The 69,784-nt window shown below is 47.9% G+C and overlaps 2 non-coding genes and 2 pseudogenes across 2 annotated transcripts; 2 read left to right on the top strand and 2 right to left on the bottom strand.

The window, feature by feature from the left end:
• The first annotated feature begins 28,328 nt into the window (after nt 1–28,328).
• On the top strand, nt 28,329–28,549 carry LOC119283061. Its single transcript, XR_005139016.1, has one exon. It is a non-coding gene; the product is annotated as a small nucleolar RNA U3 (small nucleolar RNA).
• Nucleotides 28,550–30,446: 1,897 nt separating this feature from the next.
• LOC119280877 lies at nt 30,447–32,449 on the bottom strand (annotated as a pseudogene).
• A 31,679-nt stretch (nt 32,450–64,128) lies between these two features.
• Nucleotides 64,129–64,349, top strand: LOC119283059. Its single transcript, XR_005139014.1, has one exon. It is a non-coding gene; the product is annotated as a small nucleolar RNA U3 (small nucleolar RNA).
• A 1,931-nt stretch (nt 64,350–66,280) lies between these two features.
• On the bottom strand, nt 66,281–68,224 carry LOC119280876 (annotated as a pseudogene).
• Between the last annotated feature and the right edge of the window lie 1,560 nt (nt 68,225–69,784).

Here is a 69,784-nt window from a genome sequence, read left to right as displayed (position 1 = left end):
CGTCGCGGCGCCCAGCCCGCCTCGGCTCGCGCCCTGCCCCGCCGCCTCCTCCACCACCGCCGAGCCGCCCAAGGCTTGCTGCCCCCGCGACGCCTCGGCCCTGCCGCCCAAGGTGATTTTTTTTTACTGTTTTTTGTGTTTAGGTTTTAGTGGTAGGATTAGGTTACTGCCAGATTTAGGTTTAGATAGTTAGAAGAAGAAAATAATTAAAAAAGGAAAAATAAGTAGAAGAAGAGGAAAAAGGGAAAAAGGAAGAGGGTTGCTGAGGGGATATATGGTGGAGCCAGTGGGTCCCGTCGGTCCCGACGCCCATGCCGAGAACCCCCAGTCCGAGTGCTGACCCGTCGACCATGCGTCGACTGTTCTCGGTGTCGATGGCGGTCGAACACCATTGCGAATTAGGGGGTTCCTCGGTGTCGATGGTACCCTAAATAGTAAGTATCGTCAATGCAAGGTAAATGTGGCCGTCGGTGTCGAATACTACATCCACGTACCACAAGTGACATAGGGGTCCTGCGTCCAGCAGCAACAGTTCTCGACGTCGATGGCGGTCGAACACCATTGCAAATTTGTCTGGCAGCCTCAGAGATGATGATTGAAAGCTAAGTGTTGAAACTTGAAACACCCAGACTACTCAAGTTGGTTTAGTTGTTTGAAAATTTCAAAACTTGGCTTTAATCCTCATCATAGAGGCTGCCAGACAAATTTGCGAAGGTGTTCGACCGTCATCGGCCACCAGAACTATTGTTGTGGGACGCCAGGCGCCGGCTTCACTTGTGGGATGTGGATCTAGTGTTCAACGCCGACCGCCTCATGTACCTTGCACCGATGGTAGTTGCTATTTAGTTTACCTGGGGACGAGCGGGTTAGAGGGTTCCTCGGTGTCGATGGTACCGTAAATAGCAAGTATCGTCAGTGCGAGGTACATGTGGCCGTCGGTGTCGAATACTTGCTATGTTACTCATCTTTCGATTTAAATATGCAGTTATTTCGTTGTTGCGAGGGTCTAGTGTTTGACGAGCTCCGCCCCTACGTTCGTTGATGAGAATAAATGACATCTCCTCCTCCCCCTTCATTTGCTTTGTTCTGGTCTTCGTGCTGATGAAACTTGCTAGCTATAGGTATCAATCATCAGTATGCGTAACCACTATGCGTCTCCCGTTCGAAAGGGTTACATCTATAAATATGCATGCATTTGCATATTTATAATCGTGATTCTTTTGAATTGTCCAACGTTATCCATGGACAGCCCGAGTATGTGTAGATTGGGTTCGTTTTCCCATATGCTTAGCTCCAAATCTGATGCAGAATTTTGTTAGTGCCTCCCTGTTTTTCTCCGGGTAAACATCCTCTCTTCTTATTGCCGAGACGTGTATCAGGAGAACAGCGGGGAGGTGCTGCTGAAATTTTGCATCAGATCTGAAGCAGAGCATGGGAAAACGAACCCGATCTACACATACTCGGGTGGGATTAGGACCTATCCTTACCTATTAGCGTGTAGGTTGCATGGACGTAATAAAACTAACAAACTCCATTAACTGATGGATATGGTTTGCCTAGTTATGTATATATTTCTTGTGTGTCCAGTAGGAAGTCAATATGAGTGAACATGCGTGGATGTACACAGATTACACTAGTCAGTATGTTTGGACCGAGGAATGGTTAACAAAAACTAAGGAGTTTGTTAGAGCCGCATTTGCAAATGGCCAGAAATTTAGCTGGTGCCCCTGTGTCCGGTGCGACAACTATAATCAGATGGACGAGCTTGAAATGAGTAAACACCTGCAGGAGTTTGGCTTTACGCCTGGTTACACGGTCTGGACATTACATGGTGAGTCTACCCAATGTGCCAGAGCCGAGGTGGTTCGTCGTCGCACCGACGAGCATGGTACCGGGACCGCAGACATGGTGCAAGACTTTGACGATGCTCGTCGGTGCACACTCAAAATACTCGTTAATGTTCTTCGGTATATGCCAAGCATACCAAGACTTCAACATATTTTCATGGTCGAAGAGACGGCCAGACAGATGACATGGCACAAAATGAGCAAAAGAACCAAACTAGATGCAGATGGGAATGTGATGATGGTGCACACATCAGATGGTGAAGCGTGGAAGTGCTTTGATGCAGTACATAAGGAAAAAATTGGCAGATCCAAGGCATCCTCGAGTCGCCGTCAGCACAGATGGGTTCAGTGCGTTTAGTCAGATGGCATCCGTGTTTGTCATTCCACTCAATCCCCCCCCCCCCGGGCAGATTATGCAAAGAAAGAACATTTTCCTGACGTTGATAATTCCAGGGCCCAACTATCCGGGGAAAAATATGAATGTGTACATGCAGCCGCTTAAGGACGAATTGCAAGAAGCTTGGGATAATGGGTTCAATACATACGACGCCTTTAGTAAAGAGAACTTCATAATGCGTGCCTCGTACATGTACTCAACGCATGACTTGCCGGCGTATGCACTATTCGTTGGCTGGTGTGTGCATGGAAGGTTCCCGTGCCCCACATGTAAGGGAGCTCTTGAGTTTCGTTGGATGACGGCAGGGCGCAAGTATAGTTGCTTCGACTTGCATAGATAGTTTCTAGATCCTCGCCATAAGTTCAGTAAAGACAAGAAGAACTTCATGAAAGGTAGAGTTGTCAAACACTCTGCACCACCTGCGTTGACAGGCCAACAAACCCTAGATTAGATAAACACTCTTGAGTCAGATCCAGAGCGTCCAGGGTATTTCAAGGGTATAATAAGGAGCACGCATGGACTCACAAGACATGGTTCTGGGATCTGCCTTACTTTAAAGACCTCCTTTGCCCACTCAACATCGACGTGATGCACACTGAAAAGAATATCGCCGAAGCCATTTTTGGTACATTGTTTGGCATAGAGGGGAAATCAAAGGATAATACTAAGTCTAGTGACGATCTAGAGGAGCTCTGTGATAGACCGTCACAAAACATGCAAGAACCGAAAGGAAAGCGGAACTGGAAGAAGCCAAAGGCATGGTTCAATCTTGGAAGGCCAGCTATGAAGGAAATTATTTTGTGGGTGAAAATGCAGTTGATGTTCCCCGATGGGTATGCAGCAAATCTAAAGAGGGGAGCGAGTCTTGATAAATTGAAAATATTTTGTCTAAAAAGTCATGATTGGCACATATGATAGAGGGGATAATGTCAGTGATGTTGCATGGCTTCATCCCTGAGGATGAATGGCTAGTACTAGCAGAGGTGAGCTATTTCTTCCGTGTTCTTTGTGCGAAAGAACTATGGCCTGGCCTCCTGTAAGAAATGGAATAGTTGGCGCCGGAGTTGATCTGCAAGTTAGAGATGATCTTTCCGCCAAGCTTCTTTAATCCAATGCAACACTTGATTTTGCATCTCCTGACCGAGGCACGATTGGAGGGGGGGGCGCATGCAAAATCGTTGGTGCTACTCAACTGAGAGGATGCAGAAGACGCTTCGAGCAAAATGTAAAAATAAACGTAGAATATAAGCATCGATGGCCGAGGCATTCCTCACTGAGGAGGCGTCAAACTTCGTGACAGCACACTACGAAGCCAAAAATCGGCATTTGCATAATTCGAAGCCTCGGTACAATGCTGACGAGCCTACAAAGGGTCAATCCAACCTCAGCCTATTCAAAGGGAATCTCGCACCATCCAGTGCTTGGAAACCAGTATCGTTGGATGTTGAAGAATGGCGGACCATTTCGCTGTATCTCTTTAATAACCTAACAGAAGTGCGGCCGTACATCGAGTAAGATCTCGTTACATTGTTTCACAACTTCTAATTTCTTTGAACTGCTCTTATTCTTGGATATTTGATGCAGTCGATACGTCGCCATATTCTCGTATGGAGCGGTGATCCAAAAGGATTCCGTCAAAGAGTATGAGCTTCTGTCAAAGCAAGGAGGCGAATATCCCGGTTTCATCTCTTGGTTCAAAAAAACGGTAATTTCCATTAGACCCTTTCATTTCTTTGGCTAATTTGCGACTAATGCAACAATCCTTTCTTATTAAACTTGTAGGCTAATTCAGAGATTATGGATGCCGAATTGAGACAAGTAGCTAATGGTTTTGACTATAAGGTCCGTTCATTTAACAATTATGACATCAACGGGTATCGCTTTTGTACCTATGGCAAAGAGCTATCTATGGCCGACTGAAAGTCTACAAATTGTTGTGTCTTTGCTATCGACGAAGGAGGTGTCGAGTATTATGGAAGAGTTGAAGCAATTTATGAACTTCAATTCTATGGTGATAACCCACCAAACGTCGTACTCTTCAGATGTTATTGGTTCAAGCCCAGGGAGACTAGAAGGACTCATGAACATATAGGGCTAGTCGAAATCGAACAAAGCACCCATTTGGATGTTCCCGATGTCTATATTACAGCTCAACGGGCAAACCAAGTTTTCTATCTACCATGGGCCTGTCAAAGTGATCCAAATCTCAGTGGTTGGGATGTCGTTTATGAAGTGCCGCCATGTGTTAGACCACCTCCCCCTAATGAAGAGGATTATGAACGTCACATTAACCAAGACACATATGACGAAGGAGAATTCTTCCAAGAAACATGTCTTGCCAAAAAACGCTTCAAGAAACGCTCTACTCCACCCCAGAACATTGAAGTAGACAACGATAGTGAATCCGACCCTGAGCCGGAAAAAGAAGAGCCAGAAGAAGAAGAAGTTACTGCTGCAGATGACCTATCAATGCTTGAACGATTACGTAAAGGTGGCCTTCCACATGATGATGCATTTATTAATGATGATGATGAGCACGTCATTACCGATAGTGATGATGATGATGCATTTATTAAAGATGATGAGCACGTCATTACCGATAGTGATTGTTAGGTATTCAATTTTTTATGTTGTACTTTGTATGATCTATATAGTTGGTATGTATAATTTTCTTACTTTGTATGATTGTTTCTTATACATAGTGCCATGGTCTTGATTTCTGTCCCCGTCGGCCCTCGCTCGCTTTATGATTCGGATGTGGTAAATTCTCTTTCATAACTATTTGTTGCATTTCACATTTATGACAATTATGGCCATCAAGTTGACATAGAGATTTTTTTATCTAGGAGGTATGTGAATCGGAATTTGAAACCGACCCTCTTGTCAAGAAGTTAAATTTAGTTGAAAAAGAAAATGAGTATTTGAAAGAAAAAATTAAAAGAATTGAAGAAGAGAAGATGGCATTGGAGTTGTATGTTGCCGATGTTATCGATGATCACAAGATGAAGATGAATGCAATGCGCTTGAAGATGGATGTAATGCGCCAGAAGCTTAAGAAGATTAGAAAATATGCCATTGCTAATGAGGTTTGGTATCATTATGCCGTTGGATCAATTGTTACCTTAGTTGCGATCTTCATCATATTTTTTGTGATGAGGGTAAGTTTTCTCTAATGTTTTGCTTTACAAATGGATACTTGGCTTATTTTCCTTCTAAATGGTATAATTACCTAAGTTATATAAAAAATTGAGCTATACTTAGCTTATTCAGTTCATTTATGACATACTTACATGATAATCTTTGTTACATCCTAAATGATATAGACTTAGCTTATTTTCCTTGAAAATGACATAATAACCTTAGCTCCAAAATGACATATTTATCTAGCAAAGCTCTAAAATGACCTACAGTTAGCATTTTTACCTAGCTTAGCTCTAAGAAGAGGAGAGGTGAAAAAGAAAGAGAAGAAAAAATCCTCTTCTTCTTCTTCTAACTAGTCTTCTTCTTCTAACTAGTCTTCTTCTTCTTCTAACTTTCATCTTTCCCAATTTGCAGATTTGCTTTACATGAGGAAGGCTTGGATTCATGGAGTGTACTATTCTTCTGGTGATTCATTGTTGTTTATGAAAACTTGTTTGGATATGTATGTCTATATGGATATGTTGTTGGAAACTTGTTTATGGTTATGTATATATGGATATGTTGGACTTTGTTGAACTATGTTGTTGGATTTGATCAAATATGTTGTTGGACATGCTGTTGGATATGTACGCATGTATATCTGTGTTTGAAACCATGTCTAATTAATTGGATTTAAATAAAAACAGGGGATGTGTAGCCTCTTTGCCGTATGCTAGCGGATGGCAAAGAGGACACGTGGCAGTCACCTATGCAAACTGGCAACACTGGCTGCCTATTTGGTCCTCTCTGCCGTCCGCTAGCGGACGGCAAAGTGACCAAATAGGCCTGGCAAACAGGGCCATCTATGACGTCTGCTGGCCGACGGCATAGCTGGCCACGTGGCAGCATCCTAGTGCTGCCCTAGCTAAGCTCTTTGTCGTCCGTCAGCTGACGGCAAAGAGCTTTGCCTCTTTGCCGTCGGCTGGCGGACGGCAAAGAACGTCGTTAACCCCCTAACGGCTCTCCCCACACCGCTGTCATCCGTTGTCGTTGCCGTCTGCTGTCCTCGGATGGCAGACGGCACAATCCTTTGTCGTCCGTTTCTCCGAAGCGGACGACAAAGAAGGCCTTTGCTAGCACGTGTTCAGCCGGACGGTTTGCTGTCTGCTGGCTGACGGCAAAGGACTTTGCCGTCCGGGATCCGTGTGTTTGCCGTCCGCCATGGCAGACGACAAAGAAGCTTATTCCAATAGTGCATGTTCATTTCACCCACTGTTATATATAATAACTAATCATGGTCATAAAATCATATGATGAAAGTATTGTATATAAAACCACAACATAAATAAGCTGTATTTTCAAAAATACGGGAAAAGTTAGCAGCAACGCTTTCTAGAAGAAACGCTACTGCTACTTTCTATTATCTGTAGCGCTTTACCAGATAAAGTACAACTGCTAACTTGGTATAGCAGTAGCGCTGGCATTCCAACGCTACTGCTAACAATTAGCTGTAGCACCATAGTGGTAGCGCTTGTACAAGCGCTACTGCTAGCTGCAAAACAAGCGCTACTACTAGGGTTTTCCCTAGTAGTGCTAGTATCCATTATGTTCTAAGATTGATGTTGCTATGACTTTGTTATACTTAATGCTTGTCACTAGGGCCCAAGTGTCATAATTTCATATCTGAACCTATTATGTTTTCATGAATATATATGAGTTCTTGATTCGATCTTGCAAGTTATAGTCACCTACTACGTGTTATGATCCGGCAACCCCGGAGTGACAATAGTCGGGACACTTCCCGGTGATGGCCGTAGTATGAGGAGTTCATGTATTCACTAAGTGCTAATGCTTTGGTCCGGTACTCTATTAAAAGGAGGCCTTAATATCCCTTAGTTTTCAATAGGACCCCGCTGCCACGGGAGGGTAGGACAAAAGATGTCATGCAAGTTCTTTTCCATAAGCACGTATGACTATATTCGGAATACATGCCTACATTATATTGATGAATTGGAGCTAGTTCTGTGTCACCCTATGTTATAACTGTTGCATGATGAATGCCATCCGATATAATTATCCATCATTGATCCATTGTCTACGAGCTTTTCACATATTGATATTTGCTTAGTTACTTTTCCGTTGCCACTATTACGATTGCTACAAAACTCCAACTATTACTTTTGCCACTGTTACCATTAATTCCATACTACTTTGTATTAAATAGTTTGTTGCAGATATAAGTCTTTTATGTGTGGTTAAATTGACAACTCAGCTGCTAATACTCAAGAATATTCTTTGGCTCCCCTTGTGTCGAATCAATAAATTTGGGTTGAATACTCTACCCTCGAAAACTATCGCGATCCCCTATACTTGTGGGTTATCATGAGTGTGCGGCTCAAATCCAGCAGTGGGGGAGCTCAAATCATGCGGTGCCGCGGCGGCGGAGCAGCGAGCAATTCGAACGATTTGGAGGCGAGCAGCGGCGGAACCACCGGTGGGGGCGATGGTGCGGCCGGATCTGGCAGTGGGGCGGCGACAACATGGTGCGATGGGTGAGCAGCGCAGCGGCAGAAGTGCGGTGGGACAGACTCAAATTGGCAGCTCCTTGATGGCTACGCGGTGTGGTGGGTGGCAGGGATAGCTAGCGGGGTCATGGTGGCAGTGGGGATGAACGAACTGGCAGTAGCGGCAAGGTTTCTAGCAAGAAATCGTAGGCGGCAACTAGAGTTTTACATCACCTAGGAGGTCGAGATACAAATTTGCATCTTCAAGTGTTGTATTTTACATCTATTGAGTATATATTTGTGTTGCATGTATTACGTGTTGTAGCCCACCTCCTAGTTGTGTATAATTGAGATAGAGGCCTACCCTGTACTTATATATACATGCATCAGCACCCCATCAATACAACATTTATTGTATTGCAAACTATTCGTCTACATGGTATCATCTTTCTCGGCCCAACCCTAGGGTTCACCGCCGCCGTCGCACCCACCACCGCTGCATCCTGCCACCGCCGCGCTCCTCCTTCCCCTCCATCGCGCCACCGCTGCACATGCCGCCCGCTTCCGTCCACCCCGTCGCACGCCTTCTGCAGCCGTCGCTGCCACACCTCCCTCTACAGCGCCGCCGCCCGTTGCTCCCTGCCGCGCCACTCGTCGCCACTGCCACTCCCTTCCCCGCAGTCACGTCTCCCTCTACAGCCGCTGCATCCCCTGCCGCCCTTGTCCTCCTCTCCCAACAAAAAAAACCTAGCCGCGTCGCCATGTCCTCCCTAGGCTCCTCCACAACCCGCTCGTCGAACACCTTCGCCGGCCCTGAGCCCTCCGCCATCGCCATTCGTAACCTCTACATTGTGGCCCGGGTCCCTATCTGCCTTGACAGCTCCAGCACATCATATTATGCGTGGAAGACCTACTTCAACCTCATCTTCCACGAGTACTTGTTGGGGAACATAGTAATTTCAAAAAAATTCCTACGCACACGCAAGATCATGGTGCTGCATAGCAACAAGAGGGGAGAGTGTTATCTACGTACCCTCGTAGACCGAAAGTGGAAGCGTTAGCACAACGCGGTTGATGTAATCGTACGTCTTCACGATCCGACCGATCAAGTACCGAACATACAGCACCTCCGAGTTCCGCACACGTTCAGCCCGATGACGTCCCTCGAACTCCGATCCAGCCGAGTGTTGAGGGAGAGTTTCATCAGCATGACGGCATGGTGACGATGTTGATGTTCTACCGACGCAGGGCTTCGCCTAAGCACCGCTACAGTATTATCGAGGTGCACTATAGTGGAGGGGGGCACCGCACACGGCTAAGAGATCAAACAGATCAATTGTTGTTGTGCCTAGAGGTGCCCCCCTGCCCCCGTATATAAAGGAGCAAGGGGGGAGGGGCGGCCGGCCTAGGAGGGGGCACGCCAAGGGGAGTCTTACTCCCACCGGGAGTAGGACTCCCTCCTTCCTTGTTGGAGTAGGAGAAGGGGGGAAAGAAGGGGAGAGGAGGAAAGAACAGGGGGCTGCACCCCTTGTCCAATTCGGACCAGAGGGGGGCTGCGTGCCTCCTTCCTTTCGGCCTCTCTCCTCTATTCTCATATGGCCCAATAAGGCCCATATACTCCCCGGCGAATCCCGTAACTCTCCGGTACTCCGAAAAATACACGAATCACATGGAACCTTTCCGAAGTCCGAATATAGTTGTCCAATGTATCGATCTTTACGTCTCGACAATTTCGAGACTCCTCGTCATGTCCCCGATCTCATCCGGGACTCCGAACTCCTTCGGTACATCAAAACACATAAACTCATAATATAACTGTCATCGAAACCTTAAGCTTGCGGACCCAACGGGTTCGAGAACAATGTATACATGACCGAGACACGTCTCCGATCAATAACCAATAGCGGAACCTGGATGCTCATATTGGTTCCCACATATTCTACGAAGATCTTTATCGGTCAGACCGCATAACAACATACGTTGTTCCCTTTGTCATTGGTATGTTACTTGCTCGAGATTTGATCGTCGGTATCTTAATACCTAGTTCAATCTCGTTACCGGCAAGTCTCTTTACTCGTTCTATAAAACATCATCCGGCAACTAACTCATTAGTTGCAATGCTTGCAAGGCTTAAGTGATGTGTATTACCGGGAGGGCCCAGAGATACCTCTCCGACAATCGGAGTGACAAATCCTAATCTCGAAATACGCCAACCCAACATGTACCTTCGGAGACACTTGTAGAGCACCTTTATAATCACTCAGTTACGTTGTGACGTTTGGTAGCACACAAAGTGTTCCTCCGGTAAACGGGAGTTGCATAATCTCATAGTCATAGGAACATGTATAAGTCATGAAGAGAGCAATAGCAACATACTAAACGATCAAGTGCTAAGCTAACGGAATGGGTCAAGTCAATCACATCATTCTCCTAATGATGTGATCCTGTTAATCAAATGACAACTCTTTGTCCATGGCTAGGAAACATAACCATCTTTGATTAATGAGCTAGTAAAGTAGAGGTATACTAGTGACACTCAGTTTGTCTATGTATTCACACATGTATCATGTTTCCGGTTAATACAATTCTAGCATGAATAATAAACATTTATCATGAAATAAGGAAATAAATAATAACTTTATTATTGCCTCTAGGGCATATTTCCTTCAGTCTCCCACTTGCACTAGAGTCAATAATCTAGTTCACATCGCCATGTGATTTAACACCAATATTCACATATGTGATTAATACCCATAGTTCACATCGTCATGTGATCAACACCCAAAAGGGTTTAGTAGAGTCAATAATCTAGTTCACATCGCTATGTGATTAACACCCAAAGAGTACTAAGGTATGATCATGTTTTGCTTGTGAGAAAATTTAGTCAACGGGTCTGTCACATTCAGAGCCGTATGTATTTTGCAAATATTTTATGTCTACAATGCTCTGCACGGAGCTACTCTAGCTACTTGCTCCACTTTCAATATGTATCCAGATTAAGACTTAGAGTCATCTGGACCGGTGTAAAAGCTTGCATCGATGTAACCTTTTATGACGAACTCTTTTTTATCACCTCCATAATCGAGAAACATCTCCTTAGTCCTTACTAAGGATATTCTTGACCGCTGTCAAGTGATCTACTCTTAGATCAAAATTGTATTCCTTTTCCAAACTCAGAGCAAGGTATACAAATAGGTCTGGTACGCAGCATAGCATACTTTATAGAACCTACGACTGAGGCATAGGGAATGACTTTTCATTCTCTTTCTATTTTTTGCCATGGTCAGGTTTTGAGTCTTACTCAACTTCACACCTTGCAACACAGGCAGGAACTCTTTCTTTGATTATTCCATTTTGAACTACTTCAAAATCTTGTCAAGGTATGTACTCATTGAAAAATCTTATCAAGCGTCTTGATCTATCTCTATAGATCTTGATGCTCAATGTGTAAGCAGCTTCACCGAGGTCTTTCTTTGAAAAACTCCTTTCAAACACTCCTTTATGCTTTCCAGAAAATTCTACATTATTTCTGATCAACAATATGTCACTCACATATACTTATCAGAAAGGCTGTAGTGCTCCCACTCACTTTATTGTAAATACACGCCTTTCCAAAAGTCTGTATAAAACCATATGCTTTGATCAACTCATCAAAGTGTATATTCCAACTCCAAGATGCTTGTACCAGTCCATTGATGGATCGCTGGAGCTTGCACATTTTGTTAGCACCTTTCGGATCGACAAAACCTTCTGGTTGCATCATATACAACTCTTCTTCCAGAAATCCATTCAGGAACACAGTTTTGATATCCATTTGCCAGATTTCATAAAATGTGGCAATTGCTAACATGATTCGGACAGACTTAAGCATCGTTACGAGTGAGAAAATCTCATCATATTCAACACCTTGAACTTGTCGAAAACCTTTCGCAACAAGTCGAGCTTTGTAGATAGTAACACTACTATCAGTGTCCATCTTCCTCTTGAAGATCCATTTATTTAACTTGGCTTGCTGATCATCGAGCAAGTCAACCAAAGTCCACACTTTGTTTTCATATATGGATCCTATCTCAAATTTTATGGCCTCAAGCCATTTCGCGGAATCTGGCTCATCATCGCTTCCTCATAGTTCGTAGGTTCATCATGGTCTAGTAACATGACTTCCAGAACAGGATTACCGTACCACTCTGGCGCGGACTATACTTTGGAAGACCTACAGGTTCGGTAGCAACTTGATCTGAAGTTTCATGATCATCATCATTAACTTCCTCACTAATCGGTGTAGGCATCACTGGAACTGGTTTCTGTGATGAACTACTTTCCAATTCAGGAGAAGGTATAATTACCTTATCAAGTTCTACTTTCCTCCCACTCACTTCTTTCAAGAGAAACTCCTTCTCTTGAAAGGATCCATTTTAGCAACGAATAACTTGCCTTCGGATCTGTGATAGAAGGTGTACCCAATATTTACCTTTGGGTATTCTATGAAGACGCACTTCTCCGATTTGGGTTCGAGCTTATCAGGTTGAAACTTTTTCACATAAGCATCGCAGCCCCAAACTTTAAGAAACGACAACTTTGGTTTCTTGCCAAACCATAGTTCATAAGGTGTCGTCTCAACGGATTTCGATGGTGCCCTATTTAAAGTAAATGCAGCTATCTCTAATGCATAACCCCAAAACAATAGTGGTAAATCGGTAAGATACATTATAGATCGCACCATATCCAATAAAGTGTGGTTACGACGTTTGGACACACCATAATGCTCTGGTGTTCCAGGTGGCGTGAACTGTGAAACTATTCCACATTGTTTTATATGAAGGCCAAACTCGTAACTCAAATATTCTCCTCCACGATCATATCGTAGAAATTTGATTTTCTTGTTACGATGATTCTCCACTTCACTCTGAAATTCTTTGAACTTTTCAAATGTTTCAGACTTGTGTTTCATTAAGTAGATATACTCATATCTGCTCAAATCATCTTGTGAAGGTCAGAAAATAACGATACCCATCACGGGCATTAATACTCATTAGACCACATACATCAGTATGTATTATTTCCAATAAGTCACTAGCTCATTCCATTGTTCCAGAGAACGGAGTTTTAGTCATCTTGCCCATAAGGAACGGTTCGTAAGCATCAAATGATTCATAATCAAGTGATTCCAAAGTCCATCTTTATGGAGTTTCTTCATGCGCTTTACACCGATATGACCCAAACGGCAGTGCCACAAATAAGTTGCACTATCATTATTAACTTTGCATCTTTTGGCTTCAATATTATGAATATGTGTATCACTACGATCGAGATCCAACAAACTATTTTTGTTGGGTGTATGTGTTAGGATTCGTAGTAATTTCAAAAAATTTCCTACGCGCACACAGGATCATGTGATGCATAGCAACGAGAGGAGAGTGTTGTCTACGTACCCAACGCAGACCGACTGCGGAAGCGATGACACGACGTAGAGGAAGTAGTCGTACGTCTTCACGATCCAACCGATCAAGCACCGAAACTACGGCACCTCCGAGTTCAAGCACACGTTCAGCCCGATGACGATCCCCGGACTCCGATCCAGCAAAGTGTCGGGGAAGAGTTCCGTCAGCACGACGGTGTGGTGACGATCTTGATGAACTACAGCAGCAGGGCTTCGCCTAAACTCCGCTACAGTATTATCGAGGTATATGGTGGCAGGGGGCACCGCACACGGCTAAGGAATAGATCACGTGGATCAACTTGTGTCAACTTGTGTGTTTAGAGGTGCCCCTGCCTCCGTATATAAAGGAGGAGAGGAGGGGAGGCTGGCCGGCCAAGGGGGGGAGGCGCAGGAGAGTCCTACTCCCTCTGGGAGTAGGATTCCCCCTCCAATCCTAGTCCAACTAGGATTCCTCGGAGGGGAAAAGAGGAGGAGGGGGCCGGCCACCTCTCCTAGTCCTAATAGGACTAGGGGAAGGGGGTGGCGCGCAGCCCATCTAGGGCAGCCCCTTCACCGGCCAAGGGGGGGAGGCGCAGGAGAGTCCTACTCCCTCTGGGAGTAGGATTCCCCCTCCAATCCTAGTCCAACTAGGATTCCTCGGAGGGGAAAAGAGGAGGAGGGGGCCGGCCACCTCTCCTAGTCCTAATAGGACTAGGGGAAGGGGGTGGCGCGCAGCCCATCTAGGGCAGCCCCTTCTCTTTTCCACTAAGGCCCACTATGGCCCAAATAGCTCCCGGGGGGTTCCGGTAACCCTCTCGGTATTCTGGTAAAATCCCGATTTCACCCGGAACACTTCCGATATCCAAATATAGGCTTCCAATATATCAATCTTTACGTCTCGACCATTTCGAGACTCCTCGTCATGTCCGTGATCACATCCGGGACTCCGAACAACCTTCGGTACATCAAAATGCATAAACTCATAATATAACTGTCATCGTAACCTTAAGCGTGCGGACCCTACGGGTTCGAGAACAATGTAGACATGACCGAGACACGTCTCCGGTCAATAACCAATAGCGGGACCTGGATGCCCATATTGGCTCCTACATATTCTACGAAGATCTTTATCGGTCAGACCGCATAACGACATACGTTGTTCCCTTTGTCATCGGTATGTTACTTGCCCGAGATTTGATCGTCGGTATCTAATACCTAGTTCAATCTCGTTACCGGCAAGTCTCTTTACTCGTTCCGTAATACATCATCTCACAACTAACATATTAGTTGTAATGCTTGCAAGGCTTATGTGATGTGTATTACCGAGAGGGCCCAGAGATACCTCTCCGACAATCGGAGTGACAAATCCTAATCTCGAAATACGCCAACCCAACATCTACCTTTGGAGACACCTGTAATGCTCCTTTATAATCACCCAGTTACGTTGTGACGTTTGGTAACACCCAAAGTGTTCCTCCGGTAAACGGGAGTTGCATAATCTCATAGTCATAGGAACATGTATAAGTCATGAAGAAAGCAATAGCAACATACTAAACGATCAGGTGCTAAGCTAATGGAATGGGTCATGTCAATCAGATCATTCAACTAATGATGTGACCTCGTTATTCAAATAACAACTCATTGTTCATGGTCAGGAAACATAACCATCTTTGATTAACGAGCTAGTCAAGTAGAGGCATACTAGTGACACTTTGTTTGTCTATGTATTCACACATGTATTATGTTTCCGGTTAATACAATTCTAGCATGAATAATAAACATTTATCATGAAATAAGGAAATAAATAATAACTTTATTATTGCCTCTAGGGCATATTTCCTTCAGTCTCCCACTTGCACTAGATATCATAAAAGGTTTTATTCATGTAAACAGAACAACAATTATTCTCTGACTTTAAATGAATAACCATATTGCAATAAACATGATCAAATCATATTCATGCTCAACGCAGACTCCAAATAACATTTATTTAGGTTCAACACTAATCTCGAAAGTGTAGGGAGAGTGTGATGATGATCATATCAATCTTGGAACTACTTCCAACACACATCGTCACTTCACCCTCAACTAGTCTCTGTTTATTCTGTAACTCCTGTTTCAAGTTACTAAGTATCAAATACTCAGGGGCTACTATAAACACTAGTAAAGTACACATCAATAACATGTATATCAAATATATCCTTGTTCACTTTGCCATCCTACTTATCCACCAAATATTCAGGGCATTTCCGCTTCCAGTGACCATTTCCTTTGCAGTAGAAGCACTCTGTTTCAGGCTTTGGTCCAGCATTGGGCTTCTTTACGGGGGTGACAACTTGCTTGCTATTCTGCTTGAAGTTCCCTTTCTTTCCCTTAGCCCTTTTCTTGAAACTAGTGGTCTTGTCAATCATCAACACTTGATGCTCTTTTCTTGATTTCTACCTTCGTTGATTTCAGCATCACGAAGAGCTCGGAATGGTTTTCGTCATCCCTTGCATTATAGTTCATCACGAAGTTCCAGTAACTTGGTGATGGTGACTAGAGAACTCTGCCAATCACTATCTTATCTGGGAGATTAACTCCCACTTGATTCAAGCGATTGTAGTACTTAGACAATCTAAGCACTTGCTCACTAGTTGAGCAATTCTCCTCCATCTTTTAGCTATAGAACTTGTTGGAGACTTCATATCTCTCAACTCGGGTATTTTGCTTGAAATATTAACTTTAACTCCTGGAACATCTCATATGGTCCATGACGTTCAAAACGTCTTTGAAGTCCCGATTCTAAGCCGTTAAGCATGGTGCACTAAACTATCAAGTAGTCATCATATTGAGCTAGCCAAACGTTCATAACATCTGCATCTGCTCCTGCAATAGGTCTGTCACCTAGCGGTGCATCAAGGACATAATTCTTCTATGCAGCAATGAGGATAAACCTCAGATCACGGACCAAGTCCGCATCATTGCTACTAACATCTTTCAACTTAGTTTTCTCTAGGAACACATATAAAAACATAGGGAAGCAACAACGCGAGCTATTGAACTAGGTATGATGATACTGATGATCCAATCTCGGGCAAGTAGCATACCGATGACAAAGGGAACAACGTATGTTGTTATGCGGTTTGACTGATAAAGATCTTCGTATAATATGTAGGAGCCAATATGAGCATCTAGATTCCGCTATTGGCTATTGACCAGAGATGTGTCTCGGTCATGTCTACATAGTTCTCTAACCCGTAGGGTCCGCACGCTTAACGTTCGATGACGATTTGTATTATGAGTTATGTGATTTGATGACCGAGGTTTGTTCGGAGTCCCGGATAAGATCACGGACATGACGACGAGTCTCGAAATGGTCGAGACGTAAAGATTGATATATTGGAAGGTTATTTTCGGACATCAGAAAGGTTTCGAGGAATAGGAAAGAGGAGGGGAATCCTACTTCGACTGGGGAGTCCTAGTAGGATTCCCAACACCTGGCGCGCCCCATTGGGCCGGCCACTCCTTCCCTCTCCTCCTTTATATACGTGGCTAGGGGGCACCCCATAGACACACAAGTTGATACTTAGCCGTGTGCGGTGCCCCCCTCCACAGTTTTCCACCTCAGTCATATCATCGTAGTGCTTAGGCGAAGCCATGCGCCGGTAACTCCATCATCAATATCACCATGCCGTCGTGCTGACGGAACTCTCCCTCGGCCTCAGCTGGATCTAGAGTTCGAGGGACGTCTCCGAGCTGAACGTGTGCAGATCACGGAGGTGTCGTGCGTTCGGTACTTGATCGGTTGGATCGTGAAGACATTCGACTACATCAACCGCGTTACTTAACGCTTCCGCTTTCGGTCTATGAGGGTACGTGGACACACTCTCCCCTCTCTTTGCTATGCATCACCTAGATAGATCTTGCGTGATCGTAGGAATTTTTTTGAAATTACCACGTTCCCCAACAGTCAGTTCCGGACAACCCTTCTCGCTCATATGGAGAATAATTTGAGGTGTCTTTTACCCCGCAGCAACGGGCATTGCCGTCCTTATCGTTCTTTACCCGCGAGTCTCCCACACCGTGTATTTAGATCCTACTAGAAACTACGAGAAGAAGGACTACACCCACATAATGAATATTCTAGATAATGCTCTCGAAGGCTTCGGCATTAGGGGTGGCCACCTGCAGATCGGGAAACAAAGGAACAAGAAGACGGGTTTCACGCATAAAACTAACTTCTGCTGCATCCATGTCCCAAAACCAAGCAAGAAAGATGGATTCTACATCCTCCATCTCATGATTGAGTTCAGCACGGATCACCAAAAGCTTCGCATCACAAACAGAAATGATGATCATATCCGCAAGTGGGTAGAATCTCATGGAGAAGCGGATTATAAACATAGAGATGACTTCTTTCACATCCAAAGGGACATTGCGATGATTGTCGGTGTCAAAACCGGCGAATCTCGGGTAGGGGGTCCCGAACTGTGCGTCTAGGCAGATGGTAACAGGAGACGAGGGACACGATGTTTTTACCCAGGTTCGGGCCCTCTTGATGGAGGTAAAACCCTACGTCCTGCTTGATTAATATTGATAATGTGGGTTACAAGAGTAGATCTACCACGAGATCGAGGAGGCTAAACCCTAGAAGCTAGCCTATGGTATGATTGTTGTTCATCCTATGGACTAAGGCCATCCGGTTTATATAGACACCGGAGAGGGCTAGGGTTACACAGAGTCGGTTACAATGGTAGGAGATCTACATATCCATATCGCCAAGCTTGCCTTCCACGCCAAGGAAAGTCCCATCCGGACACGGGACGAAGTCTTCAATCTTGTATCTTCATAGTCTTGGAGTCCGGCCGATGATGGTAGTTCGGCTATCCGGACACCCCCTAGTCCGGAACTCCCTCAGTAGCCCCTGAACCAGGCTTCAATGACGACAAGTCCGGCGCGCATATTGTCTTCGGCATTGCAAGACGGGTTCCTCCTCCGAATAATTTATAGAAGATTGTGAACACCAGGATAGTGTCCGGCTCTGCAAAAATAAATTCCACATACCACCGTAGAGAGAATAATATTACACAAGATCAATCTGCTGACATATTCTGCGGCGTAACGTCACACCACTTCCAAGCCTTTACTCGAATTGTTTTTATTGTTCCACCTCAGCGCGTTTAGCGAGGCGGTTTCCTTGGCACGTCTTGTCGAAGCAGAGATCATGTTCCCCTTATTCCGGGATTCCCATCAATACGGACGTGGGTAACCCAACCGCGCCATTGATTGCGGCGCTTGGGAGATAAGCGAGTTTTATCAGGCCGGTGGGGACGCATGTTTCTGTCCGCCCATATAAGGGGATAAAGATCCAACCTTTTTCCCCGCGCCTTCTTCCTCCTTGGCTTATCCATCTCTGCGAACTCGAGCTCTAGCGCCCAAGCCCGCACATCTCACCTCAACCTTCTCCAAACATGTTCGGAGCGGGAGGCAAGTGGATGGCCTCCTCCGTCATGGAGGGGCATATCCAGAAGCTGCGCAGCGCCGGATACTTGTCTAGCGACATCGCGCATCGGCTCCCCGAAGAGGGAGAGCTCATCCCCACCCCAAGGCCCCATGAGAGGGTAGTATTCCTTCCCCATTTCCTCCGCGGACTGGGCTTCCCACTTCATCCCTTTGTCCGGGGGCTTATGTTCTACTACGGCCTAGATTTCCATGATCTGGCCCCGAATTTTATTCTCAACATCTCGGCGTTTATCGTCGTGTGCGAGGCCTTCCTCTGCATCCAGCCCCACTTCGGCTTGTGGCTCAAGACCTTCAGTGTCAAGCCGAAGGTTGTGAAGAGCAGCCAAGCAGAGTGCGGAGGCGCCATGGTGGGCAGGATGTCCCACGTTACGTGGCTGGAGGGCACCTTTGTGGAAACCATCAAGGGGTGGCAATCGGGGTGGTTCTACATCACCGAGCCGCGTGATCCCGAATGGGCAGCGGCCCCTGAATTCAGATTCGGCATCCCCACATGGCTCACCTCCTGGAAAGAGAGCGACCGGATTTGGGGCGATTCGGAGGAGCTGACCGGACTCCAAGCCTGCGTCCAAAAGCTGGTGGACAAGAAGCTCAAGCTTGTCAACGTAGTCCAGATCATGCTCATCCGCCAGATTCTCCCGTGCCAACGACGGGGCTTCAATATGTGGGAGTTCGATCCGGCGCAGCACCAGACTTTGAATGGGCTCTTCGACACTACGTACAAAGAGGTCTGGAAGGTGCTGTTCAAGGACGCCGAGGCTCCCGCATCTGCTACCGAAGATCGCGGATTCAGCTCGCAGCATCCAGCTGACGAGGTAAGTGATATTGTCCTTTACGGGACGCTTGTTATTCATAGTTTGACTCTATGCGGGATCTAAACTCCCTTTCCTTTGACAGGACTGGCTGAAGAAGGCCGCACAGGCTATCTGTCCGGCCCCATTGCCAGAGGACCCAGCTGACGCCCGCCTAATGGGGCGGCTGGCTCCGGCACCCCACATGGTGCCAGAGAAGAAGGCCAAGAAGAAGGCCACGGGGACTCGGAAGAGTTCCCGTTTTCAGGTGCCGAGTCCCCGTTTTCAGGTGCTATCGGACGATGAATCCGAGGCCGACTCCTCCCACCAAGGCGCGGAGGAGAAGAAGAAAGCCTCTCCCCTAGCGGGGGGAGGGAAGAAAAGGAAGGCCTCCCCAACAAGGGAGGCCGAAGGGTCCAAGAGGGGAAAAACTCTTCCCCCGGACTGTTCCGCCAACGCCAGTGACGACGACGAGGACTGGCCTCCAAGGGCCAAGCCTCTGGCGAGATCGTTAGTATCCGGACTCCCGAATAACTTCAAGGTTTTCGCTTTCCGCCACATTATGTCTTTCTAATGCCGCATACAACCCTGCAGTCCGCCAAAGGATGATCTCCCCACTTCGTCGAGCGGGTCCTTAGGGGCGTTAGATATGGATTCTCTTCCGACTGCCTCCACCCCCCGTGATGCGGACGATGCCGAGGTGGGATCCCAGGAAGGGACCCACCAGGAGGAGAGGGCCCCGGAGGTGTCGTAGGACAACCTCCCGGACTTTGCACCGGACTCAGCCCCGGAACCCATAGTGGCTCCGGAGTCCGGCGGGTGATCCCTTCGTAAGAAGGGCAAGACCGCGACGCCGGCTGCCTCCGTCCAACCGGAGGTGCCGAATAATTTGCTGGAGGCGCTCAATGGCGCCTCCATCAAAGAGGAACACCGCACTGTTATGAGTGCGGTGATTCAGAAGGTTCAGCTCGCCAAGAGCGGGTTGACCGAAGCCTGCAGCAGCCTTCTAACAGGCTTTGAGGTAAGAATTTCAATATATGTAAAATGGTACCGCATACACAGTAGCCCCTGATGCTCGGTTCGATGTTCGGAAAGAAAAGCCGGACTGAGGATCTTTAGAGAGATAATCGCAGGAGTCATGAAAATATATCAATATGGGATTGCAGGTTGTGCTGCTGACCTCTGCCGCACTGACTGCGGAGGTCAAAACTTTGAAGGAAAACCTCGAGCGCTCCGAGAACAAGCTCGGCCATGCCAAGAAGCAGCTCGAGGAAAAAGAAGGTGAGTAATACCTTATGAAAATTGTACCTTACAGAAAAGGATTTTGGTTGCAAGAAAAATGACAAGGATAATTGGGGTATTGCAGGGGCCACGAACGAGGTGGCGACCCTGAAAGAGGCGGTGGCCGCGGCCGAACGCAATGCGGCTGCGGAGCGCACCGAGCGAGAGAAACAGGAGGCGCGGGTGGCGGAGGTATAGCAAGAGCTCCAGGATCTCGTGAAGAAACATGAGAGCCTGGAGCGTGACTCGAAGACTCGAGAGTCTGAGCTTGCAACGGCTCTTGAGAGTGGCAAAGCCGCTAAGGCCGAAGCCTACAAGGCCCTCCAGGAGATAGAGGCGGTGAAGAAAATAGCAGCGGGTAAGGCATTTTTCATGCAAAGTAAGCATGTGAGTGTTAATTACCTGTCGCTTACCCGAATTCGGAGCTCTCCAGGAGCGTTCGCAGATCTTCCCTGCAGCGTGTCCGATGCTGCCGCATTCTACCGGTCCGAGGAGGGGAGCTCAACGGAGAAGGTCTTCTGCTCTCAGTATGCTAAGGCCGGACATCCGGTGCCCCTTAGCGACCAGCTGAAGCAGCTGGTCGAGCTCCACAAGGCGGCCGAACAGGCCATGAAGGGCCTCATAGTTCGGCTGTGGCCTAAGGAGGCTATGCCTGGGAGCTACTTCGGCCTGGTGCGGCGGCTGGTGGACGCATGCCCGTGGGTTGAAGTTATCAAGCACTCCGCCTGTATTGAGGGTGCGCGTCGGGCCCTTGCCCGTGCAAAGGTGCACTGGGGCAAGATGGATGCCCAGAAGCTTGTGACGGACCCCCCACCAGAGGGCGAGGAGCATCGCACGCCCGAGATGTATTATAGGAGTGTGCTGAAGGGCGCCCGCACTATTGCGGGTGAGTGCTCCAAAGATGTAATATTTGAGTAGACTCGCATTTTGTTATCCTGTGCGCTGAAAACTTGGTTCATATGCGCTAAGCAACGCTTGTTAATTTAAAATATTACCTTCTGTGCGGCTGTTTATCAAATCTGAGAGATGGCAAGTCGTCGGCTTCAGCCCCCATGCCACGAGTGCTGGGGTGTTCGGGATAAACTCGAGCGCTCTTGTTCCCATTTTTGGGTCCATCTAGGGAGGCGCTCGACACAACGAACAAGGCAACCGGACTTATAATGCTTGAACACTCTCACTTAGCCATAGAATTCTATAATTTTAAATTTCGGCGAAGCCCCTAGTTTTCGGAAGGCCGAATTTGGGGCGCTATCCACGCCTTGACCAGACAGAATCCGGCTCCTTGCTCGAAGCGGCATAAGTCTTTAGGGACTCGCGAAGAACCTCTCGAACAGCGATCAGCTCTTGCCTCATCATGACGGTCAGTTTTAGCTTTCTCCACTGAGGCGTTAACCCAGCTCAACTGGGGCGCAATCGCAGTGGTTCTCCCAGTGCTACCTTAGCCAATAAAACGGAACATAAGGTACCAAAACATGGGAGCCAGGCAAACCCAACTATTGACCCAAGAACATGATTCGGAGCCGATGCATATAATGCTATAAGTTCAGGGTGCCGCACTTGTGAAAGTGTTCAGACTTATCACACCATAACGCGGGAAACATAAGCCCCTGGTGTATTTAGCCGTACCAAAACGTACGGATGCAACATGTCATAGATGAACATATGTGTAAGAAAGAAATGCAACTAGAAGCAAAAATGTGATGCATTGTTGTATTCAATAAAAACTGCTGTAAGTGCAGGACGATACAAGTGGTGCGGTAAGCAAGGGATGGGACTGTTTAACATGTCCCCCTCCAGGGATAGGCTACGGAATAATGCATAAAACAGATTTAATGCTCATAATGGAGACCACCTGGATTTTCGTTGTAGCCTTTCTCCTTCCCTGGCTGTTGCATCGTGGGTTCGGCATGTCTGCTGCCGGACAGGGCCTCTGACGAACGGAGTCCTGTAGGTAAAAAGGAAAAGAAAAAGAAACGACACACTTAAGAGCCCCTGGTGCGGTTGAGCCGCAGTCTGGGCTTATCGTGGTCAAGCCCCTTGCCCCATGCCCATGGTATCTTCAGAGCGTAATGGAGTACGCGAAGGGTCTGTCTTAATGTTTTACAGGGGCTGGGGTTGGGGCCGCACTGCGACGCATGCTCGGAACGTGCCAGGTGGTCGTGTTGTAGGTTACTCCGGGCACGCTTAGCTGTGTCCGGCCGCTTAGTAGCCGGACTCGAGAATTGCCTTAAAAGGCTGCTTTGTACTTCTGCCGCGAGAGCCGCTGTATGTTCCTCCATTCGGAGGGAGCGTTCAGTGTTTGCGTTGACCGTGATGACTCCTCTAGGGCCTGGCATCTTGAGCTTGAGGTATGCGTAGTGCGGCACCACGTTGAACTTTGTGAACGCGGTACGTACGAGCAAGGCATGATAGCCGCTGCGGAACGGGACTATGTCAAAGATTAACTCCTCGCTTCGGAAGTTATCCGGGGATCCGAAGACCACTTCCAGTGTAACTGAGCCTGTACAATTGGCTTCTACACCTGGTATGACGCCTTTAAAGGTCGTCTTGGTAGGTTTAATCCTTGAGGGGTCTATGCCCATTTAGCGCACCGTGTCCTGATAAAGCAGGTTTAGGATGCTACCGCCGTCCATCAGGACTCTGGTGAGATGAAATCCATCGACGATTCGGTCTAGAACCAATGCGGCGAACCCACCATGGCGAATGCTGGTGGGGTGGTCCCTTCGGTCAAAGGTGATCGGGCAAGAGGACCATGGATTGAACTTCGGGGCAACTGGCTCCATCGCGTATACATCCCTGAGTGCACGCTTCCGCTCCCTTTTGGGTATGTGTGTGGCATATATCATGTTCACCGTCCACACCTGTGGGGGGGAAACCCTTCTGTCCTCTATTGTTCGGCGGTCGGGTCTCTTCCTCATCGTCGCTATGTAGCCCCTTGTTGCTGTTTTCGGCAATTAACTTGCCTGCCTGCTTGAATACCCAACAGTCCTTATTGGTGTGGTTAGCTGGCTTTTCAGGGGTGCCATGTATCTGGCACAAGCGGTCGAGAATTCGGTCCAAATTGGACAGACCCTGAGTTGTTCTTTTGAATGGCTTTTTCCGTTGACCGGGTTTAGAGCCTCCGAATCCGGCATTAACTGTCGTATCCTCACTGTTATCGCCATTAATGCGGCATTTGTTTTTGTAGCGACGCGACCTGCCACTACGGTCCTTGATATCCGGACTGCCAGAATTTTTGTTGAGGTTGTTGCTGCGTGCTAGCCAGCTGTCCTCACCCGCAGAGAAGCGGGTCATGAGTGATGTAAGGGCTGCCATGGATTTCGGCTTTTCCTGTCCCAGGTGCCGGGCAAGCCACTCGTCGCGGATGTTATGCTTGAAGGCCGCGAGGGCCTCGGCATCCGACAGTCGACGATTTGGTTTTTCTTGGTTAAAAACCGTGTCCAGAATTGTCTGGCCGATTCGTCTGGCTGCTGAATTATGTGGCTTAGGTCATCTGCATCTGGTGGTCGCACGTACGTGCCTTGGAAGTTATCGAGGAATGCAGCTTCCAGGTCCTCCCAACTCCCGATTGACTCTGTTGGCAAGCTGTTAAGCCAGTGCCGGCCTGGTCCTTTAAGTTTGAGTGGGAGATATTTGATGGCGTGGAGATCGTCTCCGCGGGCCATGTGGATGTGGAGGAGATAGTCCTCGATCCAGACCGCGGGGTCTGTTGTGCCATCATAAGATTCAATATTGACGGGTTTAAACCCTTCTGGGATTTGATGACCCATTACCCCATCTGTGAAGCACAGTGGGTGTGCAGCGCCTCTGTACTGGGCGATATCGCGACGGAGCTCAAAATAGCTTTGTCTGTTGTGTTCGGCCCGGCCGGGCTTACTGTGTCCGGGGTGACGGTGATCGTCACGTATCATGGGGCGCCCACGTGATCCATAGATCGATCTTGATTGTCTTGCCTTATCCTCCAATATGTCTCACAGGTCCGGAGTGTTCCCCTGTGGCCTTGTGCTTTTCGAGCGATGCCGGGGTACGGGTCTTGTGAAGGGCCTTGAGGCCTCTCTGTCGCGACCACGGGGTGGTCGATCAGCCGTATTGTCTCCTGGTGAAGCGGGATCATATGCCTCCACCTCTAATCGGGGGAGCAGCTTACGTTTGGGGTAGCTTTTGGAGGGGCGTTCGAGTTCATGCTCTTCGGCCGCGAGGACTTCGGTCCATCTGTCGGCTAGCAGATCTTGATCAGCTCTAAGCTGCTGCTGCTTTTTCTTGAGGCTGTTTGCTGTGGCCATAAGCCTGCGTTTGAAATGCTCATGTTCGACGGGATCCTCAGGTACGACGAATTCGTCATCGTCGAGGCTTGCCTCGTCTCCGGAGGGAGGCATATAGTCCTCTACCTCTTCTTCGGCCGCTCTCTCATGAGGGCTGGCGTCCCCCTCCTCCTGTGCTGGATCTTACTGGAGTGGGTTGTCTTCGGCGCTATCCGGTGTATTATTGTCTCCGGTGCCGGAATCCTCATTCTTGCTATGGCGGGATTTAGAGCGGCGCCGCTGACGCCGGCGCTTGGGCTGTTTCTTGGAGGGGTCATCCTCCGCTATTACTTCGCCGTTCCCATCCTTTGGGATATCCACCATGTATATGTCGTATGAAGAGGTGGCTTTCCAGTGCCCGGTGGGCGCTGGTTCATGGTTGTCTCCGGCATCGTCGTCCATATCGTTGATGTCCTCAGAGTCGTAATCTAGCATGTCGGTTAGGTCGTCGACAGTGGCTACCAAGTGGGTGGTGGGTGGGCTCTGAATTTCTTCGTCGTCCGCATCCCAACCGTCCTGGCCGTAGTCCGGCCAGGCCTCTCCTGATAACGAGAGGTACTTTAGCGAACTCAAGATGTCGCCAAAAGGTGAGTGTTGAAAGATGTCCGCCGCGGTGAACTCCATGATCGGCGCCCAATCGGATTCGACTGGAGGGGGGGCGGGAGGTCCGGAGTCCGGCAAGGAGTCCGGCACCTCGGAGTCACGGGCTTCATGGGGGACAAGATCGGTGTTCGGTTCTATCGCCGTAGAGGTTGCAGCCCCCGAGGTGGTGTCTAGCCATCCATCCTTGGTCTGCGCAGCCGGCTCCGAGTCGAAGATCGGAGCGGGTTCGAGTGCGGCCTCCAGGGTACTGTCCGGCTGCAGAGCTAAATCATGCCCATCGTGACAGTACGGCACGCTCGGCTGTGGCTCGAATCCGTCGAGGATCAAGTCCCCGCGGATGTCAGCCATGAAGTCCAAACTTCTAAATCTGACCTGACGGCCAGGGGCGTAGCCTTCGATCTGCTCCAGCTGGACAAGCGAATTGGCACGCAGTGCGAAGCTGCCGAATACGAAGATCTGTTCGGGGAGGAAGGTCTCACCCTGGACTGCATCGCCGTTGATGATCGAAGAAGCCATCGAGCCTATCGGTGACGACACAGAGGAACTCTCAATGAAAGCACCAATGTCGGTGTCAAAACCGGCGGATCTCGGGTAGGGGGTCCCGAACTGTGCGTCTAGGCGGATGGTAACAGGAAACGAGGGACACGATGTTTTTACCTAGGTTCGGGCCCTCTTGATGGAGGTAAAACCCTACGTCCTGCTTGATTAATATTGATAATGTGGGTTACAAGAGTAGATCTACCACGAGATCAAGGAGGCTAAACCCTAGAAGCTAGCCTATGGTATGATTGTTGTTCGTCCTATGGACTAAGGCCATCCGGTTTATATAGACACCGGAGAGGGCTAGGGTTACACAGAGTCGGTTACAATGGTAGGAGATCTACATATCCGTATCGCCAAGCTTGCCTTCCACGCCAAGGAAAGTCCCATCCGGACACGGGACGAAGTCTTCAATCTTGTATCTTCATAGTCTTGGAGTCCGGCCGATGATGGTAGTTCGGCTATCCGGACACCCCCTAGTCCGGAACTCCCTCAATGATCATCATGAAAGAAGTCGTCGATGAGAAGGGGATGTTCCACCACGGCCTTATATTGCGAGCTGACGTCCGCACTCGCATAGGCATGCAATGTCATGACCTCACGCCGTTCAAGAAGTTAGGGTTCATCCTCGATGATATGGAAGGATGGAACTTGTAGTGATTTACGATGCCGATGATGATGATATGTGTCGGTTGAACTTGTATACTTTCTGTAGCGATGAAACTTTGTGATGTCTAGGGTCCCTGCCGAACTTGCCTAATGCTACTTTGTTAGTTTGGGTACGATGACCTGTGTACCTCTAGTTAATTAGTTTGCATACTATATGTTGCATCTAGTTGCTAACCCTTTCTTTTTCGCATTGCTCTAGTATATTTTGTTGCATATGATTGTACATTCTCTTGATGAAGATGCATCTCTAACAGGTACCTAGCTTCTTGATGGCGAAGAAGCAGTGCTATGTCGTGTAGAAAGGGAAGGTTCCGGGGGTGTGCGACGAGTGGCCTGCGTGTCAGGCGCAAATGAATGGGGTCTCGGGCGCCAGCCATAAAGGCTTCAAAAGCAGACAAGAAGCAGAAGCTAGTTACTCGAGGTTCATGCTAGCGCGAGAAAGGACTCGTAACAGCCGCCTCATGTACAGCATAGTTCCGCTCTCACTCATAGTGATAGCTCTTCTCGCGTATATCATTGTTTAGATGGATGACGATGTAGTTGCAAGTATTCGAGACTTGTATCGCTGTTTTCAAAATGATGATGAAAGACCACTTTCTGTTGGATGATGATTATGATGATGACCACCTTGTATCGCTATGTATATGCTATGACTACATTTGTATGTGTATGATATGCTAGAGATTATTGTATAAAGCCCAAAACAAAATTCAGCAACACAAAATGTGGATTTTTTTTTCAAAAACTAATAACAGTAGCGTGGGGTATGGCATTAGAAGCAGCGAGCTGTTAGCAGTAGCGCTCTTTGCACAAGGGCGCTGCAGCTCTTATCAGCAGCGCGTGTTTCAGACAAACGCTGCTGCTATCCCTAGTTAGCAGTAGCGCTGGTCAGGTCGCGCTACTGATAAGTAGCTGTAGTGCCGTATCAGTAGCGTGGTCACCCGCGCTACTAATAAGCATATAACCCGCGCTACTGCTAGGCTTTTTCCGAGTAGTGTCACAGGGCATGTGAGGATCAAGAAGCTGCTACTTAGGCTCGCCGATATACGGACATCCTCAGTTCAGCCAGTAGCCACTCTTCTAGCAACAGAGGTGGACCATCAATGTTCAGATAAACTAGCAGAAAAATGCAAAAATCTAATGGTTTGCAATAGTCTTTTCTTTATCATAATATCATCTGCCAGTTATCCCTATTTTGTCAGATAAACATGGTAGAATTACCATGGCTGTATTTTATTGCTATAATATCTAGAGTGATCCAGTGTACTTTGTTGCCCACAAGAAGATGAAACCTTGAGTGTTGAAGATAAATCGGTTGTTGCCATGGAAATTTTCCATACCTTTTGTCAACCGTTTGGGCTTACTTGAACATGATCTGTTCTATAGGCTCGTACCGCTGCATCATTTACCAACAAGGAGGCAAGCACTTCAGTCTGCTTGATGCATTCTGTCTCTGGGCCAGAGCGTGATTAACGGCCAGGATTTTCCTGATGGGGCAATCCGATGGCTGTAGAGGATCGTTCCTGCCTGGCTCTCACGCCTGTGTCGGGTGGCCCAGAGGTTGTCTGGCAGACTGTTCGCACATGAACACGTCACCGTGTACCTCCAACGCCGAGGGTGATGCACCGCAGCTCACGTCCAAGGAGACCCGTCCGGAAGCGCGGTACGCAAGCAATCCGACGGGTGCTTTTCTGGACCCGAAACCCAACACGCCCAGGAGGGACCCTGTCAGGGCGCGAGACGGTTATGGGCTGCCCTAGGTCAACCTGATCGCCCCTAGGGCCTCGAGGTTCACCGCTCTGCAATGAAGAAGAACGAACGAAGAACGAGGAAGAAGAAGAACAAGGAAGAGAGATAAAAGTAAAGGTAAAAAGTAGTAGATGATTTGTTCGATTGTGTCTTGTTGTTCAATCGGCCGTCACCCTTTAGGTACATAAGAGGTGGTTGGACTTCCCGTGCAAGGAAAAGTCTTGGATTCACATCCAAAACCCTAGTCAAATTCCGATCGGTTTTGTCCGAACTTTCCAAAATTGTTCGGTTTAAACTGGCTGCACCTTTCGGATAATTTTTGAGGTGATAAACGACCTCGGATGAAAACGATCCCAAAAGCAATCTTGACCGTTTCGACGATACGAACAACTCTCATGTTGAATATTTTTTTATCAGATGTCATCTTAAGGGTCAAAGAGGTCACGCAAAACATATGTTCCCTCGCGCTACCCATCAGACATGCGTCTGGTGGGGCGCGCCACAACTTGGCTCGTGACAGGACTGTACTCCGATTGCTCTAACTTTTGCATATGAATTTGATTTGGGTGATTTTTATATCAAAATCGATCGTTTCGACGAGACGAAGACAATCTATGTAGGTCAGTTTTCCATTTGAGGTCGTCTTGGGGGCTTAATAGGCCAAACTATACTCTGAATATAAGATCTTAGTATTTTGAGCATAGTTTCGGCCATCGAGAGGAAATCGGACGGCGATGGCCCAAACTTTAAAGATGTTCACGTTGATAATACGGAACTTTTTTATGTAGACCACTTCTCCATTTAAGGTCATCTTAATTAAGTTCTTGACCATGTCAAAATTGGGTGTCAACACGAGACAAAAAATTATGATTAGATATTTGTTGTATATGAAATTGTGAGAGCAACATGATTGTAAAAACAACACATGCACTTTACACGGGCATCTTGCAGGGGAGAGGCGTGCCGCCGCTCCTTCTGCCTGCAAGTAATATACTTACGCGAGCTTTATTTGTACAGTTTAGGCTTGCTCTGCTTTATGAATGGATACTTTTTCTGTTGTAGTTATATTGTTGTGCCTTATATTTTTAATCACTAGCATGTAACTGTCACGCTCGCTAAACTAAGCCGCGGTAACAAATATGATAGCATGTTTAGTGTGCACAATCCCAACCACTAGTGCTGATATACATGTACCTTTGTTGCTGAATCAGTTCAAAATGTGATTGAACAAACAAATAGCTAAACATGGTGGAGACTTACCCTTTTGTTGTATGTAGGTTGTGATTGCTTTATATCTATAAAGCGGAGAAAAAACAAGAATGGCGTTTTGGAGGCCGAGATCCATGGAGGCTTTTATTTTTGAAAAATTCAAATTCAAACATTTATGACTCAAAAAATTCTGAAAAATATATGCGTGTATGTAAGGACGTAACCCATATGTGTGTAAAATTTCATGATGAAATACGTTAAAATGCGACCTGTACAAAAAAGACAAATTCATGACCTGATAGGATTAATAGTATCATGGTTAAACAGCCTTAGATTTGTCTTTATTTGCACAACCCTCATTTCAACGTTTCTTGCCTTAAAAATTTACACACAAGTGTGTTATGGCGTCATGTATATCCGTACTTTTTTCAGAACTCTTTGAAATGTAAAAATATGAATTTTGATAAAATTTGAATTTTGAATCTGGAGGCCTTCGGTGAGCTCGGTCACCAAAGGCAATTTCCGAGAAAAAACAGACTAGATCTCCCCTCCATTACTTTGCAAGTTCAGATTAAATTCCCAACAGCGCCCGGCCGGACGGGCCCCTGAAAATTTATCTACCCGTGGATGCAGGCCTTGAATGCGTCCATGTGCGCCGGGTCGATCGACACGGAGGCTTGCACCTCGCCATCTCGCCGGCCGCCGACGAGCACCATCTCGCCGGCCGCCGACGAGCACCATCTCGCCGTCGTGGTTCATGGATACCAGCTCCACGCGCGCGGGCTTGCCGAACCCGAAGTCAGCCGCCTCGTAGGCCCTGAATCGAGGGCTCGCCGCCACGTTCGTCAGCCGCTGAAACGGCAGCCGCATCAGCTTCTGCATCCACCCCTTGTCCGTCCCGGACAGCGGCGCCGCCTCCATCTCCGCCACCGCGGCCTGCACAGCCCGCGCCGCGCGGAGGATGCCCGCCTGGCCGAGGAGATCCGCCGCGTCGGCGCAGCTCGCCAGGCACGCGCGCACGCAGTTGCCGAGGTAAGCCTCGCTCACATGCGGGTCGAGGCGGGAGCGCAGGTCGGCGAGGAACACCAGGTACGTGTCGTCCCCGGCGCCGAGCCCCTTGGAACGAACGAACGCCGTCCAGCTCAGCGCCGCCAGCGCCACGAACGTCGACACCGGTTTCAGCTTGGGCGCGTCGCCACCGGCGGCGGCAGCCTCGGCGGAGGCGAGGTCGTCGATCCGCCGCCTAAGCGACTGGATGTCGTCGGTGCCGAGGTAGAACGTCCGGCGCGCCAGCAGGAACCGCTGGCTGAAGTCGTGCTGTCCTCTCACCTGCGAGGATGTATGTCAATGTCTTTTCCTGGTAAACAAATCACAAGGCTTGATGGTCACGAATTCAGGATTCTTTCATTCATGGCTCTGAAAATTGTTCCGCGCAATGCAGTTTCGTCATCTATGTTGGAGCCTCGGAGGTGGAAAGCATACGGTTCGCATGGTGCACTTTGGTTGACGTAGCAAGCAGAAGTTGACAAAGCTACGGACGGAGTGGAGGTAGACGGAGCTGCAACAAGTACTGTCCACAAATAATAGCAATATATACTCCAGTAGATAAGATTATACGAGTAGTATGTTTAATTACCTCTGGGAGATTGGGCCCGACGGTCTTTAGCATCTCGCGGGCGAGCTCGTCGGCGTTCGCGTGATGGATGACGTCGCGGCTGTAGTGTGGCGGGCCGAGGACCTTGGTGACTGGGGAGCCCTCACGGGAAGCGGAAGACCATGCCTCCATGAATCGCCACACGGCGCGTCCGTCGGCAACGGCGTGGTGCACGGACAGGCCGACCGCCAGGCCGGCGCTTAGACGAGTAGCCTGTACTGACAGCACGGGCGCCGGGAGCACCCGGGCATCCAGCTCCGGCACGAGGCTCAGGAATGCGAGGATGTCGTGCGCCTCGTCGCCAGCTAGACGCCGCACATCCATGTCGCCCTCGGCGGCTCGGCCTCGAGGAAGGCGACCCCGGCGTTGGTGCAGTCCACGAAGGCGTCCCCGGTCTCCACCTCGTACTCCAGCGTCCCCGCCAGGGGGAGGTAGTGCGCCAGCGTGTCCGCGAGAGCGCGCTTGAGTCGCTCGACCACCGCCTGGAACTGGAAGCCGTCGCCGCCGTCCTCCCCAAGCTGGTACAGGAACACCCGCTGGATCGGAGGCAGCACGACCCACAACGAATCAAGGAAGGAAAGTTTCAGGCGTTCCCCGCGCTGCCCCTCCCCGAGCATCGACGGCGCAACCCAGGAAACGGCGACAGCCCGCACGGCCGCGGCCTTTGCGGCGGCGTCTGAGCTTGCCTCGTCCATCCCGATCTGCCGGCACCGCACTTACTGGTTGTTTGCTGGAGAGCCAGAGGGGTAGGAAACGACTCATAGATCATAGATGCGCCGCGCGCTTATAGCGGTGGCGGGCGTCTTCTTGCGCAAGCTGGACCTACGATGAGAACTTCCCAAACTGGATGATACGGCGTTATGCATGATATGCGGTGGCGCGGTGGAATGGAATACATATCGGTTGTATACACTAGAAGAACACCCGTGCGTTGCAACGGGGCCACATTAAATTTAAGAGTTCAATATCAATTATGTTAATATTACATTTAATATTCTCATACATATCAAGTGACATTGGTGACCTTTTTACCATCAAATTCTCACACACACTCTCTCCCTCCCTCCTCCTCACTCTCTCTCCCCCTCTCCCTCTCTCTCTCTTATGTAGTGGTGAATGTTGGCCTAATTTACTATCATCATGCATGGAAACGAATCATCAAAAAAAAGAATACTTCATATTACTACACTCATAGGAAGCTTCCTAATCTCTGCTACCAAACAATTTCTGCCCAAACAAGGAAGGAAAGTTATGGACGTGATTCGAAAGGAAACAAACGTTATGAAGATTAATTAATTTAGATTTGATCTTTAGAGATTGATTGTGATTGATTCTTTTACATAAAGACATTACTAAATAATTTGCGTCAGTATGGAAAGTTCTGATCCGTTCAGTTTTTTTCGTTGTGTGAGAGGGTGAAGTGGAAATAAACCGATGAAGTGGGGGAGGCGACGAAAAAAATCTACGACGGTTAACCTACGAAAAAAAACCGGACGAAAGTAGTGGGACGAAAAAAAACCTGGAAGCGAGACTACCAACTGCTCCATTAGAAGTAGAGATACACATTCCTGACATAACCAAGCCACCCACCGTGGCGGCAGGCGTTACGCATGCATGCAGCTCTGCTTATTACTCCGTCCGTCCAAAAATACTTACCATCAAAATGGATAAAAGGGATGTATCTAGACATACAAGTATTTTCGGATGGAGGGAGTACTTTGAAAGATACTCACTCCGTTTTTTATCTTTACAGCCCCTCAAACGCCAGCAAACGCATCCGGACACGTTTGGGGACTGTGATCACTCATGTCTAAAATTTATTCCTCTGCATCGGTATACCTCATCCTAGAAAGAAACCTTAGGTCCATATAAAAGCATACAAATGATATAATCCATGTACTATGTAGATAAACTACACGCTCTTATGTAATGCCAACATTTCTACTCCCTCCATCCCAAAATTCTTGTTTTAAATTTGTCTAGATAGAGAAGCATCTAACACTAAAACGTGACAAGATACATCCGTATTTACACAAATCGAAGACAAGAATTTTGGTACGGAGGGAGTATAAAATAACATAACATAAGAGGTTTTTAACAATACACGGTCTTATGGAATGAATGGAGTAGATACCAGCTGGTTCATGGCCGGAGAGTACAAGGATCGCTTGGAAAAGACAGCCTGCTTTTATTCATTACGGACGATAAAATGGACAGCTAGCGTGGCTCATTAGAAGGTTCCTACGTGCGGTGGACAAATGTGTGTGTGCCTATGAATGCTTCTATATGAAACGACCCCAGAGATGGGTGACTGATACGGCCGGTACGGTGCTTTGGTCAGAGATTACGTCAATCATCGGGACATGACAGAGAGTAGTCCAACAATAGAGAAATGAGGTTGAAAGAAAAGCTTTTTACATCTTCAACAAAGTCCTAACTCCAACAGATGATGTATATTTGGTGATGTAAAATTCCTACTCCAACAGATGATGCATTTCAAGATGTAAAACTAGTCGGCAAAAGCGTCAGCAGACGAGCGCCGAGAGTCGGTAGGAGCGTCGACAGACAGAGCGACGGCAGTAAGTGAGCCGGCGGACGAGCGGCGAGAGTCGGGAGGTCAAATGCGGTGGCGGGAACTCGAATGGCCGGCTGCGCAGCTGGGAATCGAGCGGCAGATTGGTCGCGGCGGGGCGACGGCCGTTCGGTGCGGGGAGGTCAAGTCTGGAGGCGGAAAGTGCCGGCGACATGGCAGCGAGTTGATACGTCTCCATCGTATCTACTTTTCCAAACTCTTTTGCCTTGTTCTGGATTCTAATTTGCATGATTTGAATGGAACTAACCCGGATTGACGTTGTTTTCAGCAGAATTGCCATGATGTTATTTTTGTGCAGAAATAAAAGTTCTCGGATTGACCTAAAACTTCACGGAGATTCTTTTTGGAATAAATAAAAAATATTGGTGAAAGAATCAACAGAAGGGGACCCACACCTTGTCCACAAGGGTGGAGGGCGCCCCCCCCCCCTGAGGCGCGCCCTCTGGTCTTGTGGCCCCCCTGGACCTCCACCGACCTCAACTCCAACTTCATATATTCACGTTTGGGGAGAAAAAAATCATAGAGAAGGATTCATCGCGTTTTACGATACAGAGCCGCCGCCACCTCCTGTTCTTCCTCGGGAGGGCAGATCTGGAGTCCATTCGGGGCTCCGGAGAGGAGAAATCTTCGTCGTCGTTATCATCAACCATCCTTCATCACCAATTTCATGATGCTCACCGTCGTGTGTAAGTAATCCTATCATAGGCTTGCTAGACGGTGATGGGTTGGATGAGATTTACCATGTAATCGAGTTAGTTTTGTTAGGGTTTGATCCCTACACTACTAGGGAAATGCCTATACATAGGAGCTTAGTTGTAGCGCTGGTTATGGGTCCAGCGCTACTGCCACTTAGTAGTAGCGCTGGTTGACAACACGCCTACATGTACCAGAGTAGCAGTAGCGATGGGCCCCCTGGCAGCGCTACTGCTAAGTGGTCCCATGGCCACCGACAGGGGCTACGCGTAGTAGTAGCGGCTGGCTGGAACCAGCGCTACTGCTAGAGATATAGCAGTAGCGCTGGGCCACCAGCCAACGCTACTACTAAAGATACCTTATCCTCTCCCCCGCCGGCCCGATCGATCACTCTCCCTCCCACACACTCTCATCTCTCGTCCAACTCCCGCGGGCTGCCACTGCCCGCCGCCGTCGTCCCGCCACCATCGTCGCCTGGTATGTCTCCCTCCCTCCCTTCTCCTTCCATCCCTCCCTTCTCCCTTCCTCCCTCTGACCCTACCTCTCCCTCCATCCCCTGCCCATCTCCCTTCCTGCTCCCTCCCTTCATCCCTCGTGCTTCTCCCTCCCAGCCCTCTCCCTCTGACCCTCTCCCTCCCTCTGATCCCTCCTGCATTGCATAGATAGATGGATAGATAGATGAATGGATAGATAGATCGTTAGAACAATGGTTTTTTTGATATATTGCGTAGATAGACAAAGGGATGGATAGATGGATGGATATATATAAATGGATGGATGGATAGATGTTAGGGTTAGAACTAGGGGGTTTTTAGTAAATGTATAGGTCCCTTCATTTTTTAGGGTTAGAACAAGGTTTTACCAATTTTTAGAGTTGGAACTAGGTTTAGAAAAAATGGATGGATAGATGGGCAGTACAAATTATTAGGGTTAGAACTAGGTTTTATAAGTTTAGGAGAAAGTTTTAGACATAGGGTTTCACTAAGTCCTAGGATGATGATAATAATGTTTTTGTTTATATTTTGTTTTTGTAGAAATAAAGGAGCCCATGTCGTCGCCGCCGTCGTCCCCGTCATAGGCCCCCTCCAACCTCGAGGTGAGACTAGCCAAATCTCCATGTCAATATGAGCCCTATAAGATATTTTGAAATGTTTTTGTTCATATTTCCAACCATTGAAATGCAATGACCATCAAGTTAATGCAAATAGGATATGTCCTCCGAGTGGCCTATGTTTTGCTGGAGTGTTGATTAATTTCCGTTCTGGCAAATTTCAGGCGCTCGATGTGTCCTTGTTTAGCAAAGGTCATACTGGATTTTTCCATGAATTTTGGCATGACTTGAGCTAGAATATGTAGGAAATATCGATGGGCTTGGATTTTCTAGAATGATAATTAAACGACATTTCAGGTTGACTTTAAGTCTATCGAGGATCCATACATGACAATCAAAAAATGAGGGAGAAAGTCTGCACCATATATGAGAGAGGAAGAAACCCGACTGTTGTCGTGGGGGTCGTTTCTCCTTCTTCTCCTTGTGCTAGACCTTTGTTAGGCACTAGGGGAAGGAGGAGTAACGACCATCACCGACGGTCAAAAAATCAGTAAGGGAGTGTGTCCACCATAAATGAGAGATCGAAGAAGAATGCCGACTGTTGTCGTGGGGGTCGCTTCTCCTTCGTTCCCGTGTGCTAGACATTTTGGTTTAATGCACTCGGGGACGAAGGGAGGAGCGACCATCACCAACGGTCGAATATATACACCATGTGAGCTGAGAGTTTTCAAAAAAAGACTCGACGGACCGATAGTCAACCCGTGCTGAATAATAATGATCTAATTTAGTTTTTGTAGTACATATATTGAATTTTAGAAGTTTAATCTTTGAATTATGAACATAGGAAATGTCGTCGGATGAAAGTCTCAGGGAGTGCTCCTGGTGCGGCGACAACCAGGGTTTCTGCGACAGGCCTCACTTGGTAGAAGGTCAGTGCTTCAGCATTAAGCTCGAGAGGCCTTTGATTGTGAAACGGTACGCTACGACGCAAAGTGTTTTTTCGTAATTAAGCTCGACTTCTACTACTTCAATGTGTAATCCCGCAGGAGTGTGTGCCTCATCTGATGTTTCAAAAAGGTCGCCTTGATGTTTTGAATATATAGCCAGGTCATCCTACGAATCACTCCTGTTCATATCGGATTTCTAAAAGAAATGAAGACATGACAATCAAATATTGGAACAAATGTATGGCCTCTCGTAAGGAGGTACTTGGAAGCAACATTAGGCGAAGTGCAAGAATTGGAGACAAGATAATATTCATTCTCCATAATGGAGAGTCAGGGCCTATCTTGTTTTATGCTATTTTACCTAAGAGAAGGTAGTAGGTTCTAGCTAATACTCATGATCATGTGCGATCATGTACTAAGAACAACTAAGTAGGATTGGTTAGATGACTATGATGATGATGTGGTATCGAGTAGAAGTTGTATGATCGATGATGATGAGTAGGACTTGTTATTGTGATACCAATGATGAGTTATTTATTATTATGATCGATGATGCATGATGCTAAGTTGTTATATGAGCATGATGAGTTATTATATATATATATCAGTATGTAAAATGAATATGGAATAGATTCAAGTGGAGGAAGCATGTGGTGCACATCGAAAGTACTACTAATCCAAACTAGATCAAGTTTGAATTAGTAGTACTTTCGACATGCACCACATGTTTCCTCCACTTGAATCTACTCCACCACTACTGGAATTTGCTAATTTGCCATCCGCCAACTCGTTGTCGTCAGCTGGCGGACGGCAAAGAGAGGCTTTGCCATCAGCCACCAAAAAACAGACGGTAAATAGGCAGCGGATGGCAATGGAGGACTTTGCCATCAGCAAATCTTTGCCGTCCACCAGCCGACGACAAAGAAGCTTTGTCATCCGCTAGCGGATGGCAAAGAGCGTGGGTGGTGGACATATGGGGATGACCTAACGGCCGTTTTCTTTGTCGTTTGCTGGCTGACGGCAAAACTTCATTGTCGCCAGCCATCAGATGGCAAAGAGGACGGCCGTTAGGTCGTCCGTTTCCCCCCGGCCCCACCCCACTAGGTACGTTCTTTACTGTCTTCTAGCAGAAGGCAAAGAACTGATCTACTATAGAAAAGGGGCCGCGCCCGCAGCCCCTCCCCCTCTCTCTTGGTATCCTCACCACCCACGCCGCCACCCTCGACCGCCGCTTCGCCCCGCCACCCCGTCCCACTGCCCCGGCCCGGCGCCCCGCCCCATCACCACCCCCGTCGCGGCGCCCAGCCTGCCTCGGCTCGCGCCCCGCCCCGCCGCCTCCTCCACCACCGCCGAGCCGCCCAAGGCTTGCTGCCCCGGCGACGCCTCGGCCCTGCCGCCCAAGGTGATTTTTTTACTGTTTTTTGTGTTTAGGTTTTAGTGGTAGGATTAGGTTACTGCCAGATTTAGGTTTAGATAGTTAGAAGAAGAAAATAATTAAAAAAGGAAAAATAAGTAGAAGAAGAGGAAAAAGGGAAAAAGGAAGAGGGTTGCTGAGGGGATATATGGTGGAGCCAGTGGGTCCCGTCGGTCCCGACGCCCATTCTGAGAACCCCCAGTCCGAGTGCTGACCCATCGACCATGCGTCGACTGTTCTCGGTGTCGATGGCGGTCGAACACCATTGCGAATTAGGGGGTTCCTCGGTGTCGATGGTACCCTAAATAGTAAGTATCGTCAATGCAAGGTAAATGTGGCCGTCGGTGTTGAATACTACATCCACGTACCACAAGTGACACAGGGGTCCTGCGTCCAGTAGCAACAATTCTCGACGTTGATGGCGGTCAAACACCATTGCAAATTTGTCTGGCAGCCTCAGAGATGATGATTGAAAGCTAAGTGTTGAAACTTGAAACACCCAGACTAACTCAAGTTGGTTTGGTTGTTTGAAAATTTCAAAACTTGGCTTTAATCCTCATCATAGAGGCTGCCAGACAAATTCGCGAAGGTGTTCGACCGTCATCGGCCACCAGAACTATTATTGTGGGACGCAGGGCGCCGGCTTCACTTGTGGGATGTGGATCTAGTGTTCAACACCGACCGCCTCATGTACCTTGCCCGATGGTAGTTGCTATTTAGTTTACCTGGGGACGAGCGGGTTAGAGGGTTCCTCGGTGTCGATGGTACCGTAAATAGCAAGTATCGTCAGTGCGAGGTACATGTGGCCGTCGGTGTCGAATACTTGCTATGTTACTCATCTTTTGATTTAAATATGCAGTTATTTCGTTGTTGCGAGGGTCTAGTGTTTGATGAGCTCCGCCCCTGCGTTCGTTGGTGAGAATAAATGACATCTCCTCCTCCCCCTTCATTTGCTTTGTTCTGGTCTTCGTGCTGATGAAACTTGCTAGCTATAGGTATCAATCATCAGTATGCGTAACCACTATGCATCTCCCGTTCGAAAGGGTTACATCTATAAATATGCATGCATTTGCATATTTATAATCATGATTCTTTTGAATTGTCCAACGTTATCCATGGACAGCCCGAGTATGTGTAGATTGGGTTCGTTTTCCCATATGCTCAGCTCCAAATCTGATGCGGAATTTCGTTAGTGCCTCCCTGTTGTTCTCCGGATAAACATCCTCTCTTCTTATTGCCGAGACGTGTATCAGGAGAACAGCGGGGAGGTGCTGCCGAAATTTTGCATCAGATCCAAAGCAGAGCATGGGAAAACGAACCCGATCTACACATACTCAGGTGGGATTAGGACCTACCCTTACCTATTAGCGTGTAGGTTGCATGGACGTAATAAAACTAACAAACTCCATTAACTGATGGATATGGTTTGCCTAGTTATGTATATATTTCTTGTGTGTCCAGTAGGAAGTCAATATGAGTGAACATGCGTGGATGTACACGGGTTACACTAGTAAGTATGTTTGGACCGAGGAATGGTTAACAAAAACTAAGGAGTTTGTTAGAGCAGCATTTGCAAATGGCCAGAAATTTAGCTGGTGCCCCTGTGTCCGGTGCGACAACTATAATCAGATGGACGAGCTTGAAATGAGTAAACACCCGCAGGAGTTTGGCTTTACGCCTGGTTACACGGTCTGGACATTACATGGTGAGTCTACCCAACGTGCCAGAGCCGAGGTGGTTCGTCGTCGCACCGACGAGCATGGTACCGGGACCGCAGACATGGTGCAAGACTTTGACGATGCTCGTCGGTGCACACTCAAAATACTCGTTAATGTTCTTCGGTATATGCCAAGCATACCAAGACTTCATCATATTTTCATGGTCGAAGAGACGGCCAGACAGATGACATGGCACAAAACGAGCAAAAGAACCAAACTAGATGCAGATGGGAATGTGATGATGGTGCACACATCGGATGGTGAAGCGTGGAAGCGCTTCGATGCATTACATAAGGAAAAAATGGCAGATCCAAGGCATCCTCAAGTCGCCGTCAGCACAGATGGGTTCAGTGCATTTAGTCAGATGGCATCCGTGTTTGTCATTCCACTCAATCCCCCCCCCCCCTGGCAGATTATGCAAAGAAAGAACATTTTCCTGACGTTGATAATTCCAGGGCCCAACTATCCGGGGAAAAATATGAATGTGTACATGGAGCCGCTTAAGGACGAATTGCAAGAAGCTTGAAATAATGGGTTCAATACATACGACGCCTTTAGTAAAGAGAACTTCATAATGCGTGCCTCGTATATGTACTCAACGCATGACTTGCCGGCGTATGCACTATTCGTTGGCTGGTGTGTGCATGGAAGGTTCCCGTGCCCCACATGTAAGGGAGCTCTTGAGTTTCGTTGGATGACGGCGGGGCGCAAGTATAGTTGCTTCGACTTGCATAGACAGTTTCTAGATCCTCGCCATAAGTTCAGGAAAGACAAGAAGAACTTCATGAAAGGTAGAGTTGTCAAACACTCTGCACCACCTGCGTTGACAGGCCAATAGACCCTAGATTAGATAAACACTCTTGAGTCAGATCCAGAGCATCCAGGGTATTTCAAGGGTATAATAAGGAACACGCATGGACTCACAAGACATGGTTCTGGGATCTGCCTTACTTTAAAGACCTCCTTTGCCCACTCAACATCGACGTGATGCACACTGAAAAGAATATCGTCGAAGCCATTTTTGGTACATTGTTTGGCATAGAGGGGAAATCAAAGGATAATACTAAGTCTAGTGACGATCTAGAGGAGCTCTATGATAGACCGTCACAAAACATGCAAGAACCGAAAGGAAAGCGGAACTGGAAGAAGCCAAAGGCATGGTTCAATCTTGGAAGGCCAGCTATGAAGGAAATTATTTTGTGGGTGAAAATGCAGTTGATGTTCCCCGATGGGTATGCAGCAAATCTAAAGAGGGGAGCGAGTCTTGATAAATTGAAAATATTTTGTCTAAAAAGTCATGATTGGCACATATGATAGAGGGGATAATGTCGGTGATGTTGCATGGCTTCATCCCTGAGGATGAATGGCTAGTACTAGCAGAGGTGAGCTATTTCTTCCGTGTTCTTTGTGCGAAAGAACTATGGCCTGGCCTCCTGGAAGAAATGGAATAGTTGGCGCCGGAGTTGATCTGCAAGTTAGAGATGATCTTTCCGCCAAGCTTCTTTAATCCAATGCAACACTTGATTTTGCATCTCCTGACCGAGGCACGATTGGAGGGGGGGCGCATGCAAAATCGTTGGTGCTACTCAACTGAGAGGATGCAGAAGACGCTTCGAGCAAAATGTAAACATAAACGTAGAATATAAGCATCGATGGCCGAGGCATTCCTCACTGAGGAGGCGTCAAACTTCGTGACAGCACACTACGAAGCCAAAAATCGTCATTTGCATAATTCGAAGCCTCGGTACAATGCTGACGAGCCTACAAAGGGTCAATCCAACCTCAGCCTATTCAAAGGGAATCTCACACCATCCAGTGCTTGGAAACCAGTATCATTGGATGTTGAAGAATGGCGGACCATTTCGCTGTATCTCTTTAATAACCTAACAGTAGTGCGGCCGTACATCGAGTAAGATCTCGTTACATTGTTTCACAACTTCTAATTTCTTTGAACTGCTCTTATTCTTGGATATTTGATGCAGTCGCTACGTCGCCATATTCTCGTATGGAGCGGTGATCCAAAAGGATTCCGTCAAAGAGTATGAGCTTCTGTCAAAGCAAGGAGGCGAATATCCCAGTTTCATCTCTTGGTTCAAAAAACGGTAATTTCCATTAGACCCTTTCATTTCTTTGGCTAATTTGCGACTAATGCAACAATCCTTTCTTATTAAACTTGTAGGCTAATTCAGAGATTATGGATGCCGAATTGAGACAAGTAGCTAATGGTTTTGACTATAAGGTCCGTTCATTTAACAATTACGACATCAACGGGTATCGCTTTTGTACCTATGGCAAAGAGCTATCTATGGCCGACTGAAAGTCTACAAATTGTTGTGTCTTTGCTATCGACGAAGGAGGTGTCGAGTATTATGGAAGAGTTGAAGCAATTTATGAACTTCAATTCTATGGTGATAACCCACCAAACATCGTACTCTTCAGATGTTATTGGTTCTAGCCCAGGGAGACTAGAAGGACTCATGAACATATAGGGCTAGTCGAAATCAAACAAAGCACCCATTTGGATGTTCCCGATGTCTATATTACAGCTCAACGGGCAACCCAAGTTTTCTATCTACCATAGGCCTGTCAAAGTGATCCAAATCTCAGTGGTTGGGATGTCGTTTATGAAGTGCCGCCATGTGTTAGACCACCTCCCCCTAATGAAGAGGATTATGAACGTCACATTAACCAAGACACATATGACGAAGGAGAATTCTTCCAAGAAACACGTCTTGCCAAAAACGTTTCAAGAAACGCTCTACTCCACCCCAGAACATTGAAGTAGACAACGATAGTGAATCCGACCCTGAGCCGGAACAAGAAGAGCCAGAAGAAGAAGAAGTTACTGCTGCAGATGACCTGTCAATGCTTGAACGATTACGTAAAGGTGGCCTTCCACATGATGATGCATTTATTAATGATGATGATGAGCACGTCATTACCGATAGTGATGATGATGATGCATTTATTAAAGATGATGATGAGCACGTCATTACCGATAGTGATTCTTAGGTATTCAAATTTTTATGTTGTACTTTGTATGATCTATATAGTTGGTATGTATAATTTTCTTACTTTGTATGATTGTTTCTTATACATAGTGCCAAGGTCTTGATTTCCGTCCCCGTCGGCCCTCGCTCGCTTTATGATTCGGATGTGGTAAATTCTCTTTCATAACTATTTGTTGCATTTCACATTTATGACAATTATGGCCATCAAGTTGACATAGAGATTTTTTTTATCTAGGAGGTATGTGAACCGGAATTTGAAACCGACCCTCTTGTCAAGAAGTTAAATTTAGTTGAAAAAGAAAATGAGTGTTTGAAAGAAAAAATTAAAAGAATTGAAGAAGACAAGATGACATTGGAGTTGTATGTTGCCGATGTTATCGATGATCACAAGATGAAGATGAATGCAATGCGCTTGAAGATGGATGCAATGCGCCAGAAGCTTAAGAAGATTAGAAAATATGCCATTGCTAATGAGGTTTGGTATCATTATGCCGTTGGATCAATTGTTACCTTAGTTGCGATCTTCATCATATTTGTTGTGATGAGGGTAAGTTTTCTCTAATGTTTTGCTTTACAAATGGATACTTGGCTTATTTTCCTTCTAAATGGCATAATTACCTAAGTTATATAAAAAAATTGAGCTATACTTACCTTATTCAGTTCATTTATGACATACTTACATGATAATCTTTGTTACATCCTAAATGATATAGACTTAGCTTATTTTCCTTGAAAATGACATAATAACCTTAGCTCCAAAATGACATATTTATCTAGCAAAGCTCTAAAATGACCTACACTTAGCATTTTTACCTAGCTTAGCTCTAAGAAGAGGAGAGGTGAAAAAGAAAGAGAAGAAAAATCCTCTTCTTCTTCTTCTTCTAACTAGTCTTCTTCTTCTAACTAGTCTTCTTCTTCTTCTAACTTTCATCTTTCCCAATTTGCAGATTTGCTTTACATGAGGAAGGCTGCCCTAGCTAAGCTCTTTGTCGTCCGTCAGCTGATGGCAAAGAGCTTTGCCTCTTTGCCGTCGGCTGGCGGGCGGCAAAGAACGTCGTTAACCCCCTAACGGCTCTCCCCACACCGCTGTCGTCCGTCGTCACTGCCGTCTGCTGTCCTCGGATGGCAGACGGCACAACCCTTTGTCGTTCGTTTCTCCGAAGTGGACGACAAAGAAGGCCTTTGCTGGCACGTGTTCAGCCGGACGGTTTGCCGTCTGCTGGCTGACGGCAAAGGACTTTGCCGTCCGGGATCCGTGCGTTTGCCGTCCGCCATGGCAGACAACAAAGAAGCTTATTCCAATAGTGCATGTTCATTTCACCCACTGTTATATATAATAACTAATCATGGTCATAAAATCATATGATGAAAGTATTGTATATAAAACCACAACATAAATAAGCTGTATTTTCAAAAATACAGGAAAAGTTAGCAGCAATGCTTTCTAAAAGAAACGCTACTGCTACTTTCTATTATCTGTAGCGCTTTACCAGATAAAGTACAACTGCTAACTCGGTATAGCAGTAGCGCTGGCATTCCAGCGCTATTGCTAACAATTAGCTGTAGCACCATAGTGGTAGCGCTTGTACAAGCGCTACTGCTAGCTGCAAAACAAGCGCTAGTACTAGGGTTTTCCCTAGTAGTGCTAGTATCCATTATGTTCTAAGATTGATGTTGCTATGACTTTGTTATACTTAATGCTTGTCACTAGGGCCCAAGTGTCATAATTTCATATCTGAACCTATTATGTTTTCATGAATATATATGAGTTCTTGATTCGATCTTGCAAGTTATAGTCACCTACTACGTGTTATGATCCGGCAACCCCGGAGTGACAATAGTCGGGACACTTCCCGGTGATGGCCGTAGTATGAGGAGTTCATGTATTCACTAAGTGCTAATGCTTTGGTCCGGTACTCTATTAAAAGGATGCCTTAATATCCCTTAGTTTTCAATAGGACCCCGCTGCCACGGGAGGGTAGGACAAAAGATGTCATGCAAGTTCTTTTCCATAAGCACGTATGACTATATTCGGAATACATGCCTACATTATATTGCTAAATTGGAGCTAGTTCTGTGTCACCCTATGTTATAACTGTTGCATGATGAATGCCATCCGACATAATTATCCATCATTGATCCATTGTCTACGAGCTTTTCACATATTGATATTTGCTTAGTTACTTTTCCGTTGCCACTATTACGATTGCTACAAAACTGCAACTATTACTTTTGCCACTGTTACCATTAATTCCATACTACTTTGTATTAAATAGTTTGTTGCAGATATAAGTCTTTTATGTGTGGTTAAATTGATAACTCAGCTGCTAATACTCAAGAATATTCTTTGGCTCCCCTTGTGTCGAATCAATAAATTTGGGTTGAATACTCTACCCTCGAAAACTACCGCGATCCCCTATAATTGTGGGTTATCATGAGTGTGCGGCTCGAATCCAGCAGTAGGGGAGCTCAAATCATGCGGTGCCGCGGCGGTGGAGCAGCGAGCAATTCGAACGATTTGGAGGCGAGCAGCGGCGGAACCACCGGTGGGGGCGGTGGTGCGGCCGGATCTGGCAGCGGGGCGGCGACAACATGGTGCGGTGGGTGAGCAGCGCAGCGGCAGAAGTGCGGTGGGATAGACTCAAATTGGCAGCTCCTTGATGGCTACGCGGTGTGGTGGGTGGCGGGGATAGCTAGCGGGGTCACGGCGGCAGTGGGGATGAACGAACTGGCAGTAGCGGCAAGGTTTCTAGCAAGAAATCGTGGGCGGCAACTAGAGTTTTACATCACCTAGGAGGTCGAGATACAAATTTGCATCTTCAAGTCTTGTATTTTACATATATTGAGTATATATTTGTGTTGCATGTATTACGTGTTGTACCCCACCTCCTAGTTGTGTATAATTAAGGTAGAGGCCTACCCTGTACTTATATATACATGCATCAGCACCCCATCAATACAACATTTATTGTATTGCAAACTATTCGTCTACATGGTATCATCTTTCTCGGTCCAACCCTAGGGTTCACCGCCGCCGCCGCACCCACCACCGCTGCATCCCGCCGCCGCCGCGCTCCTCCTTCCCCTCCATCGCGCCACCGCTGCCCATGCCGCCCGCTTCCGTCCACCCCGTCGCACGCCTTCTGGAGCCGTCGCTGCCACACCTCCCTCTACAGCGCCGCCGCCCGTTGCTCCCTGCCGCGCCACTCGTCGCCACTGCCACTCCCTTCCCCGCAGTCACGTCTCCCTCTACAGCCGCTGCATCCCCTGCCGCCGTTGTCCTCCTCTCCCAACAAAAAAAACCTAGCCGCGTCGCCATGTCCTCCCTAGGCTCCTCCACAACCCGCTCGTCGAACACCTTCGCCGGCCCTGAGCCCTCTGCCATCGCCATTCGTGACCTCTACATTGTGGCACGGGTCCCTATCTGCCTTGACAGCTCCAGCACATCATATTATGCGTGGAAGACCTACTTCAACCTCATCTTCCACGAGTACTTGTTGGGGAACGTAGTAATTTTAAAAAAATTCCTACGCACACGCAAGATCATGGTGCTGCATAGCAACAAGAGGGGAGAGTGTTATCTACGTACCCTCGTAGACCGAAAGTGGAAGCGTTAGCACAACGCGGTTGATGTAGTCGTACGTCTTCACGATCCGACCGATCAAGTACCGAACGTACGGCACCTCCGAGTTCCGCACACGTTCAGCCCGATGACGTCCCTCGAACTCCGATCCAGCCGAGTGTTGAGGGAGAGTTTCATCAGCATGACGGCATGGTGACGATGTTGATGTTCTACCGACGCAGGGCTTCGCCTAAGCACCGCTACAGTATTATCGAGGTGCACTATGGTGGAGGGGGGCACCGCACACGGCTAAGAGATCAAACAGATCAATTGTTGTTGTGCCTAGAGGTGCCCCCCTGCCCCCGTATATAAAGGAGCAAGAGGGGAGGGGGCGGCCGGCCTAGGAGGGGGCGCGCCAAGGGCAGTCCTACTCCCACCGGGAGTAGGACTCCCTCCTTCCTTGTTGGAGTAGGAGAAGGGGGGAAAGAGGGGGAGAGGAGGAAAGAACAGGGGGCTGCACCCCTTGTCCAATTCGGACCAGAGGGGGGCTTCCTGCCTCCTTCCTTTCGGCCTCTCTCCTCTATTCCCGTATGGCCCAATAAGGCCCATATACTCCCCGGCGAATTCCCGTAACTCTCCGGTACTCCGAAAAATACCCGAATCACTTGGAACCTTTCCGAAGTCCGAATATAGTTGTCCAATGTATCGATCTTTATGTCTCGACCATTTCGAGACTCCTCGTCATGTCCCCGATCTCATCCGGGACTCCGAACTCCTTCGGTACATCAAAACACATAAACTCATAATATAACTGTCATCGAAACCTTAAGCGTGCGGACCCAACGGGTTCGAGAACAATGTATACATGACCGAGACACGTCTCCGATCAATAACCAATAGCGGAACCTGGATGCTCATATTGGTTCCCACATATTCTATGAAGATCTTTATCGGTCAAACCGCATAACAACATACGTTGTTCCCTTTGTCATTGGTATGTTACTTGCTCGAGATTTGATCATCGGTATCTTAATACCTAGTTCAATCTCGTTACCGGCAAGTCTCTTTACTCGTTCCGTAAAACATCATCCGGCAACTAACTCATTAGTTGCAATGCTTGCAAGGCTTAAGTGATGTGTATTACCGAGAGGGCCCAGAGATACCTCTCCGACAATCGGAGTGACAAATCCTAATCTCAAAATACGCCAACCCAACATGTACCTTCGGAGACACTTGTAGAGCACCTTTATAATCACTCAGTTATGTTGTGACGTTTGGTAGCACACAAAGTGTTCCTCCGGTAAACGGGAGTTGCATAATCTCATAGTCATAGGAACATGTATAAGTCGTGAAGAAAGCAATAGCAACATACTAAACGATCAAGTGCTAAGCTAACGGAATGGGTCAAGTCAATCACATCATTCTCCTAATGATGTGATCCTGTTAATCAAATGACAACTCTTTGTCCATGGCTAGGAAACATAACCATCTGTGATTAATGAGCTAGTCAAGTAGAGGTATACTAGTGACACTCAGTTTGTCTATGTATTCACACATGTATCATGTTTCCGATTAATACAATTCTAGCATGAATAATAAACATTTATCATGAAATAAGGAAATAAATAATAACTTTATTATTGCCTCTAGGGCATATTTCCTTCAGTCTCCCACTTGCACTAGAGTCAATAATCTAGTTCACATCGCCATGTGATTTAACACCAATATTCACATATGTGATTAATACCCATAGTTCACATCGTCATGTGATCAACACCCAAAAGGGTTTAGTAGAGTCAATAATCTAGTTCACATCGCTATGTGATTAACACCCAAAGAGTACTAAGGTATGATCATGTTTTGCTTGTGAGAAAATTTAGTCAACGGGTCTGTCACATTCAGAGCCGTATGTATTTTGCAAATATTTTATATCTACAATGCTCTGCATGGAGCTACTCTAGCTACTTGCTCCACTTTCAATATGTATCCAGATTAAGACTTAGAGTCATCTGGACCGGTGTAAAAGCTTGCATCGATGTAACCTTTTATGACGAACTCTTTTTTATCACCTCCATAATCGAGAAACATCTCCTTAGTCCTTACTAAGGATATTCTTGACCGCTGTCCAGTGATCTACTCTTAGATCAAAATTGTATTCCTTTTCCAAACTGAGAGCAAGGTATACAATAGGTCTGGTATGCAGCATAGCATACTTTATAGAACCTACGACTGAGGCATAGGGAATGACTTTTCATTCTCTTTCTATTTTTTGCCATGGTCAGGTTTTGAGTCTTACTCAACTCCACACCTTGCAACACAGGCAGGAACTCTTTCTTTGATTATTCCATTTTGAACTACTTCAAAATCTTGTCAAGGTATGTACTCATTGAAAAATCTTATCAAGCGTCTTGATCTATCTCTATAGATCTTGATGCTCAATGTGTAAGCAGCTTCACCGAGGTCTTTCTTTGAAAAACTCCTTTCAAACACTCCTTTATGCTTTCCAGAAAATTCTACATTATTTCTGATCAACAATATGTCACTCACATATACTTATCAGAAAGGCTGTAGTGCTCCCACTCACTTTATTGTAAATACAGGCCTTTCCAAAAGTCTTTATAAAACCATATGCTTTGATCAACTCATCAAAGCGTATATTCCAACTCCAAGATGCTTGTACCAGTCCATTGATGGATCGCTGGAGCTTGCACATTTTGTTAGCACCTTTCGGATCGACAAAACCTTCTGGTTGCATCATATACAATTCTTCTTCCAGAAATCCATTCAGGAACACAGTTTTGATATCCATTTGCCAGATTTCATAAAATGTGGCAATTGCTAACATGATTCGGACAGACTTAAGCATCGTTACGAGTGAGAAAATCTCATCATATTCAACACCTTGAAGTTGTCGAAAACCTTTCGCAACAAGTCGAGCTTTGTAGATAGTAACACTACTATCAGTGTCCATCTTCCTCTTGAAGATCCATTTATTTAACTTGGCTTGCTGATCATCGAGCAAGTCAACCAAAGTCCACACTTTCTTTTCATATATGGATCCTATCTCAAATTTTATGGCCTCAAGCCATTTCGCGGAATCTGGCTCATCATCGCTTCCTCATAGTTCGTAGGTTCATCATGGTCTAGTAACATGACTTCCAGAACAGGATTACCGTACCACTCTGGCGCGGACTATACTTTGGAAGACCTACGGGTTCGGTAGCAACTTGATCTGAAGTTTCATGATCATCATCATTAACTTCCTCACTAATCGGTGTAGGCATCACTGGAACTGGTTTCTGTGATGAACTACTTTCCAATTCGGGAGAAGGTATAATTACCTTATCAAGTTCTACTTTCCTCCCACTCACTTCTTTCAAGAGAAACTCCTTCTCTTGAAAGGATCCATTTTAGCAACGAATAACTTGCCTTCGGATCTGTGATAGAAGGTGTACCCAATAGTTACCTTTGGGTATTCTATGAAGACGCACTTCTCCTATTTGGGTTCGAGCTTATCAGGTTGAAACTTTTTCACATAAGCATCGCAGCCCCAAACTTTAAGAAACGACAACTTTGGTTTCTTGCCAAACCATAGTTCATAAGGTGTCGTCTCAATGGATTTCGATGGTGCCCTATTTAAAGTAAATGCAGCTATCTCTAATGCATAACCCCAAAACAATAGTGGTAAATCGGTAAGATACATTATAGATCGCACCATATCCAATAAAGTGCGGTTACGACGTTTGGACACACCATAATGCTCTGGTGTTCCAGGTGGCGTGAACTGTGAAACTATTCCACATTGTTTTATATGAAGGCCAAACTCGTAACTCAAATATTCTCCTCCACGATCATATCGTAGAAATTTGATTTTCTTGTTACGATGATTCTCCACTTCACTCTGAAATTCTTTGAACTTTTCAAATGTTTCAGACTTGTGTTTCATTAAGTAGATATACTCATATCTGCTCAAATCATCTTGTGAAGGTCAGAAAATAACGATACCCGTCACGGGCATTAATACTCATTAGACCACATACATCAGTATGTATTATTTCCAATAAGTCACTAGCTCATTCCATTGTTCCAGAGAACGGAGTTTTAGTCATCTTGCCCATAAGCCACGGTTCGTAAGCATCAAATGATTCATAATCAAGTGATTCCAAAGTCCATCTTTATGGAGTTTCTTCATGCGCTTTACACCGATATGACCCAAACGGCAGTGCCACAAATAAGTTGCACTATCATTATTAACTTTGCATCTTTTGGCTTCAATATTATGAATATGTGTATCACTACGATCGAGATCCAACAAACTATTTTTGTTGGGTGTATGACCATAAAAGGTTTTATTCATGTAAATAGAACAACAATTATTCTCTGACTTTAAATGAATAACCATATTGCAATAAACATGATCAAATCATATTCATGCTCAACGCAGACTCCAAATAACATTTATTTAGGTTCAACACTAATCTCGAAAGTGTAGGGAGAGTGTCATGATGATCATATCAATCTTGGAACTACTTCCAACACACATCGTCACTTCACCCTCAACTAGTCTCTGTTTATTCTGTAACTCCTGTTTCAAGTTACTAATTTTAGCAACTGAACAAGTATCAAATACTCAGGGGCTACTATAAACACTAGTAAAGTACACATCAATAACATGTATATCAAATATATCCTTGTTCACTTTGCCATCCTACTTATCCACCAAATATTCAGGGCATTTCCGCTTCCAGTGACCATTTCCTTTGCAGTAGAAGCACTCTGTTTCAGGCTTTGGTCCAGCATTGGGCTTCTTTACGGGGGTGACAACTTGCTTGCCATTCTGCTTGAAGTTCCCTTTCTTTCCCTTAGCCCTTTTCTTGAAACTAGTGGTCTTGTCAATCATCAACACTTGATGCTCTTTTCTTGATTTCTACCTTCGTCGATTTCAGCATCACGAAGAGCTCGGAATGGTTTTCGTCATCCCTTGCATTATAGTTCATCACGAAGTTCCAGTAACTTGGTGATGGTGACTAGAGAACTCTGCCAATCACTATCTTATCTGGGAGATTAACTCCCACTTGATTCAAGCGATTGTAGTACTTAGACAATCTAAGCACTTGCTCACTAGTTGAGCAATTCTCCTCCATCTTTTAGCTATAGAACTTGTTGGAGACTTCATATCTCTCAACTCGGGTATTTTGCTTGAAATATTAACTTTAACTCCTGGAACATCTCATATGGTCCATGACGTTCAAAACGTCTTTGAAGTCCCGATTCTAAGCCGTTAAGCATGGTGCACTAAACTATCAAGTAGTCATCATATTGAGCTAGCCAAACGTTCATAACGTCTGCATCTGCTCCTGCAATAGGTCTGTCACCTAGCGGTGCATCAAGGACATAATTCTTCTATGCAGCAATGAGGATAAACCTCAGATCACGGACCAAGTCTGCATCATTGCTACTAACATCTTTCAACTTAGTTTTCTCTAGGAACACATATAAAAACATAGGGAAGCAACAACGCGAGCTATTGAACTAGGTATGATGATACTGATGATCCAATCTCGGGCAAGTAATATACCGATGACAAAGGGAACAACGTATGTTGTTATGCGGTTTGACTGATAAAGATCTTCGTATAATATGTAGGAGCCAATATGAGCATCTAGATTCCGCTATTGGTTATTGACCAGAGATGTGTCTCGGTCATGTCTACATAGTTCTCGAACTCGTAGGGTCCGCACGCTTAACGTTCGATGACGATTTGTATTATGAGTTATGTGATTTGATGACCGAGGTTTGTTCGGAGTCCCGGATAAGATCACGGACATGACGACGAGTCTCGAAATGGTCGAGACGTAAAGATTGATATATTGGAAGGTTATTTTCGAACATCGGAAAGGTTTCGAGGAATAGGAAAGAGGACGGGAATCCTACTTCGACTGGGGAGTCCTAGTAGGATTCCCCACACCTGGCGCGCCCCATTGGGCCGGCCACTCCTTCCCTCCCCTCCTTTATATACGTGGCTAGGGGGCACCCCATAGACACACAAGTTGATACTTAGCCGTGTGCGGTGCCCCCCTCCACAGTTTTCCACCTCAGTCATATCATCGTAGTGCTTAGGCGAAGCCCTGCGCCGGTAACTTCATCATCAATATCACCATGCCGTCATGCTGACGGAACTCTCCCTCGGCCTCAGCTGGATCTAGAGTTCGAGGGACGTCTCCGAGCTGAACGTGTGCAGATCACGGAGGTGTCGTGCGTTCGGTACTTGATCGGTTGGATCGTGAAGACGTTCGACTACATCAACCGCGTTACTTAACGCTTCCGCTTTCGGTCTATGAGGGTACGTGGACACACTCTCCCCTCTCTTTGCTATGCATCACCTAGATAGATCTTGCGTGATCGTAGGAATTTTTTTGAAATTACCACGTTCCCCAACAGTCAGTTCCGGACAGCCCTTTCATACATTTCAATCATTCCTTCTCGCTCATATGGAGAATAATTTGAGGTGTCTTTTACCCCGCAGCAACGGGCATTGCCGTCCTTATCGTTCTTTACCCGCGAGTCTCCCACACCGTGTATTTAGATCCTACTAGAAACTACGAGAAGAAGGACTACACCCACATAATGAATATTCTAGATAATGCTCTCGAAGGCTTCGGCATTAGGGGTGGCCACCTGCAGATCAGGAAACAAAGGAACAAGAAGACGGGTTTCACGCATAAAACTAACTTCTGCTGCATCCATGTCCCAAAACCAAGCAAGAAAGATGGATTCTACATCCTCCATCTCATGATTGAGTTCAGCATGGATCACCAAAATCTTCGCATCACAAACAGAAATGATGATCATATCCGCAAGTGGGTAGAATCTCATGGAGAAGCGGATTATAAACTTAGAGATGACTTCTTTCACATCCAAAGGGACATTGCGATGATTGTCGGTGTCAAAACCGGCGGATCTCGGGTAGGGGGTCCCGAACTGTGCGTCTAGGCAGATGGTAACAGGAGACGAGGGACACGATGTTTTTACCCAGGTTCGGGCCCTCTTGATGGAGGTAAAACCCTACGTCCTGCTTGATTAATATTGATAATGTGGGTTACAAGAGTAGATCTACCACGAGATCAAGGAGGGTAAACCCTAGAAGCTAGCCTATGGTATGATTGTTGTTCATCCTATGGACAAAGGCCATCCGGTTTATATAGACACCGGAGAGGGCTAGGGTTACACAGAGTCGGTTACAATGGTAGGAGATCTACATATCTGTATCACCAAGCTTGCCTTCCACGCCAAGGAAAGTCCCATCCGGACACGGGACGAAGTCTTCAATCTTGTATCTTCATAGTCGTGGAGTCCGGCCGATGATGGTAGTTCGGCTATCCGGACACCCCCTAGCCCGGAACTCCCTCAATAGTCCCTGAACCAGGCTTCAATGACGACGAGTCCGGCGCGCATATTGTCTTCGGCATTGCAAGACGGGTTCCTCCTCCGAATAATTTATAGAAGATTGTGAACACCAGGATAGTGTCCGGCTCTGCAAAAATAAATTCCACATACCACCGTAGAGAGAATAATATTACACAAGATCAATCTGCTAACATATTCTGCGGCGTAACGTCACACCACTTCCAAGCCTTTACTCGAATTGTTTTTATTGTTCCACCTCAGCGTGTTTAGCGAGGCGGTTTCCTTGGCACGTCTTGTCGAAGCAGAGATCATGTTCCCCTTATTCCGGGATTCCCATCAATACGGACGTGGGTAACCCAACCGCGCCATTGATTGCGGCGCTTGGGAGATAAGCGAGTTTTATCAGGCCGGTGGGGACGCATGTTTCTGTTCGCCCATATAAGGGGATAAAGATCCAACCTTTTTACCTGCGCCTTCTTCCTCCTTGGCTTATCCATCTCTGCGAACTCGAGCTCTAGCGCCCAAGCCCGCACATCTCACCTCAACCTTCTCCAAACATGTTCGGAGCGGGAGGCAAGTGGATGGCCTCCTCCGTCATGGAGGGGCATATCCAGAAGCTGCGCAGCGCCGGATACTTGTCCAGCGACATCGCGCATTGGCTCCCCGAAGAGGGAGAGCTCATCCCCACCCCAAGGCCCCATGAGAGGGTAGTATTCCTTCCCCATTTCCTCCGCGGACTGGGCTTCCCACTTCATCCCTTTGTCCGGGGGCTCATGTTCTAATACGGCCTAGATTTCCATGATCTGGCCCCGAATTTTATTCTCAACATCTCGGCGTTTATCATCGTGTGCGAGGCCTTCCTCTGCATCCAGCCCCACTTCGGCTTGTCGCTCAAGACCTTCAGTGTCAAGCCGAAGGTTGTGAAGAGCAGCCAAGCAGAGTGCGGAGGCGCCATGGTGGGCAGGATGTCCCATGTTACGTGGCTGGAGGGCACCTTTGTGGAAACCATCAAGGGGTGGCAATCGGGGTGGTTCTACATCACCGAGCCGCGTGATCCCGAATGGGCAGCGGCCCCCGAATTCAGATCCGGCATCCCCACATGGCTCACCTCCTGGAAAGAGAGCGGCCGGATTTGGGGCGATTCGGAGGAGCTGACCGGACTCCAAGCCTGCGTCCAAAAGCTGGTGGACAAGAATCTCAAGCTTGTCAACGTAGTCCAGGTCATGCTCATCCGCCAGATTCTCCCGTGCCAACGACGGGGCTTCAATATGTGGGAGTTCGATCCGGCGCAGCACAAGACTTTGAATGGGCTCTTCGACACTACGTACAAAGAGGTATGGAAGGTGCTGTTCAAGGACGCCGAGGCTCCCGCATCTGCTACCGAAGATCGCGGATTCAGCTCGCAGCGTCCAGCTGACGAGGTAAGTGATATTGTCCTTTACGGGATGCTTGTTATTCATAGTTTGACTCTATGCGGGATCTAAACTCCCTTTCCTTTGACAGGACTGGCTGAAGAAGGCCTCACAGGCTATCTGTCCGGGCCCATTGCCAGAGGACCCAGCTGACGCCCGCCTAACGGGGCGGCTGGCTCCGGCACCCCACATGGTGCCGGAGAAGAAGGCCAAGAAGAAGGCCACGGGGACTCGGAAGAGTTCCCGTTTTCAGGTGCTGAGTCCCCGTTTTCAGGTGCTATCGGACGATGAATCCGAGGACGACTCCTCCCACCAAGGCGAGGAGGAGAAGAAGAAAGCCTCTCCCCCAGCGGGGGGAGGGAAGAAAAGGAAGGCCTCCCCAACAAGGGAGGCCGAAGGGTCCAAGAGGGGAAAAACTCTTCCCCCGGACTGTTCCGCCAACGCCAGTGACGACGACGAGGGGTGGCCTCCAAGGGCCAAGCCTCTGGCGAGATCGTTAGTATCCGGACTCCCGAATAACTTCAAGGTTTTCGCTTTCCGCCACATTATGTCTTTCTAATGCCGCATACAACCCTGCAGTCCGCCAAAGGATGATCTCCCCACTTCGTCGAGCGGGTCCTTAGGGGCGTCAGATATGGATTCTCTTCCGACTGCCTCCACCCCCCGTGATGCGGACGATGCCGAGGTGGGATCCCAGGAAGGGACCCACCAGGAGGAGAGGGCCCCGGAGGTGTCGCAGGACAACCTCCCGGACTTTGCACCAGACTCAGCCCCGGAACCCATAGTGGCTCCGGAGTCCGGCGGGTGATCCCTTCGTAAGAAGGGCAAGACCGCGACGCCGGCTGCCTCCGTCCAACCGGAGGTGCCGGATAATTTGCTGGAGGCGCTCAATGGCGCCTCCATCGAAGAGGAACACCGCACTGTTATGAGTGCGGTGATTCAGAAGGTTCAGCTCGCCAAGAGCGGGCTGACCGAAGCCTGCAGCAGCCTTCTAACAGGCTTTGAGGTAAGAATTTCAATATATGTAAAATGGTACCGCATAGACAGTAACCCCTGATGCTCGGTTTGGTGTTCGGAAAGAAAAGCCGGACTGAGGATCTTTAGAGAGATAATCGCAGGAGTCATGAAAATATGTCAATATGGGATTGCAGGCTGTGCTGCTGACCTCTGCCGCACTGACTGCGTAGGTCAAAACTTTGAAGGAAAACCTCGAGCGGTCCGAGAACAAGCTCGGCCATGCCAAGAAGCAGCTCGAGGAAAAAGAAGGTGAGTAATACCTTATGAAAATTGTACCTTACAGAAAAGGATTTTGGTTGCAAGAAAAATGACAAGGATAATTGGGGTATTGCAGGGGCCACGAACGAGGTGGCGACCCTGAAAGAGGCGGTGGCCGCGGCCGAACGCAATGCTGCTGCGGAGCGCACCGAGCGAGAGAAACAGGAGGCGCGGGTGGCGGAGGTATAGCAAGAGCTCCAGGATCTCATGAAGAAACATGAGAGCCTGGAGCGTGACTCGAAGACTTGAGAGTCTGAGCTTGCAACGGCTCTTGAGAGTGCCAAAGCCGCTAAGGCCGAAGCCTACAAGGCCCTCCAGGAGATAGAGGCGGTGAAGAAAATAGCAGCGGGTAAGGCATTTTTCATGCAAAGTAAGCATGTGAGTGTTAATTACCTGTCGCTTACCAGAATTCGGAGCTCTCCAGGAGCGTTCGCAGATCTTCCCCGCAGCGTGTCCGATGCTTCCGCATTCTACCGGGCCGAGGAGGGGAGCTCAACGGAGAAGGTCTTCTGGTCTCAGTATGCTGAGGCCAGACATCCGGTGCCCCTTAGCGACCAGCTGAAGTAGCTGGTCGAGCTCCACAAGGCGGCCGAACAAGCCATGAAGGGCCTCATAGTTCGGCTGTGGCCTAAGGAGGCTATGCCTGGGAGCTACTTCGGCCTGGTGCGGCGGCTGGTGGACGTGTGCCCGTGGGTTGAAGTTATCAAGCACTCCGCCTGTATTGAGGGTGCGCGTCGGGCCCTTGCCCGTGCAAAGGTGCACTGGGGCAAGATGGATGCCCAGAAGCTTATGACGGACCCCCCCACCAGAGGGCGAGGAGCATCACACGCCCGAGATGTATTATAGGAGTGTGCTGAAGGGCACCCGCACTATTGCGGGTGAGTGCTCCAAAGATGTAATATTTGAGTAGACTCGCATTTTGTTATCCTGTGCGCTGAAAACTTGGTTCATATGCGCTAAGCAACGCTTGTTAATTTATAATATTACCTTCTGTGCGGCTGTTTATCAAATCTGAGAGATGGCAAGTCGTCGGCTTCAGCCCCCATGCCACGAGTGCTGGGGTGTTCGGGATAAACTCGAGCGCTCTTGTTCCCATTTATGGGTCCATCTAGGGAGGCGCTCGACACAACGAACAAGGCAACCGGACTTATAATGCTTGAACACTCTCACTTAGCCATAGAATTCTATAATTTTAAATTTCGGCGAAGCCCCTAGTTTTTGGAAGGCCGAATTTGGGGCGCTATCCACGCCTTGACCGGACAGAATCCGGCTCCTCGCTCGAAGCGGCATAAGTCTTTAGGGACTCGCAAAGAACCTCTCGAACAGCGACCAGCTCTCGCCTCATCATGATGGTCAGTTTTAGCTTTCTCCACTGAGGCGTTAACCCAGCTCAACTAGGGCGCAATCGCAGTGGTTCTCCCAGTGCTACCTTAGCCGATAAAACGGAACATAAGGTACCAAAACATGGGAGCCAGGCAAACCCAACTATTGACCCAAGAACATGATTCGGAGCCGATGCATATAATGCTATAAGTTCAGGGTGCCGCACTTGTGAAAGTGTTCAGACTTATCACACCATAACGCGGGAAACATAAGCCCCTGGTGTATTTAGCCATACCAAAACGTACGGATGCAACATGTCATAGATGAACATATGTGTAAGAAAGAAATGCAATTAGAAGCAAAAATGTGCTGCATTGTTGTATTCAATAAAAACTGCTGTAAGTGCAGGACGATACAAGTGGTGCGGTAAGCAAGGGATGGGACTGTTTAACATGTCCCCCTCCAGGGATAGGCTACGGAATAATGCATAAAACAGATTTAATGCTCATAATGGAGACCACCTGGATTTTCGTTGTAGCCTTTCTCCTTCCCTGGCTGTTGCATGGTGGGTTCGGCATGTCTGCTGCCGGACAGGGCCTCTGACGAACGGAGTCCTGTAGGTAAAAAGGAAAAGAAAAAGAAACGACACACTTAAGAGCCCTTGGTGCGTTTGAGCCGCAGTCTGGGCTTATCGTGGTCAAGCCCCTTGCCCCATGCCCATGGTATCTTCAGAGCGTAATAGAGTACGCGAAGGGTCTGTCTTAATGTTTTACAGGGGCTGGGGTTGGGGCCGCACTGCTACGCGTGCTCGGAACGTGCCAGGTGGTCGTGTTGTAGGTTACTCCGGGCACGCTTAGCTGTGTCCGGCCGCTTAGTAGCCGAACTCGAGAATTGCCTTAACAGGCTGCTTTGTACTTCTGCCGCGAGAGCCGCTGTATGTTCCTCCATTCGGAGGGAGCGTTCAGTGTTTGCGTTGACCGTGATGACTCCTCTAGGGCCTAGCATCTTGAGCTTGAGGTATGCGTAGTGCGGCACCACGTTGAACTTTGTGAACGCGGTACGTACGAGCAAGGCATGATAGCCGCTGCGGAACGGGACTATGTCGAAGATTAACTCCTCGCTTCGGAAGTTATCCGGGGATCCGAAGACCACTTCCAGTGTAACTGAGCCTGTACAATTGGCTTCTACACCTGGTATGACGCCTTTAAAGGTCGTCTTGGTAGGTTTAATCCTTGAGGGGTCTATGCCCATTTTGCGCACCGTGTCCTGATAAAGCAGGTTTAGGCTGCTACCGCCGTCCATCAGGACCCTGGTGAGATGAAATCCATCGACGATTGGGTCTAGAACCAATGCGGCGAACCCACCATGGCGAATGATGGTGGGGTGGTCCCTTCGGTCAAAGATGATCGGGCAAGAGGACCATGGATTGAACTTCGGGGCAACTGGCTCCATTGCGTATACATCCCTGAGTGCACGCTTCCGCTCCCTTTTGGGTATGTGCGTGGCATATATCATGTTCACCGTCCACACCTGTGGGGGGAAACCCTTCTTTTCTCCATTGTTCGGCGGTCGGGTCTCTTCCTCGTCGTCGCTATGTAGCCCCTTGTCGCTGTTTTCGGCAATTAACTTGCCTGCCTGCTTGAATACCCAACAGTCCTTATTGGTGTGGTTAGCTGGCTTTTCAGGGGTGCCATGTATCTGGCACAAGCGGTCGAGAATTCGGTCCAAATTGGACAGACCCTGAGTTGTTCTTTTGAATGGCTTTTTCCGTTGACCGGGTTTAGAGCCTCTGAATCCGGCATTGACTGCCGTATCCTCACTGTTATCGCCATTAATGCGGCATTTGTTTTTGTAGCGACGCGACCTGCCACTACGGTCCTTGATATCCGGACTGCCAGAATTTTTGTTGAGGTTGTTGCTGCGTGCTAGCCAGCTGTCCTCACCCGCAGAGAAGCGGGTCATGAGTGATGTAAGGGCTGCCATGGATTTCGGCTTTTCCTGTCCCAGGTGCCGGGCAAGCCACTCGTCGCGGATGTTATGCTTGAAGGCCACGAGGGCCTCGGCATCCGGACAGTCGACGATTTGGTTTTTCTTGGTTAAGAACCGTGTCCAGAATTGTCTGGCCGATTCGTCTGGCTGCTGAATTATGTGGCTTAGGTCATCTGCATCTGGTGGTCGCACGTACGTGCCTTGGAAGTTATCGAGGAATGCAGCTTCCAGGTCCTCCCAACTCCCGATTGACTCTGCTGGCAAGCTGTTAAGCCAGTGCCGGGCTGGTCCTTTATGTTTGAGTGGGAGATATTTGATGGCGTGGAGATCGTCTCCGTGGGCCATGTGGATGTGGAGGAGATAGTCCTCGATCCAGACCGCGGGGTCTGTTGTGCCATCATAAGATTCAATATTGACGGGTTTAAACCCTTCTGGGATTTAATGACCCATTACCTCATCTGTGAAGCACAATGGGTGTGCGGCGCCTCTGTACTGGGCGATATCGCGACGGAGCTCAAAATAGCTTTGTCTGTTGTGTTCGGCCCGGCCGGACTTACTGTGTCTGGGGTGACGGTGATCGTCACGTATCGTGGGGCGCCCACGTGATCCATAGATCGAACTTGATTGTCTTGCCTTATCCTCCAATATGTCTCGCAGGTCCGGAGTGTTCCCCTGTGGCCTTGTGCTTTTCGAGCGATGTCGGGGTACGGGTCTTGTTAAGGGCCTTGAGGCCTCTCTGTCGCGACCACGGGGTGGTCGATCAGCCGTATTGTCTCCTGGTGAAGCGAGATCATATGCCTCCACCTCTAATCGGGGGAGCAGCTTACGTTTGGGGTAGCTTTTGGAGGGGCGTTCGAGTTCATGCTCTTCGGCCGCGAGGACTTCGGTCCATCTGTCGGCTAGCAGATCTTGATCAGCTCTAAGCTGTTGCTGCTTTTTCTTGAGGCTGTTTGCTGTGGCCATAAGCCTGCGTTTGAAACACTCATGTTCGACGGTATCCTCAGGTACGACGAATTCGTCGTCGTCGAGGCTTGCCTCGTCTTCGGAGGGAGGCATATACTCCTCTACCTCTTCTTCGTCCGCTCTCTCATGAGGGCTGGCGTCCCCCTCCTCCTGTGCTGGATCTTGCTGGAGTGGGTTGTCTTCGGCGCTATCCGGTGTATTATTGTCTCCGGTGCCGGAATCCTCATTCTTGCTATGGCGGGATTTAGAGCGGCGCCGCTGACGCCGGCGCTTGGGCTGTTTCTTGGAGGGGTCATCCTCCGCTATTCCTTCGCCGTTCCCATCCTTTGGGATATCCACCATGTATATGTCGTATGAAGAGGTGGCTTTCGAGTGCCCGGTGGGCGCTGGTTCTTGGTCGTCTCCGGCATCGTCGTCCATACCGTCGATGTCCTCAGAGTCGTAATCTAGCATGTCGGTTAGGTCGTCGACAGTGGCTACCAAGTGGGTGGTGGGTGGGCTCTGAATTTCTTCGTCGTCCGCATCCCAACCGTCCTGGCCGCAGTCCGGCCAAGCCTCTCCTGATAACGAGAGGTACTTTAGCGAACTCAAGATGTCGCCAAAAGGTGAGTGTTGAAAGATGTCCGCCGCGGTGAACTCCATGATCGGCGCCCAATCGGATTCGACTGGAGGGGGCGCGGGAGGTCCGGAGTCCGGCAAGGAGTCCGGCACCTCGGAGCCACGGGCTTCATGGGGGACAAGATCGGTGTTCGGTTCTATCGCCGTAGAGGTTGCAGCCCCCGAGGTGGTGTCTAGCCATCCATCCTTGGTCTGCGCAGCCGGCTCCGAGTCGAAGATCGGAGCGGGTTCGAGTGCGGCCTCCAGGGTACTGTCCGGCTGCAGAGCTAAATCATGCCCATCGTGACAGTACGGCACGCTCGGCTGTGGCTCGAATCCGTCGAGGATCAAGTCCCCGCGGATATCAGCCATGAAGTTCAAACTTCCAAATCTGACCTGACGGCCAGGGGCGTAGCATTCGATCTGCTCCAGCTGGACAAGCGAATTGGCCCGCAGTGCGAAGCCGCCGAATACGAAGATCTATTCGGGGAGGAAGGTCTCACCCTGGACTGCATCGCCGTTGATGATCGAAGAAGCCATCGAGCCTATCGGTGACAACACAGAGGAACTCTCAATGAAAGCACCAATGTCGGTGTGAAAACCGGCGGATCTCGGGTAGGGGGTCCCGAACTGTGCGTCTAGGCGGATGGTAACAGGAAACGAGGGACACGATGTTTTTACCCAGGTTCGGGCCCTCTTGATGGAGGTAAAACCCTACGTCCTGCTTGATTAATATTGATAATGTGGGTTACAAGAGTAGATCTACCACGAGATCAAGGAGGCTAAACCCTAGAAGCTAGCCTATGGTATGATTGTTGTTCGTCCTATGGACTAAGGCCATCCGGTTTATATAGACACCGGAGAGGGCTAGGGTTACACAGAGTCGGTTACAATGGTAGGAGATCTACATATCCGTATCGCCAAGCTTGCCTTCCACGCCAAGGAAAGTCCCATCCGGACACGGGACGAAGTCTTCAATCTTGTATCTTCATAGTCTTGGAGTCTGGCCGATGATGGTAGTTCGGCTATCCGGACACCCCCTAGTCCGAAACTCCCTCAATGATCATCATGAAAGAAGTCGTCGATGAGAAGGGGATGTTCCAACACGGCCTTATATTGCGAGCTGACGTCCGAACTCGCATAGGCATGCAATGTCATGACCTCACGCCATTCAAGAAGTTAGGGTCCATCCTCGATGATATGGAAGGATGGAACTTGTAGTGATTTACGATGCCGATGATGATGATATGTGTCGGTTGAACTTGTATACTTTCTGTAGCGATGAAACTTTGTGATGTCTACGGTCCCTGCCGAACTTGCCTAATGCTACTTTGTTAGTTTGGGTACGATGACCTGCGTACCTCTAGTTAATTAGTTTGCGTACTATATGTTGCATCTAGTTGCTAACCCTTTCTTTTTCGCATTGCTCTAGTACATTTTGTTCCATATGATTGTACATTCTCTTGATGAAGATGCATCTCTAACAGGTACCTAGCTTCTTGATGGCGAAGAAGCAGTGCTATGTCGTGTAGAAAGGGAAGGTTCCGGGGGTGTACGACGAGTGGCCTGCGTGTCAGGCGCAAATGAATGGGGTCTCGGGCGCCAGCCATAAAGGCTTCAAAAGCAGACAAGAAGCAGAAGATAGTTACTCGAGGTTCATGCTAGCGCGAGAAAGGACTCATAACAGCCGCCTCATGTACAGCATAGTTCCGCTCTCACTCATAGTGATAGCTCTTCTCGCGTATATCATTGTTTAGATGGATGACGATGTAGTTGCAAGTATTCGAGACTTGTATCGCTGTTTTCAAAATGATGATGAAAGACCACTTTCTGTTGGATGATGATTATGATGATGACCACCTTGTATCGCTATGTATATGCTATGACTACATTTGTATGTGTATGATATGCTAGAGATTATTGTATAAAGCCCAAAACAAAATTCAGCAGCACAAAATGTGGATTTTTTTTTCAAAAACTAATAACAGTAGCGTGGGGTATGGCATTAGAAGCAGCGAGCTGTTAGCAGTAGCGCTCTTTGCACAAGGGCGCTGCAGCTCTTATCAGCAGCGCGTGTTTCAGACAAACGCTGCTGCTATCCCTAGTTAGCAATAGCGCTGGTCAGGCCGCGCTACTGATAAGTAGCTGTAGCGCCGTATCAGTAGCGTGGTCACCCGCGCTACTAATAAGCATATAACCCGCGCTACTGCTAGGCTTTTTTCGAGTAGTGTCACAGGGCATGTGAGGACCAAGAAGCTGCTGCTTAGGCTCGCCGATCTACGGACATCCTCAGTTCAGCCAGTAGCCACTCTTCTAGCAACAGAGGTGTACCATCAATGTTCAGATAAACTAGCAGAAAAATGCAAAAATCTAATGGTTTGCAATAGTCTTTTCTTTATCATAATATCATCTGCCAGTTATCCCTATTTTGTCAGATAAACATGGTAGAATTACCATGGCTGTATTTTATTGCTATAATATCTAGAGTGATCCAGTGTACTTTGTTGCCCACAAGAAGATGAAACCTTGAGTGTTGAAGATAAATCGGTTGTTGCCATGGAAATTTTCCATACCTTTTGTCAACCGTTTGGGCTTACTTGAACATGATCTGTTCTATAGGCTCGTACCGCTGCATCATTTACCAACAAGGAGGCAAGCACTTCAGTCTGCTTGATGCATTCTGTCTCTGGGCCAGAGCGTGATTAACGGCCAGGATTTTCCTGATGGGGCAATCCGATGGCTGTAGAGGATCGTTCCTGCCTGGCTCTCACGCCTGTGTCGGGTGGCCCAGAGGTTGTCTGACAGACTGTTCGCACATGAACACGTCACCGTGTACCTCCAACGCCGAGGGTGATGCACCGCAGCTCACGTCCAAGGAGACCCGTCCGGAAGCGCGGTACGCAAGCAATCCGACGGATGCTTTTCTGGACCCGAAACCCAACACGCCCAGGAGGGACCCCGTCAGGGCGCGAGACGGCTATGGGCTGCCCTAGGTCAACCTGATCGCCCCTAGGGCCTCGAGGTTCGCCGCCCTGCAATGAAGAAGAACGAACGAAGAACGAGGAAGAAGAAGAACAAGGAAGAGAGATAAAAGTAAAGGTAAAAAGTAGTAGATGATTTGTTCGATTGTGTGTTGTTGTTCAATCGGCCGTCACCCTTTAGGTACATAAGAGGTGGTTGGACTTCCCGTGCAAGGAAAAGTCTTGGATTCACATCCAAAACCCTAGTCAAATTCGGATCGGTTTTGTCCGAACTTTCCAAAATTGTTCGGTTTAAACTGGCTGCACCTTCCGGATAATTTTTGAGGTGATAAACGACCTCGGATGAAAACGATTCCAAAAGCAATCTTGACCGTTTCGACGATACGAACAACTCTCATGTTGAATATTTTTTTATCAGATGTCATCTTAAGGGTCAAAGAGGTCACGCAAAACATATGTTCCCTCGCGCTACCCATCAGACATGCGTCTGGTGGGGCGCGCCACAACTTGGCTCGTGACAGGACTGTACTCCGATTGCTCTAACTTTTGCATATGAATTTGGATTTGGGCGATTTTTATATCAAAATCGATCGTTTCAACGAGACGAAGACAATCTATGTAGGTCAGTTTTCCATTTGAGGTCGTCTTGGGGGCTTAATAGGCCAAACTGTACTCTGAATATAAGATCTTAGTATTTTGAGCATAGTTTCGGCCATCGAGAGGAAATCGGACGGCGATGGCCCAAACTTTAAAGATGTTCACGTTGATAATACGGAACTTTTTTATGTAGACCACTTCTCCATTTGAGGTCATCTTAATTAAGTTCTTGACCATGTCAAAATTGGGTGTCAACACGGACAAAAAATTATGATTAGATATTTGTTGTATATGAAATTGTGAGAGCAACATGATTGTAAAAACAACACATGCACTTTACACGGGCATCTTGCAGGGGAGAGGAGTGCCGCCGCTCCTTCTGCCTGCAAGTAATATACTTACGCGAGCTTTATTTGTACAGTTTAGGCTTGCTCTGCTTTATGAATGGACACTTTTTCTATTGTAGTTATATTGTTGTGCCTTATATTTTTAACCACTAGCATGTAACTGTCACGCTCGCTAAACTAAGCCGCGGTAACAAATATGATAGCATGTTTAGTGTGCACAATCCCAACCACTAGTGCTGATATACATGTACCTTTGTTGCTGAATCAGTTCAAAATGTGATTGAACAAACAAATAGCTAAACATGGTGAAGACTTACCCTTTTGTTGTATGTAGGTTGTGATTGCTTTATATCTATAAAGCGGAGAAAAAACAAGAATGGCGTTTTGGAGGCCGAGATCCATGGAGGCTTTTATTTTTGAAAAATTCAAATTCAAACATTTATGACTCAAAAAATTCTGAAAAATATATGCGTGTATGTAAGGACGTAACCCATATGTGTGTAAAATTTCATGATGAAATACGTTAAAATGCGACCTGTACAAAAAAGACAAATTCATGACCTGATAGGATTAATAGTATCATGGTTAAACAGCCTTAGATTTGTCTTTATTTGCACAACCCTCATTTCAACATTTCTTGCCTTAAAAATTTACACACAAGTGTGTTATGGCGTCATGTATATCCGTACTTTTTTCAGAACTCTTTGAAATGTAAAAATATGAATTTTGATAAAATTTGAATTTTGAATCTGGAGGCCTTCGGTGAGCTCGGTCACCAAAGGCAATTTCTGAGAAAAAACAGACTAGATCTCCCCTCCATTACTTTGCAAGTTCAGATTAAATTCCCAACAGCGCCCGGCCGGACGGGCCCCTGAAAATTTATCTACCCGTGGATGCAGGCCTTGAATGCGTCCATGTGCGCCGGGTCGATCGACACGGAGGCTTGCACCTCGCCATCTCGCCGGCCGCCGACGAGCACCATCTCGCCGTCGTGGTTCATGGATACCAGCTCCACGCGCGCGGGCTTGCCGAACCCGAAGTCAGCCGCCTCGTAGGCCCTGAATCGAGGGCTCGCCGCCACGTTCGTCAGCCGCTGAAACGGCAGCCGCATCAGCTTCTGCATCCACCCCTTGTCCGTCCCGGACAGCGGCGCCGCCTCCATCTCCGCCACCGCGGCCTGCACAGCCCGCGCCGCGCGGAGGATGCCCGCCTGGCCGAGGAGATCCGCCGCGTCGGCGCAGCTCGCCAGGCACGCGCGCACGCAGTTGCCGAGGTAAGCCTCGCTCACATGCGGGTCGAGGCGGGAGCGCAGGTCGGCGAGGAACACCAGGTACGTGTCGTCCCCGGCGCCGAGCCCCTTGGAACGAACGAACGCCGTCCAGCTCAGCGCCGCCAGCGCCACGAACGTCGACACCGGTTTCAGCTTGGGCGCGTCGCCACCGGCGGCGGCAGCCTCGGCGGAGGCGAGGTCGTCGATCCGCCGCCTAAGCGACTGGATGTCGTCGGTGCCGAGGTAGAACGTCCGGCGCGCCAGCAGGAACCGCTGGCTGAAGTCGTGCTGTCCTCTCACCTGCGAGGATGTATGTCAATGTCTTTTCCTGGTAAACAAATCACAAGGCTTGATGGTCACGAATTCAGGATTCTTTCATTCATGGCTCTGAAAATTGTTCCGCGCAATGCAGTTTCGTCATCTATGTTGGAGCCTCGGAGGTGGAAAGCATACGGTTCGCATGGTGCACTTTGGTTGACGTAGCAAGCAGAAGTTGACAAAGCTACGGACGGAGTGGAGGTAGACGGAGCTGCAACAAGTACTGTCCACAAATAATAGCAATATATACTCCAGTAGATAAGATTATACGAGTAGTATGTTTAATTACCTCTGGGAGATTGGGCCCGACGGTCTTTAGCATCTCGCGGGCGAGCTCGTCGGCGTTCGCGTGATGGATGACGTCGCGGCTGTAGTGTGGCGGGCCGAGGACCTTGGTGACTGGGGAGCCCTCACGGGAAGCGGAAGACCATGCCTCCATGAATCGCCACACGGCGCGTCCGTCGGCAACGGCGTGGTGCACGGACAGGCCGACCGCCAGGCCGGCGCTTAGACGAGTAGCCTGTACTGACAGCACGGGCGCCGGGAGCACCCGGGCATCCAGCTCCGGCACGAGGCTCAGGAATGCGAGGATGTCGTGCGCCTCGTCGCCAGCTAGACGCCGCACATCCATGTCGCCCTCGGCGGCTCGGCCTCGAGGAAGGCGACCCCGGCGTTGGTGCAGTCCACGAAGGCGTCCCCGGTCTCCACCTCGTACTCCAGCGTCCCCGCCAGGGGGAGGTAGTGCGCCAGCGTGTCCGCGAGAGCGCGCTTGAGTCGCTCGACCACCGCCTGGAACTGGAAGCCGTCGCCGCCGTCCTCCCCAAGCTGGTACAGGAACACCCGCTGGATCGGAGGCAGCACGACCCACAACGAATCAAGGAAGGAAAGTTTCAGGCGTTCCCCGCGCTGCCCCTCCCCGAGCATCGACGGCGCAACCCAGGAAACGGCGACAGCCCGCACGGCCGCGGCCTTTGCGGCGGCGTCTGAGCTTGCCTCGTCCATCCCGATCTGCCGGCACCGCACTTACTGGTTGTTTGCTGGAGAGCCAGAGGGGTAGGAAACGACTCATAGATCATAGATGCGCCGCGCGCTTATAGCGGTGGCGGGCGTCTTCTTGCGCAAGCTGGACCTACGATGAGAACTTCCCAAACTGGATGATACGGCGTTATGCATGATATGCGGTGGCGCGGTGGAATGGAATACATATCGGATGGAGGGAGTACTTTAAAAGATACTCACTCCGTTTTTTATCTTTACAGCCCCTCAAACGCCAGCAAACGCATCCGGACACGTTTGGGGACTGTGATCACTCACGTCTAAAATTTATTCCTCTGCATCGGTATACCTCATCCTAGAAAGAAACCTTAGATCCATATAAAAGCATACAAATGATATAATCCATGTACTATGTAGATAAACTACACGCTCTTATGTAATGCCAACATTTCTACTCCCTCCATCCCAAAATTCTTGTTTTAAATTTATCTAGATAGAGAAGCATCTAACACTAAAACGTGACAAGATACATCCGTATTTAGACAAATCGAAGACAAGAATTTTAGGACGGAGGGAGTATAAAATAACATAACATAAGAGGTTTTTAACAATACACGGTCTTATGGAATGAATGGAGTAGATACCAGCTGGTTCATGGCCGGAGAGTACAAGGATCGCTTGGAAAAGACAGCCTGCTTTTATTCATTACGGACGATAAAATGGACAGCTAGCGTGGCTCATTAGAAGGTTCCTACGTGCGGTGGACAAATGTGTGTGTGCCTATGAATGCTTCTATATGAAACGACCCCAGAGATGGGTGACTGATACGGCCGGTACGGTGCTTTGGTCAGAGATTATGTCAATCATCGGGACATGACAGAGAGTAGTCCAATAATAGAGAAATGAGGTTGAAAGAAAAGCTTTTTACATCTTCAACAAAGTCCTAACTCCAACAGATGATGTATATTTGGTGATGTAAAATTCCTACTCCAACAGATGATGCATTTCAAGATGTAAAACTAGTCGGCAAAAGCGTCAGCAGACGAGCGCCGAGAGTCGGTAGGAGCGTCGATAGACAGAGCGACGGCAGTAAGTGAGCCGGCGGACGAGCGGCGAGAGTCGGGAGGTCAAATGCGGTGGCGGGAACTCGAATGGCCGGCTGCGCAGCTGGGAATCGAGCGGCAGATTGGTCGCGGCGGGGCGACGGCCGTTCGGTGCGGGGAGGTCAAGTCTGGAGGCTGAAAAGTGGCGGCGACATGGCAGCGAGTTGATACGTCTCCATCGTATCTACTTTTCCAAACTCTTTTGCCTTGTTCTGGATTCTAATTTGCATGATTTGAATGGAACTAACCCGGATTGACGTTGTTTTCAGCAGAATTGCCATGATGTTATTTTTGTGCAGAAATAAAAGTTCTCGGATTGACCTAAAACTTCACGGAGATTCTTTTTGGAATAAATAAAAAATATTGGTGAAAGAATCAACAGAAGGGGACCCACACCTTGTCCACAAGGGTGGAGGGCGCCCCCCCCCCCTGAGGCGCGCCCTCTGGTCTTGTGGCCCCCCTGGACCTCCACCGACCTCAACTCCAACTTCATATATTCACGTTTGGGGAGAAAAAAATCATAGAGAAGGATTCATCGCGTTTTACGATACAGAGCCGCCGCCACCTCCTGTTCTTCCTCGGGAGGGCAGATCTGGAGTCCATTCGGGGCTCCGGAGAGGAGAAATCTTCG

The sequence above is a fragment of the Triticum dicoccoides genome, chromosome 3B (assembly GCF_002162155.2).
Source record: "Triticum dicoccoides isolate Atlit2015 ecotype Zavitan chromosome 3B, WEW_v2.0, whole genome shotgun sequence".
Taxonomy (NCBI): Eukaryota; Viridiplantae; Streptophyta; class Magnoliopsida; order Poales; family Poaceae; genus Triticum; species Triticum dicoccoides.
This window is presented reverse-complemented; position numbering and strand designations above follow the sequence as displayed.